Source organism: Sciurus carolinensis, chromosome 2, assembly GCF_902686445.1.
Source record: "Sciurus carolinensis chromosome 2, mSciCar1.2, whole genome shotgun sequence".
NCBI lineage: Eukaryota > Metazoa > Chordata > Mammalia > Rodentia > Sciuridae > Sciurus > Sciurus carolinensis.
The window spans coordinates 126,844,842-126,913,826 of NC_062214.1; the positions used below are offsets into that span (position 1 = coordinate 126,844,842).

The 68,985-nt window shown below is 46.0% G+C and overlaps 4 protein-coding genes and 1 pseudogene across 11 annotated transcripts; 3 read left to right on the forward strand and 2 right to left on the reverse strand.

Moving 5' to 3' along the window:
• The first annotated feature begins 340 nt into the window (after positions 1-340).
• On the forward strand, positions 341-20,980 carry Nynrin (NYN domain and retroviral integrase containing). Of its 3 annotated transcripts, XM_047539166.1 has the most exons (10): positions 341-405; positions 547-761; positions 9,891-10,549; positions 10,679-12,286; positions 13,217-13,347; positions 13,483-13,579; positions 14,790-14,891; positions 15,105-15,206; positions 16,326-18,772; positions 18,859-19,038. In XM_047539166.1, exons 2-10 carry the CDS (start codon positions 564-566, stop codon positions 18,897-18,899), a joined length of 5,385 nt encoding a protein of 1,794 aa, XP_047395122.1. In that variant the 5' UTR covers positions 341-405; positions 547-563; the 3' UTR covers positions 18,900-19,038. The 3 variants fall into 3 exon arrangements, with proteins under 3 accessions (XP_047395122.1, XP_047395120.1, XP_047395121.1); XM_047539164.1 differs by having other exon boundaries at positions 16,326-20,980; XM_047539165.1 differs by lacking the exon at positions 341-405 and having other exon boundaries at positions 525-761; positions 16,326-20,980.
• Positions 20,981-26,651: 5,671 nt separating this feature from the next.
• Cbln3 (cerebellin 3 precursor) lies at positions 26,652-29,418 on the reverse strand. Its single transcript, XM_047539168.1, has 3 exons — positions 28,916-29,418; positions 28,446-28,565; positions 26,652-28,151 (listed from the first exon to the last, which is right to left on the reverse strand). The coding sequence occupies exons 1-3, from the start codon at positions 29,213-29,215 to the stop codon at positions 27,954-27,956; spliced, it is 618 nt and encodes a 205-aa protein (XP_047395124.1). The 5' UTR covers positions 29,216-29,418; the 3' UTR covers positions 26,652-27,953.
• A 700-nt stretch (positions 29,419-30,118) lies between these two features.
• Khnyn (KH and NYN domain containing) lies at positions 30,119-40,813 on the forward strand. Of its 5 annotated transcripts, XM_047539018.1 has the most exons (9): positions 30,119-30,272; positions 30,558-30,793; positions 30,891-31,108; positions 31,578-32,698; positions 32,846-32,976; positions 33,032-33,155; positions 35,866-35,973; positions 36,182-36,283; positions 36,805-40,813. In XM_047539018.1, the coding sequence occupies exons 3-9, from the start codon at positions 30,908-30,910 to the stop codon at positions 37,052-37,054; spliced, it is 2,037 nt and encodes a 678-aa protein (XP_047394974.1). In that variant the 5' UTR covers positions 30,119-30,272; positions 30,558-30,793; positions 30,891-30,907; the 3' UTR covers positions 37,055-40,813. The 5 variants fall into 5 exon arrangements, 4 of the variants coding, with proteins under 4 accessions (XP_047394974.1, XP_047394971.1, XP_047394975.1 ...); XM_047539015.1 differs by lacking the exon at positions 30,558-30,793; XM_047539019.1 differs by lacking the exon at positions 30,558-30,793 and having other exon boundaries at positions 33,059-33,155.
• On the reverse strand, positions 39,282-42,266 carry Sdr39u1 (short chain dehydrogenase/reductase family 39U member 1). Of its 2 annotated transcripts, XM_047539020.1 has the most exons (6): positions 42,213-42,266; positions 41,809-41,915; positions 41,639-41,721; positions 41,160-41,281; positions 40,287-40,430; positions 39,282-40,001 (listed from the first exon to the last, which is right to left on the reverse strand). In XM_047539020.1, exons 1-6 carry the CDS (start codon positions 42,226-42,228, stop codon positions 39,589-39,591), a joined length of 885 nt encoding a protein of 294 aa, XP_047394976.1. In that variant the 5' UTR covers positions 42,229-42,266; the 3' UTR covers positions 39,282-39,588. The 2 variants fall into 2 exon arrangements, with proteins under 2 accessions (XP_047394976.1, XP_047394977.1); XM_047539021.1 differs by lacking the exons at positions 41,160-41,281; positions 41,809-41,915; positions 42,213-42,266 and having other exon boundaries at positions 41,639-41,720.
• A 2,222-nt stretch (positions 42,267-44,488) lies between these two features.
• Positions 44,489-44,907, forward strand: LOC124976559 (60S ribosomal protein L24-like; annotated as a pseudogene).
• Positions 44,908-68,985: the final 24,078 nt, after the last annotated feature.

Sequence of the window (68,985 nt, forward strand, 5' to 3'; positions counted from 1 at the left end):
AATCTCAAGAAAGGGTCCCCGAGACCAACTCTTCCCTCCTCTTTCCTTCTACAAGGGAAAGGGGAATGTGGAAGGAAACTAACTTTGACCCCTGGATTCTGGCTCTGGGCCCAAACTAGGGTTGAAAGCAGAGGTTTTCAGGACCCTCCCCGCCCCCTCCTTCCCGTCCGCTCTTCCTCTCCCTCCCTCTGTCTCCCGCGCCCCTTTAAGCGACCCAGCAGACAGAGAGTTTATCCAGAGGGACTGGCTGAGTGGTGGAGGGGAGAACGGGGGGGAGGAGGGAAGGGCGGCGGGAGCCCGACCGGTCCCACCCCCAGCTACAACCCCTGGCAAGGAAGAGCCTGTCGCTGGAGCAGCCGCAGAAAGGGACGGAGTTCGGGAGGGCGGGCGTCTGAGCGGTGGCGGGTGGGTCTCAGAGCCTGGAGGACCTTGGCGGTGGCGGGGGGCGCGCCGCAGGGAGGGGGCGTGGCTTAGGTTCCTCAGGCCGGGGGCTGGGGCGCCTCCCGCGCTGGGACCCTGGTGACACTGTCGTCTCCCTCTTTCTAGGGAAGGGAAGGGCAGCCATGCTCTTGTCTGGGGGTGACCCCCCGACTCAGGAATGGTTCATGGTGCAGACAAAATCGAAGCCTCGGGTGCAGAGGCAGCGGCTGCAAGTGCAGCGCATCTTCAGGGTCAAGCTGAACGCCTTCCAGAGCCGCCCCGACACCCCCTATTTCTGGCTGCAACTTGAGGGGCCCCGGGAGAACACCGGCAAAGCCAAGGTAAACAGCTTCTCTCCACACCCCACCCGTCCCTTCCAGCCAGATCCCTCCCTCCCCCACCTAGGGGAGATGTGGTCCTCAGAGGTCCCCAGACCTAGATCCGACAGTTTGGCTTGCAGGTAATGGGCCATCTTCCAGTCTCTCCAGATCTGCAGCCCTGGATCTTTCCCTACCAGCCTCTTCCCTCTAGTTCTTTCTTTCTTTTCTACCCCACCCCTCTCTTGCGTGTCACTTCTGTTCCTCAAGTGTGCTGGGAGAGTCGGCATGGTGTGTCTCCCCACAGGCCTTCCCTGACCAGGCTGCAGTATTCGCTGCCCTGCTTTTCCATCTGGGGAGCAATTTAAGGCTCTGCATTTTTGTGGCCTCTGCAACACACCTCTTTGTTCTCCACCAAGACTCTGGAAGGCCTGCATTCCTCTGCCTCCTTAAATCCTTGGGGTGCTCTCTGAGTACTGGGACTAGAGGGGGCCCTTTGAGATACTTTTGGAGCATTGTTGGCATTTTACAGCTCAGGCACTGAGAATCAGGTCAAGGGGCTTGCCTGAGTCCTCAGGGTCAAGTGGGTGTGGGATGGTGGGGGTTGGACCAGAACCCAGGATTCTGGGTTCCCTGGTTCACACTTTGGTGCCCTAGGCAGGCTCTTGTAGGGCTCAGGGTGGGTTGTAACTGCTCTGGGACACTAAACCTTGGGGATGGGAGGGGATTGGAAGAACTGTGGGCTTTTGAATGAAAGTGGCTGCTGTGTGGGCTGGATGTTGGACAGGCCAGGTCACAGCATGTCTCTCTTGCAATCTCCCTGGATTCTCTCACAAGTTTCTCCTCCCCTTGGGCCTCTCCGTTCCTATGCTCTAATTGTGGTCAATGTCTCCCTCTTTGCTTAGATTCCCTTACGTTATCTCATCCCGGTAGGACTGCTATCTGCTCTCTTTACTCCAGACCACCTTCCAGCAGACGCCCACACCTGCATGTAACTAGGTCTTTCCCAATAACCTAATTGGTCAAGGCCATGGGTAGGAAGGCCCCAAACAGCCAGCTGGAGGGCAGGCAGGCTGGGAAGTTCCTCCCTCAGCCCCTTGGTTGAGCTGCTGTGTCAGCAGTTCTTCCAATTTAGACAGAGGTGCTGGGGGAGGAGAGGGTTTTCAATTGACAGTAGTGCTGGGGGAGGGGAAGGTTTTTCAAGACAGAGGTGCTGGGAAGGGGAGGGATGTTGGCTCTAACAACAGATGTGCAGGAGGAGCCCCCAGAGTAAGAAGTTTCAGAAGCTGGGATGGGGTAGATTAACAAAAGAAGCTTGGGTTCTTAATCTTTTTGGTTACTATGAAATACACAGCTCACCCCTTTATGGGGTAGCACTTTCTGAGATGCTCTGCTCCCTTCTGCTTTCTTTAATCCGGGGTCAGCTTCTCCAGGCCTTGTCAGCTCTAGCTCTCACTGCTGCCTCAGTGTTCTTTGGGTCATAGGTTCTAACATCCCAGGCTCCCATGCCAAAGCCATGTTAAATGAATTCAGCGGCTCCCTCAATCCTCCCTCCCCCTGCAAAGGCACTGTTGAAGGTGAGAATATAGTGTGGGTTACTCTGTCCTTTAGAAAGAAGAAACTTTGGAGGCAGGAGAATGAGGAAGATAGGGTGGATAAGATTTTGTCCTGGGGGTTAGAAGATCTGGGTTTGATGTACTGTCACCAGATTATTGCCAGAGAGAGGAGTATGATGGAGAGAGTTTGAGATTGGGGTTTGCTACGTCCTCATCGAGTTACCTGGTCAAATAATTTGCCCCTTTGAGCCTTTTTCCTTATCAAAATATAATACTCACTTTGTGCAGTAGTTGTGAGAGTCACCTGAAATAATTACAGCTAAAAACTTATGCAAAATGCAGACAGCTATGGGGACAGATGTCAGGTATTACTGTTATTAACTATTTGTATAACTGAGCAAGTCCTTTTCCTTCCCTGGGTCTTGCTTTCCTTTGTTTGTAAAGTTTATTTTTATTAAATACTACATGAATGTTTCCCAAGTGTAAGGATGTCATGTGGTTTCCACAGGGGGATGGTATGGCTGACCCCAATCCCAGCTGTAGGGATGTGAAATTTTGACTTTGATAATGACCTTCCTGTATATAGGTCAGCTGGTGAAGAGGACTTGTGAGACTGGAGGTTGCAGAATGGGGGAAGGGGTGTGGGGGTGTGATCTTGTTTGGGTTTGAGTGGAGGAGGGATTATGAAATATATAGGATCATCTGGAGAAGGGCCTGGCCAGGATGTGTTTTTACATTTTATGCACTTGGTTTTCCAGGAAAATCTCTAAACTTGAGTGCCTTTAAATTTTTTTTGTAGTAGTAGTGGGATCTAGAAAATATCAATGATGTTACTGTAATCACATTTCCAGGCAGCAAAACACTGGGGAGGCCTGGCTTCTCTTGGGTGAAATCAACAAGTGGAGAGGAGAGTTTTAATAATGTTTAGAAGAACCCAAGGACAAGCCCTGATCATTCCCTCTGCCCTCCTTGGCAATAATGTGAGGATGGGTTGGTGGCAGAGAGGAGAAGTGACATGTTTGCCTCTTTCCTTTTTAGGAGAGAATAGTGGGAGGTGATGGGGAGCCCAAAGACCCTGACAGGAGGAGAGGTGACTTCTAGAGATGGTTCTAGAACTGCAGGACATCATGAGGCTTGCCAGCTCTGACTTTACTGTCAGATGGTAATTGATCTGCCCTGGTTCTGCACTGAGAGCAGAACCATGGACGTTGGTTGTGGTCAGGGAAGTGGTGGACTTGGTTCCTACTAGACCCATGGTCAAAATCTCAGGAACTTGGTAAGCCAGGGGAGGAGTATTTACAGCCATGGTGGGAGTATCCAACCATGGAAACTGGCAAATGTACAAATCAGGGCTGTATTCCCCCTAGCCCCTAGCTGATTGTGAAACATATATCAGCACACCTAACTGGATTGTGAGCAATTAATTCCTCTTTTTCTTTAAAGTGTTTTTTTTTTAAATCAAGTAATATGCATTTTAAAAGCCCAATAATTTAAAACAATTTTACAAAAGAATCTAGTGGCTCCCTACCCTGTTCCTCTTTTTTTTTTTTTTTTTTTTTTTTTTTTGCGGTACTGTGGATCGAACTCAGGGCCTTGTGCTTGCAAGGCAAGCACTCTACCAGCTGAGCTATCTCCCCAGCCCCCCTGTTCTTCTTTGGTGCCCTTTCCCATAGACATATTTGCTCTGGCATTTATGCATCTCTACTTCTCTTAAAAAAAGAGAGATATAAACATTGTCATATTTTGATCAATTTAGATGTTTTCTTTTTTACTTCCAATTATTGCATGTGAGGATTTAGTTCCCTTACTCTGTAGTCCCTCTTTCTTCCCAAAATAGTTGTGTTTCATTTTTTTCTCAAATCTGTATTTACTATTTGCTTCCTTTTGCCTATGCCCATATCATTCATATCTATGCATTAAAGTATATTATTTTTACTTTTGGTTCACTGAAGTTAAGAACTCCTTGTTTTTCAATTTGCTTGTTTTTCTTTGTGTCTATTGCTAATTCTTATACCTCCCAGTATATCACTGTGACAAAATACCTGATATAATCAACTTGTAAGAAGGAAATATTTGTTTTGGCTCATAGTTTCAGAGGTTTCTGTTCATAGTTGCTTTGCCCTGTTGCTTTGGGCCTGTGGCAGTGCAGTGCATCTTGGTGGGAGCACAGGTGGAGATAGCTTGTTTGCCTCATGGTGACTGTGAAGCAAAGATAGAGAAAGGAGAGGGCTAGGGTCCTAATATTGCCCTCAAGGGCATACCCACAATGACTCAACTTCCTTCCACTAGGCCTCACCACCCAGAGGTTCAGCTACCTCCCAACAGCTTCCAAGCTGAGGACCAAGCCTTTAAAACATGGGTTTTCAGGAGACATTGGATACAGATCCAATCTATAGTAGTCAATCTAGCCATTCAAGGTATTCTTTTAGTTCCTTTTTTTGGCAAACATTCCTCCAGCTGCTTTCCAGGCAGCTGTCATCCTGAGACTTCAGTGTACTGTCCTGTTTGGTGTCCCTTTGCCTTTTTTCTTTGTTAAATTTTTTGTTTACTGGACCACATGTCTTTCTCTTTTTTGGGTTGATGGAATGCATTCATCAGTAATTTCATCAGGTTCAAAAGATGGTGCACTGGCAAAGGGTATGCTGGTGATTGTTGTCAACACACTTCTCTGTTGAGTCATACTCAGTCTGAACTCATTGCCCTCTGTGATGACAGTCATCATCCTGAAACAGTACTTAGTATGTGGAGAGTTGTCAGCAATAATTTGTTAAATGGAGGAATAAACTCAGATTTCTCTTCACCATCATTCTGGAGATTGTCTTTGCTTCTTCCCTACATTGGATCTCCCTTCTTGATTTGTTGGAAAATTTCTCTGCAGTGGTGCTGTGGTTTGAATATCTGCTCCAAAAGTCAAGTTAAAATTTAGTTGCCATTATAACAGTATTAAGAGATGGGCCCTTTAAGAGGTGTTTAGATCATGAAAACTGTGCTGTCTTGAGTGGATTAATACCTTTATTGTGTGAGGGGACTCGTTATCACAAGGTGAACTTGCTACAAGTTTGGCCCCCTCTTGCCCCTTTCTCTGTCTTGCCCTCCTGGTATGTTACAACACAGCACAGTGGTCCTTCCCAGATGCCAATGCCATGCTCCCAGACTTCTCAGGCTCTAGAACCATGACCCAAATAAATTTCTGTTCATTATAAATTACCCAGTGTGTGATATTCTGTTATGGAAGCAGAAAACAGCAAACTAAGAGAAGTGGCTTCCTAAGAAAGGTTTTATAGAGGAAAAATGTTGGGTTACTGCATGTTTAGGTTTCATATCTGAAGGTCTCTTAATTGATAATTGTTTTTGAATTATACATGGGAAATTATTTTCCTTCAGAAATGTGAAGGCATTACTCCATCGACATCTTACTTTTGAAAAGTCTGATGCTATTCTGGAGCCTGGTCCTAGTACAAGATATTTTCCCTTTCCCCCCATGTTTTGAGGTCTCCCAGTGAGACTCCTTTGCATGAGGGTCTGTTTTCCCCATCAACTCAGTGGGCCTCTCTATCTGGACTTCATGGTCTCAAGATCTAGGAAATTGGGGGGAACTACTTTGTTGATTCCTCTCCTGAGTTCCTATTCAGAGATTAAACTTACTGGAGGTCCTCTACTTTTCTATTTTTTTTTTTTCTATTTTCTAACTTTTTTCTCTGTTTTCTGAGGGTTTCCTCAGTTGTACCTTGAGTTTTTCATTTCTGCTATTGTACTTTTAAAAATGTTTTTAAAGATGTTGATGGACCTTTATTTTATTCATTTATTTATATGCAGCGCTGAGAATTGAGCCCAGTGGCTCACACATGCTAGGCAAGTGCTCTACCACTGAGCTACAACCCCAGCCCCTGCTATTGTATTTTTGACATCTAAAAGTTACTTGTGTTCTCTCCTTTGAAAAGTAGTATCCTCTTCTTTTTAATGTGTACCATATTCTTCTTGGGGGGCGGCATTGGAAATTGAACCCAGGGATGCTTAACCACTGAGCCACATCCCCAGCCCCATTTTTGGAGTTTGTTAGAGGCAGGGTCTCACTGAGTTGCTTGGGGCCTCACTAAGTTGCTGAGGCTGACTTTGAACTTTCAATCCTCCTGCCTCAACCTCCTGAGCTGCTGGATTTACAGGTGTGCACTACTGTGTCTGGCACTACCATATTCTTTAGTATCTCTCTGAGAAGAGTAGTGAGAGTAAACCTTTTGAAGTTTTCCTCTCCCTGCCTAGTTTCTCTTCTTTCAATTTGCTCTTTCTTCTTTATGTTTTGGTGTCTCTGTTTTGCATTAGAAGTTTTTCTTATATGCCTGGCAATCCTTGTGAAACTAACAGTGAAGGACAAAAAGCTGATTGGGAGCTGGGGCTGTGGAGGAGACTTGTTGATTTGGAGCTTGATGGGAACAACTGACTGTTGGAGAACCCCTGTCATGGTCCTTAAGTCTTTGCTCTTGGGTTGGCCAGATTGCTCAGAATGTATTCTTTTCTGCAGCCCAGAGGATCAGGGTCTGGCTACTGAATCTCTGAATGGGAAGAATGAGTTTCTCTGCATTCAGCTTTCATGACCTATGTCATTATTTGACTCTCCTCCTCCCTCCCTGGTTTTTTATGTAGGCTGATCAACCTCTAATCCTAAGACCTTGTTTTAACTCTCTAGATAGCAACTCTCCAGGAAGGAGGTGGGAAGGAACTTGCCCAGCCTGTGTGTGTGTGTGTGTGTGTGTGTGTAGGGGTGATTGGGCTTTTAGAGCACTCCGCTTCCTTTCTTGGTGCTGTCATTTTCTGAGTCTTTTGAATATTCTTCAGTGTCAGTTGGGGGTGGTGGCAAGCAGACAATGAATGATAACTGAGTTATGAGAAAGGCGAATCCTAAGTCAGATGCCAAGGGATAAAGCACCTTGACAAGTATAGAACAATATGATAACACTTGGTGTTAATCTTTTATTCAGCTTACAAATTGACAAAGGATCTGTGGAACATTGGGTGATTTGCTAATATACCTCTCTTTTTCTCTTCATTTGCAACATTTATCCAGTTGTTTCTATCTCTTCTCAATTTTTTCTCATTTTGGAGGAAAAAGGTCTGGGTGAGGTCTAGGCAGGAAAGTTGTTCCAGGTATTTTTCTGGACTGTAAATGCTTGTTGTTTCCTTGTGGTCTCTTGCCTTTCAGTACAGATAGCACCACTGTTAAGACCCTAGACTTTGGGGTCACAGTACTTAGTATCCTATCCTATCTGAGATCTTAGACATGTGACCTTCCTTTCTCATTTAAATGACGATAAAGAGTGCCAGGCACTGTGGTGCATACCTGTAATCCCAGTGATTTGGGCTGAGGCTGGAGGATCACAGTCTGAGACCTACTGTGCAACTTGGAGAGACCCTGTCCCAAAATAAAATAGAAAGGACTGGGAACAGAGATCAGAATGGGGCCCTGCTGGGTTCAATCCCCAGCACAGCACACACACACACACACACACAAAGTTGTGTGTGGGTGGATAATGTGATTTTCTTGTAGGACTGAGGGAGGAATAAATGTGATAATGTATGTAAAGTACCTGGCACACAGTAAGTTCCAACTAAATGTTAGTTCACATTTATTATTTTGAAAATTATCCCAGTTCCTATATCTTTCAAATAAAATTATTGAACCATTGGTGGGCATGGTAGCACATGCCTATAATCCCAGTGGTTTGGGAGGCTGAGGCAGGAGGATTGGGAGTTCAAAGCCAGCCTCAGTCATGTACCAAGGTCCTAAGCAACTCAGCAAGACTCTGTCTCTAAATAAAATATAAAAAATGGCTAAGAATGCGGCTCAGTGGTAAAGTGCCCCTAGGTTCAATCCCTGGTACAAAATATGTATATATAATATATATTTTTTATATATCATATATAATATATGATATGAATATACATTTATATATTATATAATATATATTTTATATTTTTATATATAAAGATATATATACATATATAAAACAGTTGATGAACCAATAAATATTCTAAGCTCTTTTTGGAAAAGAGAAAGAGACCATCTATATTATTCTTCCCTAGCACTCCTCTTCATGTTTGCATGTTGTTTTCATGTCATTGGAATGTGGGGTGCACAGGATTGGGGGGCATATGTTAAAGTGAGTGTTATCTGCACCTGATCAGATTCTCCCTTGCAGGGCAGTGGGACCAGCTGAGGTTCTGATGGGAGGGGTTGTTTTGGGATGTCCATCAGATTTTTGTGCTGGTTTTGACTTAAAAAGGGGCTATGTGTTTCAGACCTTTTGGGGAAGGAGTGGCAGGCCCATGGCCTGGGCTGTGTGGAAGGGGCGAGCGTCAGCCTGAGCAAGGAGGGTTGGCCTGAATTCTGAGAAGAGGTGGTAGTGCTGGTGTGGTCTTCAGGATGGCTCTTAGAGATCCAAAATGGACCAACTGTTTCCTAATAGAACTGTCAGGGGAAAGCAGGAAGAGGGATGATTGTAACAGAATCAGGGATATGGAGGAACATGAGACTGAGTGCAGTCCACGTGGGCTGGTGGGTTAAGTGGAGCCCTCATGTATCCTTGGAGCTCCTGGGGCTTTGCTGGTGGAACTCAGCCAGAGAGTGGGGGATCCCAACCTCTCCCAGGCCCTTTCCCTGTGAACCTGAGGACTTGATCAGCCAGAGAGTGAGAGGCCTTCCTTCTGGTTAGATGTTGTATGTATCTGTGGGCCCCTCCCCTGGACACTGCCCAGCAACTTATCTTCTCTCTTCTCTGGAACAGAGTTACCATGGTTACGGGTACAGGTTGTGCTAGAGACGTTCTGGAGGGGGATTAAGGCAGAATCCCACAGGATTACCTGGTAGTCACTGTGCAGTCAGTCAGAGGAGATGGAAAGAGCTCTGGTTTCAGAGTCAGACAGACAGACAGACATGACTGTGATCCTGGCACAGTCACCTTTGAGCTGGGTGCCCTTGGGCAAGCTGCATAGCTCTCTAAGCTGCAAAATGGAAATGGGTTGTGCCAGTCACCACGCTGAGCGCTTCTTATGTATGAGCTCACTGAAACTTCAAGTAGCCTAGTGAGGCAGGAATCATTATTATCCCACATTTTACAGATGGGGAAACACAGACAGATGGGGACAAACAACTTGGCCCATGTTCCTGACAAAGTGCTTGGTGGTGTGTGACCCTTTTTCCCCTTATGGTTAGACAATTTTGGAATGTCAGAGGAGGACTGGACCCACCCACAAGTATCTAGTTTAGCCTGCCATTTTGTAGGTGAGGAGACTGAGTCCTTGAGAGGATGACAGATTTCCCAGAATCCTAATCTACTGAGGCCACATTGGAACTATAACCAGCTCCCTTGATTCCAAGTCGGGGTTCTTTCCCCTCCTCTCCTCTAGGTCTCCCTGATTCTATCCATATCCCCTGGAAAGAAATGGGCATGCGAGGGAGCAGGATGGACAGAGAGGATGCCCTGGGAAAGAAGGCAACAGAGGGCACATGCTTAGCAAGGGGCTGGCCTGTGGGTTAGGAGGGCAGAGCCAGTAGCACACCTGTAATAGCCTGGCTTCGTTTTGTTCTCCCCACTTTGCTCAGGAGTACCTGAAGGGCCTGTGCAGCCCAGAGCTGTGGAAGGAGGTCCGCTACCCGCCGCTGCTGCACTGCGCCTTCCTGGGGGCCCAAGGCCTCTTCCTGGACTGCCTTTGCTGGAGCACCCTGGCCTACCTGGTGCCGGGTCCCCCTGGCTCCCTGATGGTGGGCGGGCTGACTGAGTCTTTCACCATGACCCAGAACTGGCTGGAGGAGTTGGTGGCACGGCTGCGCTGGGGCCCTGCCCCTCTGCTGACTCCCCGTGGTATCTGGGAGGCTGAAGTGACCCGGGCTTTTGGGGCCCTGGTGTGGATCCGTGGTGACCAATATGCAGGGGACCTCCTTCAGCTGCCCCCAGCAGTCCAGGAGCTGCTGCTGAGCCTGGTGCGGGATGCTGCAGGCAAGGAGGACATCATTGAGTGGCTCAGCCACTTTGGCATCTCCAACACCCACTCCAACCCTGAGGTGCTGATCTGCCCTCCCCAGCAAAAGAAGGAAGGCCTGGCCATGGTGTCCATGGGAGAGAGTCCTGGGTCCTTTCTGGAAATGGGGACCCTGCAGAATGGGGGCCTGGAAAGTCCAAAGAGATTAACCAGCGTAGGAGCCACTGGGTCACTGATCCCACCCCAGAGCACACACCAGGAGACAGCAAACCAGCTGGTACGGTAAGTTCTAGAGAATGAGTCTGGCTTCTCTGACCCTACCCTTGTCCCCTTACCCCAGTGAAATAGTAGTAGGTAGCTTGTGATTGAACTGGCCTTCCTACCTTTTCAACAAACTTGAACTTTCTCCAGGGTCAGTTCCAACAAACAAGGTGGTAAGGACCGTACTCAAGAGGAGGAGCCAGTGCAAGCCAGCAGCAGCCAAGACTCTGCGAACCACTCACAAACCTTGTTACAGCAAAGACAGGTCCAGAGGGTGGAAGATAAACTCCCCTTCCAGACTCCTGTGTCAGTGCTGGGAGTGTGTCCGTCCTGGAAGGCCTGGGCCCCAGGGCCAGCCTTTGGTCCCTTGTGGCCGGGGGCTATTGCTGCAACCTTCTGGAGGATCAATGAACTGCATTCTCTCCACCTGGCCTGGCTCCTGTCCCAGGCGGGCTTCAATTTCCCCTTTTGGCAGAGGCCACTGGGCCCCATTCAGCTGAAGCTGCCAGGACAGAATCCTTTGCCCTTAAATCTGGAGTGGAAGCAGAAAGAGCTGACTCCTTTGCCCAGTGCGGAAAGCCCAGCTTGTAAACCAGATGGGGAGCTGGGAGGAGAGACAGCCCTACAGAATTTCCCAAGGCCAGAGACCGCCTCCAAAATCACTAGTTTATTGGTGGTCCCGGTGGGCTCTGCTGTAAAGGACAAACTTAGTCCAGAACTTCCACAGATAGGGCCACCTTTGATTTCTGCACCCCAACTACAAGCTAGAGGTGAGCCTGGGAATCAAGGAAGTGTGCCATTGGATTGTAAGGTCCTGGAAAAGGGGCCCTCTCCAGTACCGCCCACAAAGCAAGGGATGCTCGCAGAGCAAAAGGTGCCCACAGCTCAAGGGAGGCCCATGACCCAAGGTCGGTTGACAGCCCAGTCAGTATCTGAAGCTCAGACAGTGCCTGAAACTCTCGAAGTGCCCCTGGCTGCAGCAGTGTCCAAAGCTGAAAACCCACCCACAACCCAAGGACTGCCTGCAGCTCCCAAAGTGCCTACAGCCCCAGTGATGCCGGCGGCACACACAGAGCCTGCAGCTCCCAAAGTGCCTTCGGGTCCAACAAAGCCAGCAGTTCCTGTGGTGCCCACAGCTGAAAAAGCAGCCATGGAACAACCGGCATTGTCATCCACAGCTCAAGTATTGTCTGCCACTCCAAAGACTCCCACGGCTCAGAAGATGCCTGCAATGAAAACATCGCCTGCAGGTCTCCAAACAGCCAAAGCTCAAGCCAGGCCCATGTCTAAAACAGGGTCTACAGCTTTCAAAGCACCTGCAGCTTCTAAAACACCAGTGACACCCAAAGCACCTGCAACTTCTAAAGCCTCCAGAGCTTCCAAGACACCTGCAGCCCAGAAAGTGCCCACAGATGCAGGACCAACGTTGGATGTAGCCAAACTTCTAAATGAGGTCCACCCTTCATCCAGGGGTAGTGCATCCTCACCAAAGGGCCAGGCGGCTGGAAGGCAGGGTCCCCAGCCCAGTAGCACCCTAGCCCTCAGCAGCAAGCATCAGTTCCAGATGGAGGGACTCCTGGGGGCTTGGGAGGGTGCTCCAAGGCAGCCATTTCGCCACCAACAGACAAGCAGCACAGTGACCAGCTTCCAGAGGTACCATGAAGCCCTGAACACACCCTTTGAGTTGAATTTGTCAGGGGAACCTGGAAACCAGGAGTTGCGGCGAGTGGTTATTGATGGCAGCAGCGTGGCCATGGTGTGAGTAGCTGTGGGGCAGAAGGTAGCCTGGGAATGCTGGGGAGCTGGGGAAGGATATCCCTGGACAACAGAGTGTGGGCATCCTTTCCTGACTTCCATATGGGAGGCATAGGGTTCAAATGGGGAAAAGAAGGGAGCCTGCATTGGTGGGAGGTGGCATGTGTTAAGTGGCCGCTGCATGCCCAGCAGTGTGCATTGAATCCTCACAGCAACCCTGCGAGGGCAGGTTACCGTTCTTCCTTTATAGTAGATGAAGAAACAGGCTTAGAGCCCCAAGTCCCTGAGTCAGCCAGGGGCTCAGCTGTCTTTGGGTTCAGATCAGTCCGCTGCCAAGGCCCATGCTCTGCCAAGGCCAGCTTTTAAACATTTAACCCAAATGTCAAGACCCAGCACAGATCCCTTTTGAAGCTTTTCCTGACCACGCTGTTCCTTAGAGATGGCCCTCCCTGCACAGTGCCTACTGTTACAGAGATATTAGGATAAATACATGCCAGACCGCTTCATTTGCCACATGGCAGAGTAGTGATCTGTGCTGAGCACACACTCAGCACACAGTAGGTGGTCAGGGAATTTTTGTTTGTTATAAGGTCTAAACTGAACTCTTTGAATGGAAGGGCAGCATTCTTCCTCTTCTTGTCAATGTCTGTAAATACGTGCGTGCATGCACATGTGCCTCTGTGTCCGTGCGTGCGCGCGCACACACACACACACAGAGTGTTTGGCAGTGCCCTGTACCCAGTAGTCACTCACAGAATGTTTGAGGCTGGAGATAAGGGAGAAGGGAGTTGTTGGTGTCTTTGGTGCTGAAGCTGGGCTCCCCTGGCATTGCCCGATCGTTGTCCCAGGGCTGGCCTTGAGGGAGGAGCTGTGAGGCAGAGCCATTTCTCCTGCATTTGGGAAGCTGCTCCCTCACCTCCCACTACCCCACAGGCATGGCCTCCAGCACTTCTTCTCCTGCCGAGGCATTGCCATGGCAGTGCAGTATTTCTGGAACCGTGGACACCGAGAAGTCACTGTATTTGTGCCCACCTGGCAGCTGAAGAAGAACCGGAGGGTGAGAGGTGAGATGTCCGCTGTCCACCCAACTCTCCCAGCATCACCGTGCTTTTCTTCTCCCTTTCTACCCCTGCTCCCACCACGGCCTTTCCCACCTAGCGTCTTCTCTGATCATCTCTGTCTCTGCCTTTCATTGCCAGAGAGCCACTTTCTGACAAAGCTCCATTCACTCAAGATGCTTTCAATCACCCCCTCCCAGCTAGAGAATGGCAAGAAGATCACCACCTACGATTATAGGTACACTGCACCTCAGACCTCTGTGGGGACCCGGGGTTGGACCTGAATGGGTGTCAGGTGGAGTCCCAATCCATTTTCTCTGGGAAATGATAGCAAATGTGTCAGGGAATCATGCCCTAGAGGATGGGCTCAAGGAGAGAGGAGAGGGCTCTAGGTTTGCTCTACCTAAGCCCAAGGGTTGCTCTTGGCTTTGGGACTCTGGCACTGTTTCCATGAGTTAACTGACTTTCTCCCGCCGTGGCCTGTGGGCCTATGCCCACTGCTTTGGATTGGATGAACCCTGTGCTTTGAGTGAGAGTAAGAGGTACCCTGGGCTTTTGGGTACCAGTTTGGGTTGAAGTTCATGTTTAAGGAACTGCTTCAGTCCTTTACCTTCTCTCAGCCCTGGCATGAGGGGGAGGTATATGGCTGTATATAGATGGTGTCCTGGACAGGGCTCTGGAAATGAAGTTAGCCTGACCTGGTCTGTCAGAAACCCAAATGCTGGGCTGGGGATATAGCTCAGTTGGTAGAGTGCCTGCCTCGCAAGCACAAGGTCCTGGGTTCAATCCCCAGCACTGCAAAAAACAAAACAAAAACCAAAAAAAAAAAAAAAAAAAAACCCAAATGCTTCTCTGTCTGTCAATCCTAAGCACCCACTCTCCAGAATGGCTATGGGAACAGTGTGCCTAGGGGAGCCTGTAACCCTGTCTCTGTTGGGGTAAGGAAAGTCCTGCTCTGGGACTGAAGTTGATGCCAGGCTGACAGAGGGCCTTGGATTCACTTAGGCACCTCCCAAGGGCAGGGAGAAGTTCTGTTTCTCCCCTACTTTTCCTAACCTGGCATCCACCCAGCCTTTGGTCCCAGGAAGGGCTGGGCAGGACTACTCAGGCATCCTCCTTGGGGAGTTAGCCAAAGGTGCCTCCAAATTAAATGCCTCCAAATTCAGGTCTAGGTGTGAGGGAAGACGGCTACTCTGCAGAAGGCCCCCTCTGCTGGGCACTTGTGGAATGGCATGCTTTGGGTAGTCTGAGCATTGTAGAAGTAGGTAGTCTGTTTTCTTTCCTGGGTATAGGCCTCTTTTGGGGAGATTCTTGGAAAAATATGTTTCAGGTATGTGTTTTTATGTGTGTTAGCATATATATATGTATATATATATTTGCATATATGTGAATGTTGTGCATTTGAAGAATATTGGAATATTTGTGTGAGGGGGCCCTTTTCCCTGCAGGTTCATGGTAAAGCTGGCGGAGGAGACGGATGGCATCATTGTCACCAATGAGCAGATTCACATCCTGATGAATAATTCCAAGAAACTGATGGTTAAAAATCGGTGAGGCAGCTCCCTAGGGCTTTGAGCCATTCAGTCCGCTTGATGTTGGGCAGCTCCTGACAGGGAAGATGTTGGGGCAAGGACAGGGGCCTTGGAGTATGTTTGCAGCACCTGTGGGGAATGGGGGCCTCAGCCTCTGTGCCAGGCAGCAACATGGTGTGGGTAAGTCAAGGGCTCATCTCTGACCACACCCCTTTCTCTCCTGGGTTCCAGCCTTCTGCCCTTCACCTTTGCGGGGAATCTCTTCATGGTACCAGATGACCCATTGGGCCGAGATGGCCCTACTTTGGATGAGTTTCTGAAGAAGCCAAACAGGTAATAGGTGAGGCCTCCCCTGCCTCCCAGGTCCTCTCAGGACTGACCAGAACTTCCCTCTAGTATTAACCAATATTTGTCTACTGCTTAAAAATGAACAGAGTGATTTGCTTTTCATGTACTTATACTTCTACCATATACTGATGCATCCATAAGCAATATAAGGAAGGTTTTAATATTTTGCACAGATGCTTTAATACTGTATACATCCTTCCACCACTGGCATTTGTGCTCAATGTTTTATTAGGTATGCTAAATCATGTAGCCCATGTTAATGACCATGTAGTATTCCATTATGTAAGTCCCCATTTAGCAGATTTATTGATTCTCTGGTTGAGGGTCATTTGACTATTTCCCTTTTATGCTGTTGGTGCTGATGTGGCAATGAACAGCTTCATTCTTGTCCAAGGGAAGCTGTGTCTAAAGTATATGCCGTTTCCTTTATTATCTCCTTTGATCCTCACAATTTGAGTGATGCCATGACCACTCTCAATTTATAGATGAGGAATTTGAGACTTATGTGACTTTTAGGAGGTTACTTTGTTGGTGTGAACAGAATTGATTTGCAGTAACTCTGATCTTCTGGCTCCACCTGCTGAGCCACTGTGTTGCCCACTTTCCAATGCCTTGGGACCACTAGGGGACCTTAGCTTCTGGACAGGGCACTGCTTCCTGGGCCAGGCCCCTACCCTCATTTCATTAGTTTGGAAGGAGACCAAGGTTTGTCTACTGAGTGTTGGGCTGTACTTCCTGTGTTGACCTTCCCCTGGAATGCTCATCCTGGGGCAGGTTGTAAGCTACCAGTCATCTTTGGTCAAATTATTGGTTTAAAACTAGTCTGAATACATCTTGATCCATGAGGTTTTGATTTGATGAGTCATCACAGCACAGATGAATCTTTAAAGTTGAGGTTTGGGCAGACTCAGGGGTTACAGCAAGTATTTGCTGGCAGGGCTGTGCCTGAGATCATGCTGTGTGGGAGGCTGGTGCTCAGCTTAGCCTCTGGGACACTTGGCACTGGGATAAGGCTCTGTGGGGCATCCACAGATGTATCTTGCCCTGGATGATGTCTGGGTGGTGCTGCCTCCTTCCCTTATTTTTCTTCCTGTTTTGGTATAGGTTGGACACGGACATTGGCAACTTCCTGAAGGTGTGGAAGACCCTTCCTCCCAGCTCAGCCCGCATCTCTGAGCTGAGTGATGATGCTGACACTGGGCCCCTGCAGGATTCACAGAACTTGGAAGAAGTCAGGGAGGAGAAGGAAGAACAGCAGGAAGAGGAGCTGAGGGAGGAGCAGGGATGGCCAAAGCTGTCAGAGGACGAGGATGACCTTGATTCTTCCCTGGCATCAGTGTTCAGAGTCGAGTGCCCCTCCCTTTCTGAGGAAATCCTCCGGTGCCTCAGTCTCCACGACCCCCCTGATGGGGCCCTAGACATTGATCTCCTGCCAGGTGTGGCCTCTCCCTACCTGGGCATTCCCTGGGATGGGGGGGCTCCCTGCCAGCAGGTCCTCACCCAGCTGGCCCAGTTGCCCATCCCTAGCAACTTCACCGCGCTTTCCTTCTTTGTGGGGTTTATGGATTCCCACCGGGATGCCATCCCTGACTATGAAGCCCTGGTGGGCCCCCTGCACAGCCTCCTCAAGCAGAAGCCAGACTGGCAGTGGGACCGGGAGCACGAAAATGCCTTCCTGGCCCTGAAGCGAGCCCTGGTGTCCGCCCTCTGCCTGACGGCCCCCAACTCCCAGCTGCCCTTCCGCCTGGAGGTGATGGTGAGCCAAGTGGCCCTGACAGCCATCCTCCACCAGGAACACTCAGGGAGGAAGCACCCCATCGCCTATACCTCGAAACCCCTCCTCCCCGACGAGGAGAGCGAGGGCCCCCAGTCAGGAGGAGACAGCCCCTACGCAGTGGCCTGGGCCCTCAAGCATTTCTCTCGCTGCATTGGAGACACCCCAGTGGTCCTAGACCTTTGCTACGCCTCCAGGACCTCTGCAGACCCTGAGGCAAGGGAGGGCCGCAGGGTTTCCAAAGCATGGTTAATCCGATGGTCCCTCTTGGTACAGGACAAAGGCAAGAGGGCCCTAGAATTGACCCTTCTCCAGGGCCTGCTGAGGGAAAACCGGCTTCTGACACCAGCTTCCTCCATGCCCCGTTTCTTCCAGGTTCTGCCTCCATTTTCTGACCTGTCCACTTTTGTTTGCATCCACATGTCTGGTTATTGCTTTTACCGTGAGGATGAGTGGTGTGCTGGCTTTGGTCTCTATGTCCTGTCTCCCACCAGCGCCCCTGTCTCCCTCTCCTTCTCTTGCTCTCCTTACACACCAACCTATGCCCACCTGGCAGCTGTGGCCTGTGGCCTGGAGCGCTTTGGCCAGTCCCAGCTCCCGGTGGTTTTCCTCACCCACTGCAACTGGATCTTCAGTCTCCTCTGGGAGCTCTTGCCCCTCTGGAGGGCCCGGGGTTTCCTCTCCTCTGATGGGGCTCCACTACCTCACCCAAGCCTGCTCTCCTACATCATATCCCTCACCTCTGGTCTCTCATCCCTTCCATTTATCTACCGAACCTCCTACCGTGGCTCTCTGTTTGCTGTGACAGTGGATACCCTGGCCAAGCAGGGTGCCCAAGGGACTGGTCAATGGTGGAATTTACCAAAGGATGTGCCAGTCCCTGTAGTGACCCCCCATACTATGGGCAAGAAGCCCAACTTGCTGGCATTACAATTGAGTGACAGCACCCTGGCTGATATCATTGCCAGACTGCAGGCTGGGCAGAAGTTATCTGGCTCCTCCCCTTTCAGTTCTGCCTTTAACTCCCTCAGCCTTGACAAGGAGAGTGGTCTGCTGATGTTCAAGGGAGATAAAAAGCCCAGGGTCTGGGTAGTCCCAACACAACTCCGGAGGGATCTGATCTTCTCTGTGCATGACATCCCCATGGGGGCCCACCAGAGGCCAGAGGAGACCTATAAGAAGTTGAGGTTGTTGGGGTGGTGGCCCGGGATGCAGGAGCATGTGAGAGATTACTGCAGGAGCTGCTTGTTCTGCATTCCCCGCAATCTCATAGGCAGTGAGTTGAAGGTTATCGAGTCACCTTGGCCTCTTAGGTCGACGGCCCCTTGGTCAAACCTGCAGATAGAGGTGGTGGGTCCAGTCACTGTAAGCGAGGAGGGCCACAAGCATGTGCTCATTGTGGCCGACCCTAACACCAGGTGGGTGGAAGCCTTCCCGCTGAGGCCGTACACGCATGTGGCTGTGGCCCAGGTGTTGCTTCAGCATGTGTTTGCTAGGTGGGGTGTCCCTGTGAGGCTGGAGGCAGCACAGGGCCCTCAGTTTGCCCGGCATGTCCTGGTGAGCTGTGGGCTGGCCCTGGGAGCGCAGGTGACCACCCTGAGTAGGGACCTGCAGTTCCCCTGCCTGGTGAGCTCAGAGGTCTACTGGGAATTCAAGAGGGCCCTGAAGGAGTTCATCTTCCTACACGGCAAGAAGTGGGCAGCCTCCCTGCCCTTGCTGCACCTGGCCTTCCGGACCGCCTCCTCAGAGGCCACGCCCTTCCAGATCCTGACTGGGGGTGAGCTGAGGGTGAGCGAGCCCCTGTGGTGGGAGATGAGCAGTGCCAACATCGAAGGGCTTAAGATGGATATCTTCCTGCTACAGCTGATGGGGGAGCTGCTGGAGCTCCACTGCAAGGTGGCTGAAAAGGCAAGTGAAAAGGCTGACAACCGGCGCTTCAGACGGGAGAGCCAGGAGAAGGAGTGGAACGTGGGTGACCAGGTCCTCTTGCTGTCCCTCCCCAGGAACGGCAGCAGTGCCAAATGGGTGGGTCCTTTCTACATTGGGGATCGGCTGAGCCTGTCTCTCTATAGGGTGTGGGGCTTCCCAACCCCAGAGAAGCTGGGCTGCATCTATCCCAGCAGTTTGATGAAGGCCTTTGCTAAGAGTGGCACACCCCTGTCCTTCAAGGTCTTGGAGCAGTGAGCTGGAGCAGTCGTGGAGGTTCCTGCCCAGGGGTCCTGGGTTTCTGCTGCTAGGTCATACCCCCTGCCCCACTCCCCCACTGCTTCAGCTGTGCTCTTGCCCTGTGGGGCTTCAGTTGTGCCTTTTGTAGAAATGTTGCTTCATAAAGCTTTGCTGAATTGCCTTGAACTAGGGCCAGTGTCCCTATGGAAGAACCCCCAATTTGGGGTATTCAGAAAATTTGCCAAAGGCTGCTCAATACGGGCCTCTGGCACTTTTACACTGGGGAGAAGAAAGTCCCCTTACTAAAAAGTAGGCCAGGCTGTCTTGTTCCCCAAGTATCCTTTTTCCCCTTTATACACACTCAGGTGTAAAGACACCTGACTGTCTTAACCGTGAAACGGTGTGACTCTGGACCTCCCAGTTGGAACCCCAGTCCTCTCCCAAACAGAAGCCTCCAATCTGGGTGCCTTTCCTCTGTCTGCATTTGGGAAGCCTTTGCCCTTGGGATTGTTGCTGATGTAAACCCATATTGGCTATGATCAGCTTTGTAAGGCCAGGCTCAGCTTCACCAGCTGTTAAGGAGAGTCTGGCAGTCCTCCTGGGCCTTGAGGGTAGCAGCTCAGGTTAAGAAGATGGCCAGCCATGAGCCACCCATTTGTCAGTGTGGGAAAGGCAGGGGGGGGGATGAGTGGTCTACCTCATTTGACTCCAGCTGATGGAGACAACTCCTGACCCCTGCTTTGATGGAGTTGACCCCACAGGAATCAAGGATCTTGATGCCAAGTGTGGCATCTCTACCTGAAGAGCTGCTTCTATTGGACCAAGGGGTCCTGGTCTCTGTTTTGCAGGTGGGGGGGAGGTGTCTGAAGTGAGCAGTCTGGCACACAGTCAGGTGCTGACATGACTTTACTTCTCAACCCCATTCCAAAGCCCGCCACCTTCCACTCCTTCTGCCTTCACTGTATCCTTAGACCCCCACATAGTGTGTGATTGCTTTGTCTGGACACCCTGCCACCGCCCTGTCCTCTGGATTTGCCTTCTGTGGTAGAGTCAAACCCAAGCTCCCTCAGAGCCATTCTCAGCAAGGATCACTCTTGCAGTTAAGAGTGAGTTCCTCACAGGTGGGTGTGCCTGCACTCACCCCTCTGAATTGCTGCTGCTCTGAACAACCAGTCTTTGGTGAAGGCCAGCACCATGTCTCTGGCTGGGCCTCTGAGTGGTTTCATTTCTGAGGAAGCTGGGCCAGACTTCTGGCCTCCCTCAGGTTGCCAGGACACTTGGCAGAGTGCTAGAGTCAGAAGAGAACTTACCATTGAGTTCAATCCACTTATTTTACAGTAAAGAGACCCGGAGAAGGAAAATAATTTGCCCAGAGTCACACAGCTTGTTGCGGGTGGAGCTTGGACCACAATTAAACTTCCCGACTCCCAGTTCACTATGAAAAGTGTTCTGACAATAGGTTCAAGCAAGAGAATCCTTTGAAATCTTAGCCCACTTTCCTTCAAACTCCCCATTTTCCAACCTCGTAGACAAACTACCTGAATCTTATCCTTAAACCAAGTTCAGCTGTTAATCCTATCCAGGAATGAGTGATTGGATGACAACTGAGAAACTGAAAGGTTAGCTGCAGAATTTTTAGCAGATACTCCATTTCCTCGCCTCCCATCCTTGTGCCTTCTCTTCCTCTTCTTCCAATACTGTGTTCCAACCTCACATTACCCTCCCAGCTGTATGCGTTCCCTCTTAACTGTATTTTTATCTCATATCCCTTTTCAAGATTTCCCCCCATTTTATTTGTCAATAAACAGATTAAACTGGAGCCAGCGTTTAGTTCTTTTTCTTAGCTTCAGACTCAGTTGGGGAGTGAGGAAGATGGTAACAGTTTTGGGGCATGGCTGCTGTTTCCCAGGGGGACTTACAGAGTTCTATAGGATCTTTTTAAGATCAACTGGCTCAAGCTTTTTGTGTGAGATGAGGACACCAGGTACAGGGAGTGATGTGTTTAAGTCCCCCTCAACTGGTTCATGGCAGAGCTGAGAGGGGGACCCAGAGCCTAGGACTCTCCCAAGTTCAACTCCCAAGTTCTCCAAGCTGGCACTCTCCTAGTTCATGTCTTGGAAATGGGCAGGGTAGAAGGAAGACACATGGCTCCTGGCATAGGAGAGTGGCATTAGTGCCAGACCAGCTTGACTTACATTGGAAACCTGATGGACCTAGGTTTGGATATTGATTATTCTGAAACAGGATAAGTACGTGGCCTGTTTCCTGAAGTCTCAGTTTCCCCATTTGTAAAATACAGGGCAACAATTCCCAAATTAAGGAATGGTGCAAGGAATACATGAAATAATCTGTGTGAATAGGATTGCATGTTGCCGGGATATGGAGTAAGCACCTATCGTGTGCGAGTTATTGCCACTCTGTTTCCTGCTCTTGCTGTACTCCTTCCTGGGGCTTAGAGACCTTCTTGCCCTGGCCATGCTTCCTGACCTTTGGTCTCTGCTTTTTGTTGCCTTTCTTCTCAGTGCTGGCACTGGCATGGACTGGCAGGAAGGAACCACCTTTCCTGAGAACTCCCCAGCTCATGGGTATACCATTATTCATTTGGTATTTACAGTGCACCTACTAAGTGCCGGGCTCTGTCTAGGTGTGGGCAGATAACAGGTATTGTGATTGATGTGGTCTCTGTCTTGTTAGAGTCATAGTCAGGTGAAGACAACTGAACTAACAAGTACAGTACAGGGTAGTAAGGGAAACAGTGTGGCAGGGGCCCAGGCTCTCAGCTCACACCCCATTCCAATATTCTTCTCATTCACCAAAAGTAATACATCCACTCTTGGCACAGGTCAGAGAGTAAAAGGTGCAGTACTCTTAGTGGAAGGCTGAGTGGACAGGTGTCTCAGCAATCCCTTTATTTTCTATTCTAGATATAGTTAAGCAATAATTAGATTTTAGCCACACTGATTTTTCTTTGCAATTGAACATTATGAGGTCTGAGTAGACATGGGATTCCTTCTAGTTTTGAAGTGGTGAATAATGAGGTCCATAGGGTTTATACCTATCAATTTTTTCTTCTCACAGGCAGAGGCACTGGCTGGTGAGCTTCTCCAGGTCTCCAACAGAGAAATCATAAAGTAGCCAGTGTGTGGACAGTCTGATAAGATAATGCAAATTATAAAGACATCCTGTTCCCATGTTAAACCATACATAAACATCTGTGAGGTTGAGATCGCCTAAGTCTGCTCTCTCTACTTTCTCAAAAACCATTTACCAAGTTTTTGTGTTCATGGATAAAAGTGAACATGATGTGGAAGATGGAAACATTTTAACAGTAAAGGGCCACTAGTGAAAACAAACATCCTATTTGTGTTTTTAGAATTGCAGAAGACCTGGGGGGATATAGGTAAGTTTCAACTTGTTTACTAATTCATACGGGAACAGATACTTAGATACACTGAGTACTGCTCTGTGCTGGGTACACACAGAGCAGTACTCTAAATGTTTCCCACTCTCTGGGGCAGGTATGATTACTGTATCCATTTTACAGATGAAGAAAATAAGGCAAGGAGAGGTGAAGTAACTCACTGAGGGTCATGTGCAGCTAAGAGAGAGGCTGGATTTAAATGCTGCCTCCTCTACCCACCACCTTAACCACCGTGTTCACCATTCTCACCCTGTTACATCCACATTGTTGTTAAGAGTTACTCCCCCTCCCTTAGTCTATGTCCTCTCCATCTTTTATTAAGGCATTAAATACTGTCAGTTAAATTCTCCACTTCAGTTTGGTTTAGATTAAGATGATTCACAAACTAAAACAGTTCTTGATTTGCCTCTGTTGGGTCTAAGAACAACTCTCTTGGTCCCGTTGTGTTTTTCATTTACCATACTTTCTTTTCCAAGTAGTGCCATTTTCCCTCAGCTAAGTGGTGCTGTTTCTTAGGTCTTCCAATTCTTGTAGATGATGAGAAATGGAGCAATGCAGATTGTAATAGCTGGATTGGGAAGGGCCTTGAGAGCATGTTAAGAAATATGGAGTTCATTCTAGGGCCCATGGGGAGCTTCTAAAGGGCTTTAGGCAGCAAAGTTTGTTTAGATAGATCACTATGGCAATTCCCAAATGGAGAATGGGCTGAGAAGGGAAACTGGAAGCCAAGGGGCCAGTTAGGAGGCTTTTTTAGAAATCTGGCTAAGAGATTGGTAGTTTGAGCCAGGGTGGATGGAAAGCAATGAATAGAACCAATGGATGTGGATGACTGGATATAGGGGTTGAGAGAGGGGGGTCACGGGGGACAAAGGGAAGTTCCAAAGACAGACAAAGAGAAAAAGAAAGGGAGAGCAGATTTAGTGACCAAAGTTATAAGTTCAGGTTTTAGCATGTTGATTTTATAAGGAACAGTCAATGTGTGAGTCCAAGGTTTAGAAGGGAGATCCTGGACGGGAACAATGAGGAAGTTGTCAGTGTACGGATGGACACTTGTGCTATTGGGAGTGCATTAGGATTGAAGAAATTCTAGGGCAGAAATTTGAGAAAAACCAACATTTAAGAAAAGGGAAGCAGTGGAGAATTTTGAAAAGGAAGTTGGGGCATGGGCATGTGGCAGAGGGAGAACCCAGGTAGGGAAGTCAGGGAGTCAGGGCAGAGAGATCTCCTATGAGGGTGTGGGCAATAGCCTCAAATGTTTGTAGGACTAGGAGGTTTCTGTGGACTTTAGGGAGATAGAAGTTGTGAGTGACTGACTGAAGGCCAACTTAGGTGGAGCAGTGGAGGCCAAAGTTTACCAATGATTAACAGATGAGTGACCAGAGAGCCCAGTTATGTATATTAAGATATTTGGTTCAAAGGGGAGGTGAGATGACGTTAACCAGCTGTAGGAGCATACGGAACTGAGGATAACTACATCTGTATCTGCATCTACTTCCATACCTATTTCTCTTTTAGATTTAAGAGACTTGAGCTCTTAAACTGCTGAGGGGAAGGAGTGAGTGGAGAGGATAGGAGAGAGGAAAGACGGGAGTATGTTTGGAGGTAAGGGGATTCATGACTGGTGGATGAAGATAGCCGCCTTGACAGCAGGAGGGACTCAGCCTCCACTGAACCAGACAGGAAGAAGCAGGGATGGGGAGGAAGGTGAGTTTGTGGGTGTGGAGGGGGGAAAGTTCCTGCCTAGTGAGTTTGTTTCCTCAGGTGGTCAGCAGCTGACATTGGGACCAGCGTTAGTAGGGCAAAAGGTCAAAGGAAAGAATGGAAGGTTGCAGGTAGATTCCAGGGAGGATGAGGAAAGAAGCTAACAAAGGCATCCAGAGGAGCACTGCCTGGAGTAATGGGGGTCAGGTGTGGTGGGAGGCTGTGGATTTAGAGCTACAGTGAATTGTTCATGAGTGGGACACTCCTCTGTAGTGCTCAGCTGCCATGGTGCTGGCATAGGGAAGGTGAACGGTGGGATTCCAATTTTAGGATCCTTTAAGTCTGAGGAGCTTTTGGTACCTGGAGAGGAACACATACCTTCATCTGGGTTTTACTTATTAACTATGCACTTCATTAACCTTCTTAAGCAAAAATCATCTAAATATTTAAACACTTTATATAAGCAAGTTAAAATCTATACATTTACAAGGCAAATTATTTAATCATTGATCACAAAAATTGTGTCTTCCTAAAATATTTCAATAGAACTTCCAGTCTAATATGTCAATTCCTCTAAAAGTTTTAAACATTTTGGCAAAGCAAACACATCATTAAGAAGATTACACCTGAATTTTTATCTTACACCTGAACCTATTTTAAAAATGGGTTGATAGATTCCAGAGATAGATACTGTCTCACTTCAGATCAATTTTTGAATTTAGAAAACAGAAGAACATTATCTTAATTCTGAAGAAATTTTGGATTATTAATCACTGAACTCTTGGTTGAGACCTGGGAACTGATTTACCTTCTGGGTAGAACCTGAATTTTTCAAGCTCACACATTTTCCATGCATTAAGTGTATTGTGCTGGATGCTTTTTATCTATATCATCTTTACATTTAAAGAATATGATGCAAATGACTTGAAGATTCCTAGAACTTGTAAGTCTGTTATGTCATATGGCAGAAGGGACTTTGCATATGCATTTCAGGTTATGAATCTTAAAATAGGGAAATTATCCTGGATAATGTGGGTGGGCCCAATCTAAGCATCTGAATCCTTAAACTCAGAGAACTTTGTCCACTGAAGGCAGAAAGATGTGGCAGAGGGTGGGCCAGAAAGATTCAAATTGAAAGAGACTTGGTTCAGTTATTGGCTGGAAAACAGAAGAGCCCAGGGAATCAGTCCTACAACTGTAAGGAACTGAATTCTAAGTGAGTTTGGAAGTAGATTCTTCCTCTCCAGTAAGAAGGCAGCAGCCCTGCATATACCTTGCTTTTGACCCTGAGTAGAGAATACAGCCTTGCTCTGCAAGACTTCTGACCTATAAAAATTGAGATAATACATAGGTGCTGTTTTAAGTCACAGAGTTTGCTGTAATTGTTGCACAGTAATAGAAAATTAGTACAGTAATTTTACTGCAATAATTAACAAAATTGATCCAGCCTATTTGCATTTTGAAAAACTTCTAGTTGTCTTCTCCAATATCTGTTCTCTTCTTCCTTAATGTAAAACTCTTGACTATGAGCTAGATATGACTACCTAGAAAAACAAGACTATTTCATAGCTTATCTTCCTGGTTTCGTGTGGATGAGTGTGATTAAATTCTAGCCAATGAGATGCAATCAGAAATATTGGGTGTGGTCAGATGCCATAGTGTGCCTGTATTCCCAGCTATTTGGGAGCCTGAGGCAGGAAGATCACAAGTTTGAGGCCAGCTTCAGCAATTTAGGGAGACCCTGTCTCAAAATAAAAATAAAAAGGGCTGGGGGTGTTGCTCAGTGGTAGACTGCCTCTGGGTCCAATCCCTTGCTCTGCCAAAACAAAACAAACAGAAATGTTGGGTGCACCTTTCAGAAAGCTGCTTTAAAGGAAAGAGGTGTGCCCTTTCTTTCTTCCTATTTCCTGGGGGCTGTTAGACTAATATAAGGGCTGGCATGCACAGAGCCATCTTGGGTCATGAGGTGGCATGCTAAAGACAGTAGTACTGCAAGAAGGGAAGGAGGGAGAGTGGGCTTTGATGATCATAAAATAGCCATTCATCCCTGAACTCTTTATTTGCAGATTCTTCAATGTGAGACAGAAATAATCTCCTATCTTGTTTAAACTATTCCTCCATGGTCACAAAGTATTGCCAAATGGTGAAAGAAAAAGTTGTGTGTTTATGTTTTTTTTCTGGAACTGGGGATTGAACCCAAAGCCTCACATATGCTAACCATCACTTACCACTAAGTTACACCCCAAACCCTATTTTTTTAAAAATAAAAACCTGTATTGCTTTTTATAACCCTATTTCTTTTAAAATCATAAATTAACATTGGCATTTCTTATTTAACTTGAATATTACTATCTTTTTAAACATTTGATTGTATTACATAGTTTTACATTTATTTTCTCTACAACATACCACACCTACTTTTATCTTGCAATCCCTGATCCAAAATACGTCTTCTATGTACAGGGAGAGTGATTACCATTCTGTAATTACTATATTGATAGATTCATCCATGCTGGACCAATGGGATGGTGGGATGAGAGAGAAAGACAAAGAGGGGGGTCAGGGGAGAGGGAGAGGGAGAGGGAGAGGGAGAGGGAGAGAGAGAGAGAGAGAAAGAGAGAGAGAGAGAGAGAGAGAGAGAGAGAGAGAGAGAGAGAGAGAAAGAGAGGGAGAGGGAGGAGGGAAGGAAAGAGAAGGGGGAAGGGAAGGGAAGGGGGAAGAAGAAAGGGGGAAGGGAGGGAAAGAGAAGGGCTGGAGGAAGGAGGTGGTAGGCAGAGTATGGAGTGACTCAAGTTCAGACTTCAAAGGTAGAGTAGTTCCAGGAGATGGTCAAGCAAAAAGACACATAGTCATAGATGTGTTCCATGCTCCATGTGTGACTTTCAACCCCCATTTCCATCTCTGTACACCAGCTCCCAGCCTGCTCTCAGCCAGAGCAAACATACACACCCAGATCTCTGGTGGGAAGATGAGGGCTAGAGTCCATCTGGGACCTGGTACAAGTGGAGAGCCAGGATGCCTGCATGCTGGTTGTCCCAGTGTACAAGGAAAACATGTACTGTGTTTAAGCTAGGCTTATGCCCCTTCCTGGCTCACCAACTACAGGCTCTGGAGTGCTGTGTGATCTTCCCCATGCTTCTGCTTGTGGCTGAACCTCCTGCCCCAGTCCATACGGTGCTGGCTGACACTCATGATGCTGGCACTCTTCATAGGAAGGAGCCTGCAGCGTACTCTGAGGCTGGTCCATCTGGGTCCCTGTTGGAGCCTGTCAAGCTTACCTGTGCCACCTGTCTCCAAATAGCACTGAGCAGGAAGCTGGGGTAGGGGAGTAGGAGGACAGAAACTGCAAAATTGTGCAGGTCTCTCTCTCTGCCAAACCTTGCCCTGATTCTAGGGCTGTAGGTACATAGAGATGTAGCAGGAGACTAGGAGGGCAACCAGGGGAGAAGGGTGGATTGTGAGAAGGCCAGATCTGGAGTGGCCCAACTCTGCTCTTCTCTACTCTTAACCTTGTATTTGGCACATGCAAGGAGGTGGGATATAGACAGCCTGAGGGAACCACCCTCCTAACCACTATCCTGCCCCAAAGATGCTATTTCTGGGTCAGGGGAGGGGAGAAGAGAAGGCAGTGGTCAGGGACTGGATTTCTATCTTTGAAAGGTCTGAGTCTTCAGAGTGGGAAGATGAGGAAGCCAGAGAAACTTGAATATTTCCAGCCACCTAGCAGATTCCCCCGTCGTAGGCGCAGGGACACCCGGTCCCCAGGGTCCAGGGGAAGCAGCACAGAGCTGGTGGCTGCCTCCCGGGTCACATCAGGGTCGTTGGCAAAGGCTGAGATGACGGGCCATGTGTTCAGCATCAGGCTTACCTGGAAGGGGAGCCCAGTTAGCACCTATCCCCCACGCCCTCGCTCAGGACCCTCACTTTGCCTAAGGCTTCCTTTCCAGAACCTGGGGCTTAATGAACTCTCCTGGTAGTGCTGAGGGGTGGCCAGTGTTTGACTCTGAAGATTATCCACACTCTGGTGGGCAGGACCTTTCCTCCCTTGCTCATGGCCACCAGGACACAAGTCAGTGAAGGGTCTGCCCAGGGCTCAGTGGGGTTCCACTTATGCCCCCTCCCTTCCCTCAAGAGCTGGGGATGGGCCCAGCACTCAGATCACCTGGACAGTTTGGCGATTGTACACCTTCACCACATGGAACCGGAAGCTGTAGACTCCCCGGACAGGGGCCACGAAGGAGCCTGAGGCCCGGTCAAAGCCGCCACCCTCATTCACCAGGACCTGGGGGAAGTAGATCCTGCTGAGTGGGGCTCAGTGATGCCTTGTGGCTCTCTGGGATAACGCTGGGATTGGGGCAGGGGCAGTGAGTATGGACAAGAAGGGGTGGCAAGCAGGAGTGTACAGGAATGTACAGATTCAAAAGAAATGTGAGAAGGAGCAAGGAGGAGTGTGTGTATGTGTGAAGGGAAGGGAAACAATCAGTGGCCACATTAGGGGAAAATGCAGGGAGTCGTTTTCTTGAAGTTGGAGGGTCAGCAAAGTGGGCTTGGACAGTTGATTGCAGGTCATTGTGGTTCTCTGGACAGGGGTGCAGGGGGTGGGTGTGTGAAGGTGGGTAAAGGGGAGGTTACCTGGTCAAAGTAGATAGCCCCGCTGGTGCCGTTGCCGGTCTCCCCTGCTGGCTCATGGTGGTGGCTTCTAACTGCAGCAAATGCCACTCTTCCAGGGGGCGCCTCTCCCAGGGCTGCTCCCCCAGGCCCCCCTGCAGCAGCTCGGCCAGGCTCACAGACCACCAAGCATTCACCCTCCAGCAGGACAGGTTCTGACCCCTCCTGGGCCAGCCCTGTTCCCAGGACCAGAAGCACCAGAGCTATGGGCAGCCTCAGGCTGTGTAAGGGATCTGGCAGCCAGTGTCGCCTTGCTCCCACCATGGCTGAGCGCCTCTGCGACCCACAAGTGCCCTGTCTTCTACTCCCTTTCTGCTGCCCTGGGCACTCACTACCCCTCACCCTGCTCCTCTGCCCTTTTTCTGGGTCTCACTGTTAACTGGCCTCTGGACCTCCCTCTCCATACCTCTCTGTGTCCCGCAGCTCTGTCCTGCCTCCCACTCGGTTACTCCTGCTGTCACTGCAGTTCCCTCCTCCTTGGCAGAACATGCAGTGACAGCAGTTGGGTTCTGGGAGGGAGAAGAGGGATGAAGAGAGGACAGGAGGGCTACAGTCAGAGTTCCAGGTCGACATCTTTGGATGGGATAGCACGGGAGGCTGCGCCTGGGGGAGATGCAGAACAGGGGATAGGTGCGCATTTGAGATAATTTTAAAATCCCTTCCTTCCCTCCTCTCTTCAAAAACTCTCACAACAGCCCTTCTCCATTTTTGGAAGAAAGGGGTGTCCTGCCTTCCTCACAATTGTTTTGGTGGAAAGGGCTTGCACCAAGAGCATCACAAAGTCGTGACCCTGGCCCAGTCACTTTCCGTCTTTGGTCTTCCACGTGTTCATGCCAAGCGATCAACTTTCAACGAATGATTTCTCTTTCCCGAGAAACAAATGCGCAGAACACGCAAGAATCCCGAAGGCCAGGAGACAGACAAACGTGAGAGCTGGCGGGGAAGCTAGGAGGCAGAGTGGCCTGGAGAACTGCTTGCGACAGGGCTGGGCGGAGTCGGGGACGCGGGGCTGGGCGGCGGCTGGAGGAGCCCAGGTGCGCGCGCAGGAGGAGGGAGCGCGCCTCCGGGCCGCGTGCCAGGGCAGTGCAGGCGCGGCCGGGGGAGGAGCGGGGGCTGACTCCGCCCCAGGCCAGGAAGTGACTCAAAAAATAGTTTGAGAGGTGGAGAGAAGAGGTGCTCGTTGGATGAGGAACCCAGGAAGGCCCGCCCAGATTCGGGCCCCGTGCCCTGGTCCTCTGGGCTGGGGGCACGGGCGAAGCTGGGGCCTAGGGTACCAAGAGGCGCCAGCTGGACGTGAGGCTGGAGCCCGCGGCTTAGGCGGGTAGGCGCCCTTCCCTGGCGCCCGGGAGCCCGCAGCCGGGCGCGCGCGGCGGCGATGGGGAGTGCGGCCGGCCTAGGGCAGCGGCCGCAGTGGGCTGTGGCGGGGGCGGTCCCCGGGTGGGGCGCGTGGCGTGACGAAGCGGGGCGTGGATGGCTGGGGGAGGGGCAGGCGAAGAGGTGGGAGTGGCTAGAGCCTTGGAAATGGCAGTGAGGGGCCCCAGAGGACAACTCAGTTCAAGCCCCAGGTGAGGATTCATTTTTGAGGATTGAAACCTGAAAATTGCAGATTACCCTGAGGAGAGGGACTCTTTCGACATCCATCGATTCCTGCTTACCTCCAGACGGAGCTGGAGCCCTCCACCCTTCCTGCTCAGGCCTTTGGTTATTTTCCAAAGGCCAGCCACCAAGATAAGCCTTGTTTACCATGACTTTCTCTTAGGGATAGGAGGCCCATGTTTGGATAATCTGACACCCTCCCTGCAGCAAAGAAGGATTCCGCACCTGGGGTTGTTTACCAGAATTGTAACTAGGTGCTACCTGTTGATCTTTGGTGTAGGTGGGGAGATCAGGTTTTGGGTTGAGGGGATGGTGAGGCTCTGAGTTGCCTTCCTTCCTCCAGGACAAAGGGAAGAAGCCATGCCTACTTGGGGGGCTGGTTCCCCAACCCCTGACCGCTTTGCGGTGTCTGCGGAGGCAGAAGATAAGGTTCGGGAGCAGCAGGCCCGTTTGGAGCGCATCTTCAGAGTGGGGATGAGTGTCCTCCCCAAGGACTGCCCTGAGAATCCTCACATCTGGCTGCAGCTTGAGGGCCCCAAGGAGAACATCAGCAGAGCCAAGGTGAACTCTCCCCTGATCCTTCCCAGGAAGCCCTTCTGCACAGAGGCAGAGTCCAAGGAGGGGGCAGGAGAGGATCTATGTACTTCATCATCCCTCTGGCAACCTTAGTGCCCCTGAGCTTTGAGGGACTTTCCAGCTCTGTTTTGAGTTTTGGTTTCATTTCTGCTGTGACAGCCCAGGTTCTGCAAGGAATTATTTGTGTTCTTTTGGAGAACAGAGATAATCCTGCTGAGCAAGTGGGCCCTGCCAAGGAATTCACTGTATGTGGGAGGTCACTGTATGTGGGTGGGGTGGAGGTGGGGAGGTTCAGCCACATTGCTTCCTTTTGAGTCAGGCAGGGGTTCTAATCTGGCTCTACCACCTGCCAGCCTTGTGATTGGATTCTTAGTTTCCTTATTTATGAAATAAATAGTTTGGGAGTGATGAGAGATAGATTCAAGCAGTTTCCTTTTCTGACATTCCCCTCCAGGAGTATCTGAAGGGTCTCTGCAGCCCAGAACTGCAAAATGAAATCCACTACCCCTCCAGACTGCACTGTATCTTCCTGGGAGCCCAGGGCTTCTTCCTTGACTGTCTGGCCTGGAGCACATCAGCCCATCTGGTACCTCAAGCACCTGGCTCACTGATGATCAGTGGCCTAACTGAGGCCTTTGTCATGGCTCAGAGCCGTGTGGAGGAGCTAGTGGAGCGACTGAGCTGGGACTTTCAGCCAGGACCATGTCCCAGAGCCTCTCAGAGTACTGGAGTGCTGAGAGACTTCTCTGCTCTGCTGCAGACCTGGGAGGATGTTCATACTGAGGCCCTGCTGCAGCTGCCCCTGGCTGTTCAGGAAGAACTCCTGAGTCTGGTGCAGGAGGCGTCCAGTGGGCAGGGGCCACAAGTATTAACCTCATGGGAGGGGAGAAGCGCAGACCTGCCGGGTACTCAGTATCAGGGAGTCAGGGCTCTCCAGAGTGAAGGTGGGGAGTCCCTGCACACTGGATCTGTGGGGTGGAGAGAATCAAAGGGAGCAGTGGGAGAGAGTCATACTATAGAGAAGGATCGAGGGAAACAGGGTGGTCCCAGGGAGATGGATTTGTGGTGGAAGGAACTTCCTAGGGAAGATGCCTGGGACAGAGAAGTTTCTTTCAGGCCATATTCAGCGGGTGGAGGGACAGGGGAAGATGGGTCCCTGAAAAGAAAGGCCCTAGGAAAGGAGGGGGTGCATCAGGAAAGAGGTGGGTTCAGTGTCCAGGGTGAGCTTTCTGGTGCCCATGGCCTCTGTCAGAGGACATCTCAACCCCGGGGAGCTTCCCTCCTTCAGCGGTTACACAATGGAAATGCCTCACCTCCAAGAGTACCTAGCCCTCCACCTGCGCCTGAACCCCCCTGGCCCTGTGGAGACCGGGGAGACCGGGGGGATAAACAGCAGGCTGTGGCTCGAGGTCGAGGGTCCCCGTGGAAACGAGGCACCCGTGGGGGCAACTTAGTGACTGGCACGCAGCGTTTCCAGGAGGCCCTGCAGGATCCTTTCACCCTGTGCCTTGCCAATGTGCCTGGCCAGCCAGACCTCCGCCATATTGTCATTGATGGCAGCAACGTGGCCATGGTGTGAGTACCTAGTGGGGCTTGATGTTGGGGAGGGAGGATGAGACAGCCATCTTTGTGTGCCCTGGGGACATGCTGAGGGGCTAACACTGCAGCAAGGCTGCCAGGCTCCTCACCTGGGCTTCCAGTGCTGACGCTTTTCCCTTACAGCCATGGGCTCCAGCACTACTTCTCTAGCCGGGGCATTGCCATTGCTGTGCAGTACTTCTGGGACCGTGGCCACCGTGACATAACTGTCTTCGTGCCTCAGTGGCGTTTCAGTAAGGATGCCAAGGTTAGAGGTGAGTTGTGTTTGATCATCTGTGTCCTGGGATTGGCTCTATTTCCACCTTGAAGAGAATCCTGTTTGTTCTTTTTCTATAGAGAGTCACTTCCTGCAAAAGCTGTACTCCCTCAGCTTGCTCTCCCTAACCCCCTCACGAGTCATGGATGGAAAGAGGATCTCCTCCTACGATGACAGGTACTTGCTACTCTCCTGGCCCGAGCTTTGATTATTTAAGGAATCCAGTGGGAGGTTGAGGGGGAGAGAGAAGCTCCTGACCATTTGCTCTGTCTCCAAGCCTCAAGAAGAGTGGGGCAGAAAGTTATTCCTCCATGTGCCCTTATGACTAGTTAGGTAAACCTCCCCTGCAGCTGAGATGGGATAGACTTAGAAAGCCATGTTTGACCATTCATCATCCCTGCTTCATTCGTCAACCTGAATGACACCTTGTATTTGTGTAGTGCCTTACAGTCTAGAAAATACTGGTTTATTGGAAAGATGGGAACACTAGTAACATGAATAGCTAACAGATGTGTTCTTTAACCTAAATTTCCAAACGTGTGGAGATACTCCCCCAACATTATGGAAAAACCAGAGTAAACATTTAAAATAAATAAGATGAAGAAACACAATCTGTGAACAATAGGACTGTACAAAACATGGTATGGTAGAAGATCACAGGACTTAGAATTTGAAGATCTGAACTTGAGCCTCAAGCTGTACTTCTGGTGACTTTGTCTACGGGCCCATCTCTTAGTGAATTAATCTCTTTGGCTCATGTTCTTCCTCTATTCATTCATCTTCCTTGTGAATATCAAAAGAAGAAAAGGTATGTTCTTGCCTCACTCAGCGTTGTAGACAAGAGTCCATGACATTTCCTTGTATGGACCAAATTATGTGTTGCATAAAATATTATCTCTTTTTTTAAAGCTGTGGAGACAAAGGGTAAGAATGGTGAACTACCTTAACAAAGGAAAAATAGACCTCAGAACTGCTAGATGGTTTACACCCAGGGCATAGTCCAGCTGCAGTATACATGCATGGTGTGGGAAATGAGCATATTTGAAAGCTAATTAACCAATTTAGAAATTTTACAACTATAGGCTTTTTGTTCTTTAGGATATTATTTAGTTTTAAACAGTTAATTTCAAGCCACATTGATTGTATATTTTGTCTTTTCAAAACTTAAGTTTTACTTCTTGCGAATAAATGTTCTACAAAAGGCAGTCCATTTCCTCCCAATGGTATTTTGTTTTGTGCTGAGATTTCACAGTGAATTCAAGATATGGGACCTTCTTTCCACACCAGCATTGAAACAGAATTGAGACTGAAGAGTGAGTCAGCTTTAATGACTTTTAAAGGCATGTGTTTGTGCAGTTGTATAGGAACTGTTGAGCAGATAACAATATAAATTGGAAGTTTTCCCTGGTAACAGTGAATAAGCACAGTGCTACATAGCATAGGCCTACAAATGAACAACATGCCATGTAATGCAATAATAGTAAAATATGCTTAACCAGAAAATACCTTTTGTATACCATGTGTATACCTTATACATTAATATATCATCTCCTTAATTTGCTTCCCAGCCAGAAACTCAGAACCAACATTTCTCCCGCCTAATTCTGTCGAATACTAATAGCCTGCTTGGTACTAGGTACATGGTCTGCAGAAGGAACACAGGGAACAAGACCTGACTCTTTGACTTCAAAGAGCCAAAAGAAACTTATAAATCAGACATTACAGCAACTCAGAGGAAGGGAGCCCTTTCTGACTGGTGTTTTGCAGGAAGGATTTGTGAATTGTTTTTTGAGAAGGATGTGAATGGGCTGAATCTCTTTCGTTTTCTAAACCTGTTAACAAGACTGCTTCCCATCACCTCTTGAATCTACACAGTGGGATCAGAATTGCTAAAGTGGAACCCAGGCATTGATATTTTTTTGGTACTAGGGATCTAACCCAGGGGTGCTTTACCACCGACTCACATCCCCAGCATTTTTTATTTTTTTGAGATAGGTCTTGCTAAATTGCTTAGGACCTCACTAAGTTGCTGAGGCTGGCCTCGAATTTGTAATCCTCCTGCCTCAGCCTCTGGAGTCACTGGGATTACAGGTGTGTGCCACCATACCTGGCTTACTCTTTTAAAATTCCCCTGGTGATTGTCTTCATCACAAAGGTTTGGGGAGCACTTTCTAGATGGAGGGAATGGTTTGAGAAACATGGAAGTCAGAGACAGTGCAGGCCATGTTTGGAGCGCAGGGGGTAATGTGATCTTTGATTTTGCCTGGAATTGAGGGAATAATGGGAGAGAGAAGGCTGTAAGAGTGGTGTGGAACTGCATTCTAGAGGGCCTTAGCTGCCAGGCCTGGGCATGTTGACTTTACTCAGTAGATGAAGGTGAGTGTGGAAGAGCTCTGTATAAGGGAAGAGCATGTGTTCTTGGGGGAGGGTAGGTGAGCCCGGAGGGTGGTGAAGGGTTAGAGGTAGGTGAATGGTGAGGAGGCTATGTGGTAGCTCAGCTGTAATATCTGTATCACTAAGGTGGTAAGGAAGAAAGAGGGTTTCCAGAGTGGAAGGCTTTTCCGAGGATGAACATAGTGGATTTGTAAGTGATTGTTGGGGTAGGGTAGAAGACAGAGTCAGTGCCAGATCTTACTGTCTCTTATGAAGGAAGCATAAAATGTTGGGTGAAGGGTTGTGGCTAGTGGATGGGATGCTGTTCAGAGACTACCTAGGATTCATCTTTATTTCTGCTGTAACCCATGGCACCTGTATCTAGTAAGTCACCTGTATCCAGGTCAGGGTGAGGTGGGGGTATCAAATCTCCATCATCAGAAGTGAGTCACAGGGACTGGTAATACTCTGGGCCTTGAAGAATTCTGGAACGTTGCCATGGTTTTTGAGACAGGTTCATGGTGAAGCTGGCAGAAGAGACCAACGGGATCATTGTCTCCAATGACCAGTTCCGGGACTTGGCAGAGGAGTCTGACAAGTGGATGGCAATCATCAGAGAGCGGTGAGGGAGCTCTCCCTTGAGACTAGGGCACGGATTCAGACCTTTCTCTAAAGGCAGCTCTTCTCTGGCCACTGGGTGAGAACTCTGGGAAGGGGCTTGGAATTGCTTGAAAGGATGATAGCCAGCAGCTTCTGGTAGTGGTGGTCTCAGCTGTCTGAGAGGTTGGGCAAGGGCCTCTCTGTGACCACATTTTCTCTTCTTCATCTAGCTTGCTACCTTTCACCTTTGCGGGAAACCTCTTCATGGTTCCTGATGACCCACTGGGAAGAAATGGCCCCACCCTGGATGAGTTCCTGAAGAAGCCAGCCAGGTAATGCCCCAGACTCCCTGCCAGCAGCTCCTAACTCTGTTCTCTCTGTAGGCCTGGAGACTTGACTGGGAGGGTGACCTCAGTTTGGCCTAGCTTAATTCTACAGTAGTTTGAATTGTTCTGCACTCAGCCTTTAAAATCTCTGTAGGGAATCCTGACATAAAAGTCCTGGTTGGAAGGGAAACTCCTGTTTTAGGAGTGTCAATGTGTTTGATGGAGTTCTTTGGAAAATGGTTTTTATACTAATAGTCAATTGTATTCACTATGCCCTCTGCTGGCCCATTAAATAAGTGGTTAATTTAGGACTAGAACTACATTGTTAGTGGCCGGGTTCACCTTCTAAAGGGTCCATTTCCTTTTCAGAAGTAGATTGATACTGCCACTCAGTGGTCAGCTTAGGGAACTTCAGGATTGTTCTCCCAGAGTCAGGAACAGGCACCAATTCAGAGGGAGGAGGTCCACTGAGATCTGCTTTCCCTCCAGGATGCTCATCAGCTCTTTTTGTTTTTGCTTCTTCCCAGAAAACAGGGATCTTCTAAGGCTCAGAATCCTTCCAGGGGCTTTGCAGAACATGGTAATCAGCAGCAGAGGAGGGAAGAAGAAAAAGGTAGCAGTGGCATTCGGAAGACCCGGGAGACAGAGAGGCTCCGGCGCCAGCTGCTGGAGGTGTTCCGGGGTCAGGATCACAAGGTGGACTTCATCCTGCAGCGGGAACCATACTGTCGGGACATCAACCAACTGTCTGAGGCCTTACTTGGTCTCAACTTTTGAGCCCTACCTGCCTTCGTGGCTGTTGCCCAGTTTAACCCCAGCCTCCCCCAGCTCAGCCCCTTCTGGGAGAGTCCCTCTGCTGCTCATACTCTGACCCAGGCTCACTCTGAGTTGGTAATTTGGGTCAGGGAAGCACTGGGGAGGAACATTTAAGTGAGGGATATCTCTTGCCTGTGGCCCTCTGGGGGCAGATCCACAAACTGACCCAATCTCAAGTGAGGACCTCAACCAGCTCTCGGGAGGTCTGCTCAGCCTTAACTTTTCAACCTTGCTGTAGCACAGGGCTTCTGTAGGGAGTGGGGGCTGCAGGAAAGGGTAAGTCCTGGAGATTGGAGCTATGGCTGAGTTGGGGATGGGCCTGTGACCTTGACTGAGCTGCTTGGCCTTTACTGCTGCCTGGAAATCAGAAGTAAAACTGCCTGTTGGGAAGAAAAATGAGATTACAGAGGAAAGCTCCTTGGAAGAAAAGTACTTAGACAAAGTCTCAGGTGTGCCTGTCTGTGGCTGCACAGGCTCCCTAAGCAAACCTCACTTTCAGAGATGGTGGGTCCTCCACGTCCAGGGCCCATGCCCTAGATTTTAACACTGTGTCCTTGTATAACATGCCCTATAATGGCTGCGTCCCTTTTGGGCAAACTTTAAAGTCCACATTTACAAGGTAGTTCAATTAGGATGACTGTTTGTAGTACCAAAATACTCTCAGGGTTCCTATAAATGGCAGCTCTCCTGTTGCATTCCAGGGTTTGTTTACAGATTAACAATTATGTCAGAAAGTCCCTGGTTAGATCCTTTAGCTGAAATGTTGACGGCATTCACCAAATTGATGAAGCCATGCCGTGCAGTGACAAAATAGATGTGATCTGACCCTAAAGTTTTCTTTACGGAAGACATAGGTTGCCTAAAGCAAGGCACAGTTCTGCTTTGTGTAGGTGTGTGGAGATGGGAGGGCTACAGAAGTTTTATTAGATGAACCAATTATCCAGAAAATGAAAACTGAAGAATCAGAATTGGAAGGATCTGATCAGCCACTGGACCAACCCCACTGTTGCATTGTAACATGCTCTTTCTATCCTGATTCTCACAAGTCAATGCTTGTATGTTTGAATTCCTCTTGTTCTGGGGAATTTTCTCCCTGCGAGGCAGCACATTCCTCCTGTGGACAGTATTAATCAGTAGTCTTTCTTCTAGTGTAGCCTAAACTATACTTTTATGTTACTGCTCATTCCCCCAGGAAGAATAGTCAATTTTCCTAGAGTCCAAGACCAGATAAAGAGGTAGGACAGTACCCTTAGTTCTGTTTGTTTGGCCCTGCAGTCTCTCCCTGAATAAACCTTTTCAGGCTCTTACTTCTTCTTTCCCTTGAGTGGCACAGAAGTTGCATGAGGAGCAGAATGAGAGAGTCCCAGTGTCTTTGCCTGTGTCCCCCTGGTGACTTATATCACTAGACTGTATTGACCCCAGGCTAGGGGCAGGTATGTTGGAGACAGGCTATTCAGGGAGGTAACAATGACTTACACAACCCACAGTGCTCTGGGAAGAAAGGAGATTGGTTAATATGGTCCAAACTGGGAGCTAGGAGGACTGCTTCTGGTTGGCTGTGGCAGGTGTCACAACTTCAGGTAGATTAGAAGGATCCTAGATGAACACTTGGGATTTACTTCTTCCTGACATGGTTGAATCCGTCATTTGTGATTATTTCTCTGTCCTTTTTACTTTCCATGACTGGGTGTACCCAGAGGCCAGAGGTATCTTCTACCCTTTTGTGCTGAAGGCCTTGGTAGAATGAAGTGGCCCCCATCAGATGAGAGGCAAATCCTAGGCTTCTTGCAGACAGGGACATTGGTTTGTCCTGCTTCAGTTTGATAAATTGGGACCAACATGTGATTGCTTTTATTAATTCACTACCCTTTGGTGACACAGGTTGAATGTTGACCTAAATGGGGCTTCATCTCTTCTGCTGGCATCCTAATGGCACTCTGAATGGGTTTGCAGGATGACCACAAAACTCACTGGAAATGGATTATCATTTATCTTCTAACCTCTACTTTCATCATGACTTTATGCCCCATAACTTTGACCAGCTCTTTTGGTTACTGAGGGACCAAGAAAAGAAAAGGTGAGGAGAGATGTTGCCTATCAAAACCCTGTGTAGGGAAATGAATCATCTTGGGTGACAGTCCTTGAAATAAATTATTGGAGAATCTAGGCCAAAGAGATGAGCAAAAGCTAGTGAGATAATTTATCTTTATTGCCAAACCTGCAGAGCATTTTCTACACAGAGAACTGGGACAATAATGCAGCACAAAAACTAAACTTGGAAATTCTTTTACAAGGAGTGGAAGAAGTAAAAGTCCTAATTTGATAAGATTATAACCTTGAGACTGTGGAGAGTTTCTCAGATAAATAAGGTGGAAGAACAATGGAGAAAAAAAAGGAATGGGAAAGGAATCTCTTAAGAACCAGACTATTCTCAGTATGTAACTAGGAAGCCTCTCTGAGGGATGGGCCTCAGTCCCTGCCATGTACCTCCCTACTTAGGCTACAATTTCCTTCAAGGCGGCCCCCAGCTCTGGGAAGGAATATTGGTAGCCAGTGGCCAGTGTTCGCCGTGGAACTACCTTCTGGCCCTCCAGTAGCATGACAGCACGCTCTTGCCCAAAGACAGCTCTCACGACAGTCCTGGGGAGAGGGATGAAGGCTGGGCGGCCCAGGGCAGTGCCCAAGGCCTGGGCAAACTCTGCATTGGTAGTTGTGGAGGCTGGAGCCACTCCATTCAGGACCCCCTGCACGTGATTTGCTTCAAGGGCATGGGTCAGGATTCCTGCCAGGTCCCTGATGTGAATCCAGGGGAAGAACTGGTGGCCTGAGCCGATGGGGCCCCCCAAACCCAGGCGGAAGGGCAGTAGCATGTGGCCGATGGCACCACCTCCACGGCCTAGCACAACCCCTAGAACAGGCAAGAGAGATGGTACAGGGAGGCCCCCTCAGCCTTGAAGCAGCCTGAATGCTGCTCCCCATTTCTCATTTTCCCCTTCTTCACTCCACATGTGGACCCAGTTCTGTAATAAGAGTTGAGGGCTGTGGCTCTCCTTAGGACTTTCTATTCTCCCCTCTAAAGACTGAGAAGTGATGGCATACTGTCTTTGTAAACTTAGCTCCTTGGATATCCTCCCCGCCCGCAGCCTAGAGAAGCCACTCCACCCTGTCTGGGACCCAGGTCCTTGGATCTCACCAGAGCGCACCACCACCTGGCGTGTAGAATCTCCAGGAAGCCTGGCTGCAGCTTCCCATTTGGTTACGAGGTTGGAGAAAAAGTCAAAATCCCCTCCTGGGCTGTCCTCATCATATTCTGCGGTCAAGCTGGGCCGGTAGTAAGCTGTCGGAAAGCACTTGTTTGTTCTGGGTGTCTTTCCTGCCTAGTCCTATGCAGCCAAGACTTCACTTGGCCTCCCCTATGAGGCCCCATGAGAAGAAAGCCATGGATATTTCCCCTTGAGTTTCTCTGACCCGACTTGGTCCTGCGTGGAAGAACTCCTAACTTTGGTTGTGGGGCTACTCTCAGAGGCTGCTGGCATAGTGGTTAAGAACAGAAACATGGGGGCTGCCTGAGTTTTAATTCAGCTCTGACTTTTGACAAATTATTTAACCTCTCTGTATGGAATTTTTTCATCTTTAAAATGGGAATAATAGTACCTACCTCATAGGGTTGTTGTGAGGATTAAGCAATGTAATATGTGTAAAACAGAATTGTGGCTGGTATGTATGTTACGATTGTTTGCAATTATTTGGTTCCAAAGGTGAAATACTACAACCAGAAACTCTGTTCCTAAAGAACTGTGGTGTGAAAAGCAAGGGACTTGGGAGGAGGTGGGCTTTTCCTTAGCCTTAGGTGTGGTACCACTCCCCCATTTTTCTGAGGTTCTCTATTTCTCAGTGAAAGAACATAGGTCAGGAGAAACATGCATGGATCCAGGGCCTAGAATTTACTGTATCTGGAAAGAAGCAGCTCTCTGGGGTGTATATAGCTAAAAGGGCTGAGCTACCCTCTTCTTCTGCACCCCCTTTCCCTTGGCTAATATAAGAGGTTGATGATTTAGGGGCATACCTACACCCGTGACTAAGATCCAGGCTTTGGGGGGTTGTGGGGCTTTGATGATGGCATTAGCCAGCATTTGGGTGGTCTCCAGGCGGCTGCTAAGAACATCTTTTTGGAAGGCTTCATTCCACCTGCAGGAAAAACAGAAAATAAAAAACCACTAAATACACACATCTTCCCCTCTTTCAGTCCCTGGGACCTATTCTATACCAATTTCTAGTAAAATCTTGCATTGTGGCTAAAGAAAAATGGTTCATGTCTACTGAGGAAGGAAAAGACATGTCTTTATTGGGCATTCTGAGTTATATGTGAGAACTTAAATCAACTGACTGACTGGGTAGGGGAGCAGGTGGGCATAGAGAGATGGGGTGGGATGGGAAGAGTAGACTGGCAGCTCCATTAGTTTCAGCTCACAGGGTTCCTTTGAGGTCGGACCCTCTCTTCTCTGCTCTGGGGGATATTTTATTTGCTTTAGGGACCCATCTGACCTTCGGAGAGGGTTGAGGATGTTCTCTCCTGCCAGGTTGACAGCAGCATCACAGCTGGGCAGCCCAGATCTAGCAAGCTCATCCTGTCAGAGAAAAGCTCATAGTGCCTGCAGGCCGCGCTCTGTGCTGATAAACTGCCCTCCCACCCAGCTTCCAGAGGATGGACATACCCACGTGAAACAACCGGGTCCGGGCTGTCGGGAGACCAATGTCACTTCGTGGCCCCTGGCTTTCAGCAGCTGGGTTAGGGCTGTTCCAATGAAGCCTGTTCCGCCACCTGATTGGAGAATACAAACTGTTTATGCTTGGAGGTTAAGGCTGATGCTTGGCGTCTCCGCTTGTGTCCCCTCTTCTGGTGCCATCCCATCTGACTAGACTTCTCCCCTCCTTCTCTAACCCTCCCCGAGAGACAAAGGTGACACAGGCCACAGGGGTCAGGGAAGTTCGGTTTCTCGGGCTAGGAAACCAAGGTCAGCTTGCCTGTGGAGGAGACTGTGCCCTCCTGGCAAGGCCTCCCAATCCCTCAATTTCTGAAAAAGCCCGCCCCCCACTCTTCCTTTCTTCCCTCCCTCACCCACAAGCACCCGCATAGCGATGAGGTCCTAACACGCCTGCGCAAGATTTAAAGCCCCCCCCCCGCCCCGCCAACTATGACCCTATGCGCATGCGTCTTCTGGGGAGTGCGCTCCAATTGGGAACAGACAGGGTCGGGACTGGGCGTGGCCCTGCCCAGAGACCCGGAAGAATTTATAAAGATAGGCAATACATTTCTCCGGGAGGTGTAGCAGAGGGCGGGGGAAGGAACGGAGGAAGGAAGTGCAGTCCCACCCATCTCCCAAAGAAACCAGCAAAACCCGAGCTCTAAATCTCAAAGCTACGCAAACCGCAGGATTCTGGATGTGCGGTCTGTTTGGTGTGTCAGGAGTAGGCCGGTGCCTGGGATTTCTTTCTACTCGTCCTATTTTATCTTTTTTGTTTCTTCTAAATGTAGTTGTTGAAGGACCTTTATTTTATATGTGGTGCTGATGATCGAACCCAGTGCCTTACACATGCTAGGCAAGCACTCTACCACAACCCCAGCCACCTTTTTTTTTTTTCTCACTGTTCTGGCCTCCTTCCTGTCAGTATTTAAAGTTCCTCTCATCTTGAGCCTGTCCAGCCTTTTCTTTTCTCTGGCCCATCTTCTGTTTCTTCACCTTCATATCTTTTCTGCTCAAAAGTGTTTTCTGCCCTGTGCGGTTGCAAACACCTGTAATCCCAGCGACTAGAGAGGCTGAGGCAGGAGGATCACAAATTTGAGACCAGCCTAGACAATTTAAAAAAATTAAAAAAAGAACTGGGGACATAGGTCAGTGGTGGAGCTCCCCTGAGTTCAGTCCCTGACCATGCACAGACAGACACACACGTGTTTTCCATTTTGTACTTGGCAGTTCGGTCTGGTTTCTGCCTTTGTCATTCATTTCCCCTCTCCAAGAACACAATTTTCCCATGTGTCACCAACTCTAACGCCTAATTTTTCGTTATTTTTCTTTTTTTTTAATTGTAAACAAATGGGATACATGTTGTTTCTCTATTTGTATAATTTTTGGTTATTTTTCTTGACATCTCAGAAACACTGGGCACTTGCCAACTTCTCTTTCTCTTGACCTCTGTGAAATCCATACTTTCTTCTGGGCCTTTCTGGTAACTCTTTTCAGACTTCATTGCTTGCTTGGTCTCCTTTAAATTATTAAAACATTGATATGCCTCAGATCTCGGTGGTAGGACTTTCTTCTCTACCCACTCTGGGCTTTCCTACAAACATCTACATCTGAGTTTAGTTACCAGTTTTTTACAGTGGACCCCCTCCTTCACAAATCTGTGCAATTCAGATCTGTCCTCTGACCTCCTGACTCTTATAAAAACTTCCCAACTAGAGATCTCTTCCTGGTTGCCTGAAAACCTTTGATTTTACTAACTAAATATCTCCCAGATCAGTTTCTGTCTCTGCCACTACAACCCTCATTCCAGCTATTCTTCTTTTCTAAGTTCTTCTAATATGTCTTCCTACTTAATGTGTCTTTCCTCACCAAACTATTGCAAGCTGAGTGATAATTGAATAACGTGGAAGAAACACTACAGTGGTATGTAACATCCTGAAACATTTCCAAATATAAAATTCTTGGATATGCTGGATAGAATTTAATACACTCCATTTAAATGTATTATGAGGTTATATAGACAAATAAAGGCAATCACTAGAAACCAAAAAGTAAAGAGTGCCTTGGGACTGAGGCTATCATGAAGATTCTTGGCTTGATCAAACTTTAGTCAGACTTTTTTTTTTTTTTTTTTTTTTTTTTTTGCGGTACTAGGGGATCGAACTCAGGGCCTTGTGCTATCGAGGGAAGCACTCTACCAGCTGAGCTATCTCCCCAGCCCTTAGTCAGACTTTTGAATCTTCTTTTAGGCTCATTTTTGTACTTGCAAAATCGAGTTTTCACAAAATGTCCTGCTAAGTCAATTTATCAATAAAAATCCCTTCCCCTCAATATCTAGTCATTCAAAATATTTGATTAGGTTCCTCATCCTCTGCCATCCCCCAGGTGATGTCTGGTCACCCTGGCTTGTCTTCAGCAAGAATCCTGTAAGGTTGGTTTTGTTAGAATCTCCCTTACCCTGATATTTTCTCTCAACTATAATGTTAAGCAAAAAGAAAAGTGTACTTACGATATAATGCTATTTATTTGAAGATTAAAAATAAAAGAATGCTGTTTTTATTGTGGGGATAAATAAATTTGTAAAATAAAAAGAAATGCATGGGAATATCAGTCTTTTCTTTGTAGCTGCAGCCATGAAGAGCAAGCTGAGATGTGTAGTTTTAGCAGGTACAAGGTATAACCTGGATAGGGGAGACTCTACACCAGGATCAACAGGAAGGTTTTCCACTTTCTTAATGCAAAATGTGAGTTGGCATTCCTTTCCTCGGCAGATAAACTGGGCTGTCCTCTAGAGAAGAAAGCGAACCTGAGGGCCATCACTGGTGTCTCTTATGCTGATGTAATGACGGAGGAATCAGAAATCAGACGTTAGAAAGGCTCAACAAGAGCAGGCTATAAGGGCTGCCCTGGAAGATAAAAAGGCTAAGCAGGCTTTTAAAAAGAGAGCAATGACTGTTACTAAGGCTCCCACAAGCAAAAACAGCACCTAAGCAAAAGATTGTAAAACCTGTGAAGGTTTCGGCTCCCTGAGTTAGTGGAAAATGCCAAACTGGCAGATCAGATTTTTAAAATAAAGATCCATCTAAAACTTAACAAGAAAATTTCAGGATTGCATTTACCTGTGGAGATAGAGTGGGAATGTGATCAAGGAGGAGTATCTAGGGGAATTGAACATCTTATTTCTTAGGCCAGGTGACGGGTACATGGAATTCATTTTATTTTATTTTTTGTATTTTTGTATGTCTGAAATATTTCATAATAAATAAAAGTGTGATAGATTTAAAATTTATAGTCATATTTTGATGTGCAGGGACATAACTTTATTTTCTATAATTAAATATAACTTGCTTACAAAGATTCTCCTTAATAGTGAAGTGAACTTAAACTCACCCAACCAAGGTAACTGTCATTATAGTTTTAAACTTCTCATATTCTCAGTTTCTTAGTCTTTGTAATGCTTTGTCTCTCTTCTTTCCTTCTCAAAATTAGATGCCCGGGTGTGGCAGGTCTTCTGGTCAGTCACTGTCATTTAGTCACCAGTGCCTACTCAGAAGGATCTCATCTCATTTGGCCCTTGAATGTTACCTGCTGAGATCAAGTAAGGCATGACTGGTCAGGCCAGATCTCTTGGTATAGTGTTTTGGCTTCTGTTTCTGATACCTCCAGTTCTTGCTTTGATGTCAGTGTTTGAGAGTGTCCCCTAGAGGAAGAAAAATGCTTGCTTGGCATTTTGGCTGACACCTTAGAATGTGTGGACCTTGAAAAAACCAGCAGTAGTTAAGGGGTCTACTCTTCTCTTCAGGTTCATCTCTTGCCTATTTCCCATAGCCATTACTGCCAGGCAATTTGATGTGGTCTATCAGTTAGTTATATGTTGCTGGTAAGAAATTATTTCAAAACATAGTGGCTTGAAACATTTTATCTTGTGGTTTCGGTGGGTTAGGATTTGAGAATAGCTTAGCTAGGTGATTATGGTTCGGGGTCTCTCAAGAGGTCCTGGTCAAGATTTTGGCGAGGGCTGCAGTCATTCTTCAGATCAAGTCTTCAACTTGACTGGGGTCAAAATATCCTCTTTCAGAAGGCTCACTCACATGCTATTGGCAGGAGGTCTTGTTCCTTGCTTGTAGTTTTTTGTTGCGTAGACCTCAGTATAGGGCTCCTTCAGTATCCTTATGACATGGCTGCTGACTTCCCTGGAGTGAGTGACTCAAGAGAGGGAGAGTGAGGAGAAACCATAATGCCTTTAATGATGTCCTAGTCTCAGAATTTGCATACAGTCACTTTTACCACAATCTGTTTATTAAAAGTGAGCCACTAAGTCCAAGGGAAGGGAAATTTGACTGCAACTTTTGAAAGGAGGGTAATTTGTGGGCATATTTAAAAATCACCACAAGCTCTGTGCTGCAATTAAAGCTTCTCTGAGAGACTTGCAGTCTTTCAGCTATGCCTGGGGATTGTGGTGCGATCCTTGTCTGTTTCTCTGTCTCCTTCCCTCCCTTCCTTCCTTCCTTCTCTCTCTGTGTTCTTCCTTCCCTCCCTCCTTCCTTCCTTCCTTTCTCTTTCTTTCTTTCTCTTTTTCTTTTTCTCTTTCTTTCTCTTCTTTCTTTTCCTTTCTACCAGGGATTGAACCCAGGGACACTTAACTACTGAGCCACATCCCCAGCCCCCCTTTTTTTGTATTTTATTTAGAGACTGTATCTCATTGAGTTACTAAGGACCTTGCTAAATTGCTGGCTTTGGACTCACTATCCTCCTGCCTCAGCCTCCCGAACCACTGGGATTACAGGCGTGTGCCACAGTGCCTGGCCAATCCTTGTCTTTTGTATATACCCTCTCTGCCCCTCTGAGTTTTCAAGTATCTTCCTACCTCCCTAGCTGAGCTCCTTCACAGAGAACCCAGGCAGCATTTATAATCTAGTTTTGTCCTAATTCTCTTGTAGTTCCAGCTCCAGGCTCAGGAAAAGCTTGTAATGGGCAACTGCTCTGATGTCATATCCTGTTTCTTTCCTACTCTCTGATTTATTGGACCAATTTTATGCTCAGTCTTCTCTGAATATTTTCTTCTCTGAAAAAAACCTTGCTCTTGCATGTGAATCCCCTACTTTCTAGGATATCATTTAGATATGGAAAAAAGAAGTTAATTTTCTTTTTTTCCCCCCCCTCTCCTCTGAGGGACAGGGGAGTAGAACCTGGGTCCTTGCGCATGCTAGGCAAGTGCTCTCTAACATGAGCTATTTCTTCAGCTCCAAAAGAGGTTAATTTTGAGAGTCAAAACTGAGACTTGTCTTATTTGTTCCTTTGTACTGCAGAGAGAAGGAAGTTCTGAGAAGGAAAGATGCATTGGATAATATTGCAAACCATATTACTGTCATTCATGGCTATATGCAAGTACTAAAATAATGTCAATAGGAATCTTCATCTTTCTTATTCTCATCTCTTCCTTTTTGTAGGTTGGCATAATTTTCAGGAATATTCCACCCTTTTAGAGCTAGAATGGATTTTGGCTTCTGTTTTAAGCACAGTGACTATTTCCCTTAATCCCAGCAAAAATCTGTCTGTCATTGGATTGATTTGGGTTACAAGCCATCTCAAACCAATCATGTGGCCAACTATGGACTGTTTTAAATGACCAGGCCTGGGTCATGTGTCTATTTTTGTCTTAGCAGGTCCCCACTGACTAGTTTTCATTGTGTAAACCCAGCTGGAGTGCTGAGGTATCAGGGGACTCCTGCCTAACTCAACCACACACACTAATTATTGATGATCCTTTCCTGTCTCCCTTAGCTTGCTCATTCCTCCACTGAACTGAAGGTGTTATGGGGAGCGTAAGGAGGGTTCACTAAATCACATGTTTTAGATATAGATTCATGAAGGTGGAGGTCCATCAATATCCTCATGGATGTGGTATGGGAATCCTTTCCAGAGCTTTGTGCCCAGTATACATAGGGAAGGAACTACTATCCCCCAAACCGCTCCCACCTCTCCAGGGAGACTGACTGGGGAGCAGGCTCGGCTGAGTGTGCTCAGCTTCCTCTCCAAACTCCTTCAAGTCTTTCATCTTCTGGGATGGGTAGGTCAACTTTCTTTTCCTCCTCAACTCTTTAACCACTGAACTGTTTCAGTTAAATTATTTGCAGCTCTCACAGTTCATTTGACACTTTGTTTAAACATTCAAATTTGAATCAGATGGCATGACACAGGATATTTCCATCTGTATGTCTTGGTGTAGGGGCAAACACAGCTTCTTTATCCTGGGCGAAGGTAAGTGTCCCTCCCAAGTCTGCAGCAATCGCAGGGGCATCTCTCATTGGAATGGGACTGTTTGCCCACAACTTCTTCTTGAAACAACGAAAGGAACTGAGCACAGTCCCTCTGGTTGGTCAGGCCTTCTCTGTGGGGCAGGATAGGAAGTCAAAACTTGGGGACAAGAACTGGCTGCTCCCTTCAGCTTTGCCAAGGCCTCCTCTGTGAATACCCTCTGCTTTGTTTTGTTTGGACAGATTTTTCCAACTTCTCTTAGGCTCTGAATGTTATTTGGTAGATGGTATTTACATCATAATCATCATTTCACATAGTTGCTGATGAAAATGTGGCAGAACCAACTAACCATCTTAATCCTAATTCTGGAGACACATCAAATAAATACTCCATTCGCCTACTCCCCTTTTTAAAAAGATAGTCTGCTTTGATCCCAGGGTCTGTGGCACTAAAATTTACTTTCCTTGAACATCACTTTTTGTGGAGACACCAGCTCTTCTGGGGCTGTACCTTCTCTTCCCTCCCCTCCATGAAGGCTTTTTGATGCTGTCCTTCTTGTCCAATCCTATCCAGTATCTGTTCCCATGGGGTCAGATTCAAGTTGACGCATTCTCAGTCTCCAGTCTCAGACCCATCTCCTGCAGTTGGCCAGGACCTGAGAGCTTTCTGCTTTCGGTGTCTAGAGAAGTGAATGAGAAATGGGCTAAGGATTGTCTTTCCATATGCTCTATCAGCAGTTCTGGAGTGTGTGTGTGTGTGTGTGTGTGTGTGTGTGTGTGTGAGAGAGAGAGAGAGAGAGAGAGAGAGAGAGAGAGAGAGAGGTGATACCAAGAATCTGGTCTTGGGAACCCCTGCACTTGCATAAGTAACAAAGGGAAGGCTTTGGTCTTCGGTCAGGCTGGACCTGAGAGGAACTGTTAGTCTGAGCAGCTCTTCTCGCACCTCAGAGATATTTCTAGCCGAGACATTCCTTTTCCCTCCTACTCTAAGGAGGGGCTACAGACTTCTGGCTCTTGCCACTGTTCTGGTTATGGGCCGCAAAGTAACCATCTAGAGATCATAAGTTCAAAGCCAGCCTCAGCAAAATAGTGAGGCCCAAGCAACTTTGTGACACTGTCTCAAAATTAAAAAAAAAAAAAAAAATAAGAAGAACTTATTCAGTGGTTGAGCATCCCTGGGGTTCAATCCCTGGTACCAAAAGGAAAAAAAAAAAAAAAAAAAAAAAAATATATATATATATATATATATATATATATATATATATATATATATAAGACTTTGCCTGGATCTCTTTTCCCCTGGCCCTAGGACAGCCTTCTGAAATTATTTATGAAGAAAGCTTCTTCCACCTTCCAGAGTGGCTGTGATCCTTCCTCCACAGTCCTCTCAGCCCCCCATGAGCTGGGAATAGAGGAGATGGGTAGGTAGAAGAAGATTAGGCCCTGGGGAAGCGACTCAGGGAGACATAACCAGGGTACCTGTAGGAAAGTTCAGCCTGGATATCCTGGTGCAGGGAGGATACTTCTTCTCACAGTTCTCTGTACAGTAGAGATGATGAGGGCTGGATTTGCTTATCTCCACATACACCAATGTGTCAGGGGCCATGAAGGAATTATGGGTTATGCTGACACCCTGCCCATTGGCTCAGACAGCCGTAGGTTTAAACGCAGCAGCCCGGAAGTACAGGAGGTGGGCTTAACCAGCAAAGCCCAACCAAGTTGTCTTTGCCATCTTCTTCCTATTTTCCTCAGGAAGTCCTTCACTCTGAATCCCATTGGTGTTCCCACCTGTTTAAATAAAGTGCGCAGACTCCATTTTGTGGTTAGATCCAGTCTCCATCAGAGCTGGATCATCCCACTGTGCACCCCACTTTTCACTTATTTCTGTGTCTTTATTTCTTGAATTTCTTATACCTTTAATATTTCTAATCTGACTCACTGCCCTAGTTTAGGGAAACTGAGTAAATGTCACGTGGGTCATGATAACAGGGTAGCAAGGGGATTGTTGTGAGGGGCTATTAAATGAGATACTTGTGATAGTGAACATGGAGACTAGGCAGCTTGGAAATCCTCAGATACGTGTGTGTGCATGTGTAGTGAGGGCATGGGATAAAGTGTTTTTGTGGCTCTGGGGGTTGAGGCAATGCTTATCAAAGCTACCTTTTTCATTGTCTTCTTCCACCTTTATCTACTCAGCTCACATTATCTTATACCATACAGCCATCGGCAAGGTGAGGGGTTTCCTAGGGAGAAAGATGCAGATTGATCCATCTTCTCCTCCATGGATCAACCTAGGTCAGACCCATTTATAGGAGGCGGAGGCATTCTTGCCAATTTAGGGAGAAAGTCACTATTACCATGGAGGTATCTTACTGAGGACTTGATTAGATAGAAGAGAAGATGAGGGGAAAAAAGAAAAACTGGGAGAGAGCTAGGTGACTAAGGCAGGGGAGGACTCATAGGTATCCTCAAGGCTTATATTCTCTATAATTGAGAGATAATCATGAACTTAGTGTCCAATTTGGATTTGGGTGGGCTCCTGGGGACACTAGGTTGAGGGTAGAGGTGGCAAGTTCAGAATGCTTGGTGTGGATTGTGGGGAAGAAGGTTTTTAACCAGGACATTTAATGGAGCATTTATAAGACTCCACATCTAGGTAGATGCAAGAGTACACAGAAATAAGACTGTGTTCTTGTACATTCAACAGGGACTTCATTGTTGATACTGAAGAACTTTTTAAAGGGGAATATAATTTTTGAAGGAAAGCTAGGTCCCTTTTAGTGCCTCCCCTGTCTCTATTCTGAAACAGCTCCTGTCGGTGACATCACATTGCTAAACTCACTGATCTCTTCTCACACCTTGATGTGCTGTGCCTCTCGGCAGCATTTGTGGACACACTGTCTTCACTTGGTTTCCAGGACATGCTCTATCCTCCCACCTCTTACCGGGCAGGTCACTCCTCAGTCCTCTTTGCTAGGTTTGACTGTCTCCTCATCTCCAAACATAGGAGTGCCTCAGTCTCTGGCCTTGGGCAACTTTTCCATGCACACTGACTCCCTCGTATGAATCTCATGTTTTAAAGTAGTATTCAATTATTTTAGTCAGCATTTTTGCCGCTGTGACCACAAGACCTGACAAGAACAAGTTTAGAGGAGGAAATGTTTATTTTGTACTCACCGTTTTAGAAGTCTCAGGATGGCCAACTCCATTCCTCAGGGCTAGAGGTGAAGTGGAACATCATGGCAGAAGAAAAGCAGGTTAGGACATGAAACCAGGAAGTGCGGGGAAGGGAGGGAGAGAGAGGCAAACAAGGACAAAGTATATATCCCAAAGCATGTCCCCAATGACCCAACTCCTTCAGTTATACCCTATCTGCCCACAGTTACCACCCAGTTAATCCTTATCAGAGGATTAATGCATTAATGAGCTTCTCTTATAAGCCAATCATTTCACCTCTAAAATTTTTGCATGATCTCACATGAGCTGTGAACCCCAGTTTCTGACTGTAACCTGAACTTTTCTGTGAACTTCAGACCTAACTAGTAAATGACCTATTCAACTTCTCAATGTGGATGATTAAAATGCATTTAAAATTAATATCCAGAAATTAATTTTTGATTTCCATGACTCCAAACTTGCTTCTTTGCTAATTCTCTGAGTCTAAACCAATGTCAGTGGAATTTTTCCAGTTGCTCAGGTCAAAAACTTGAAGTCACCATTAACTCCTTTCCATTCTTCTCCCACAGTCCATCTATGAGCAGGTACTATTAGTCTCTCTCTAAAGTAAATCTGTAAGTGCAATCAATCCTTAATTAGACTTCCACCTCTGACATAGTTACCACCTGGTGTAAGTTAATGTTGTCCTTTGCTAGGGTTATTATAAGACCTTCTAATTGGATCACCCACTCCAATTCTTGCTTCCTTACAGTTTATGATCTACATGGTAGGCAGAGTGATACTTATAAAATTTTTAATCATATCCTGTTACTCCTCTGCTCTGAGTCCTCTCTGGTTTTAGAGTAAAAACCAAAGATCTTATGGTCTGAAGACCTGCAGCCATCTTGTCCTCACCTGTCTCTATGATTACCTATCACTCTCCCTTCTCCCTATCCTGCTGAAACCTGACCCTTTAGTTGAACACATTAAACCTGCTTCTGCCTCAGGGCCTGTTAAATTTTTTTCATGTATTTTTGACCATTCATATTTCTTCTTTGATGCGCAAGTTTTTTAACCTCTCTCTTAGTTTTCTTATCTGTAAAATGAAAATAACAGTGGTAATTGACTCATAATTTACCAATTAATTTATTTAACTTCTACAGCAGTTCACAGTGTGTAGATTTGATAAATGTCAACAATCATCATTATCATCATCATCACCTAAATTTAGGAGAAATTAGAGGATGCAGAACATGAGGCTGGGGTTGGTAGAAGCTTTTTATGGCAGATTGTATTTTCCAAAGGTGGCTACAGCAAGGTCTCAGTTTCACATGCTGCTGTGGAAACTTCGTTCTCTATCAAAAAGTGGATTCCATGTCCCTTCCCTTGAGCCTGAATGGAAGCTTGTGACTGCCTTAGATAATATGAGTTCCAAGACTAGATCATAAAAATGTCACACACTTCTACCTTATTATTTTGACATGCTCATTCTTAGCATCCACCCACTAAGCTATGAGGAAGTAAAAACTAGCCCATGCAGATAGACTACATGGAGAAGCTACATGTAGGTGTTCCTGCTGACAACCTAACTGAGGTCAGCAGGTGCTATGGGGTGGGGGGAGGGGAGAGAGAGAGAAGAGAAGAGAAGAAGAGGAAGAGGAAGGAAGAGGAGGAGGATGAGGATGAGGAGGAGGAAGAAGAGAGAAGAGGGGAGGGGAGGGGAGGAGAGGGGAGGTAGGGATACCAGATTCGTGAATGAAGGTGCTGCTGGTGATAACCCTGCCCCTATTGAGTCACCATCAGCCTTTCAGTCTTCCAAGGTGAGGCACTAGGCTTCATGGAGCTGAAAACAGGTATCCCTGCTGTTTCCTGTATGAATTCCTGAACCATAGAATACATGAAATAATACCAAAATTGTTTTTATGTCATTACATTTTGGAGCAGTTTGTAGCACAGCAACAGAAATTGGACACTCAGAGTCAACTGTGGAAAGACCAATCAACATTGTAACAAGTAAATACAGGCAGGAAAAGCTAGGCCAAGAATCAGGTGAAAAATGGTCCTCCTATTTTATTTCTGGACTGTAAACCAGCAATGTTTACAACCCTGTGCAACATATCTGATCAGCAGGGACTTAATGGGGAAGATGGTCAGTGGCACATAATTCCAAAGTGAAATAAGGATGTGGACAAGTGGATGCTATATGCTGAGAAGACATGAATAATCTTGAAGCAAAAATTTGTACAATGTCTATGGGAGGAAATCACATTCTCCCATGAGTCTCAAAAATCACTTTCTTATGTAAAAACATGTTTGTGGATTTTTTTTGACATTGTTGGGTAGTAGTTAGTAATGAGCAGTGAAATATGAACTAATAACAAAGCAGGGTCATGGGGTTTCATTGAATTGCCTTTAATGAACAATCAACTAACTGATAGAACAACAACAGGTGTATAAACGTCTGAGGAATAAACATGTGGAAACAAAGGAAGCTGATTCAGAAATACGTCAAAAAGGAAAGATCAATGGGACTCACTCCTGGCAGGGTCTACTGAGGTCATTGTAAAGTTAGGATTTATGACCATAGATTTCTCAGTGTATTTCAAAAGGGAAATTCCATTGATAGCTCAGGTGCATTAAGATGAAGTCTTCCGGGTCATTGATCTTAGCACCTGCATTAACATAGAATTGACTTGTAGCTGAAGTCTCCCTGAATAGGATGGTTTCCAGGACAGTTCCTGAGGGTCCCCTGATGTGAAGGAGGAGTTAGCCATCTTATTGGTAAAGACTGCAGAAGGTGGATCCCAGTTCTTTGGGTAAATATCAAACAATAATACATTTGGAAACAATATTATTTCCTTTGTTGTTCTCTGCTGGCATTGACCCACTCTCTCTGAGTGTTCTTTGAGTCTTACTTTACTTTTGATGCAGGAATCACACACAGAGAGAAGACACTTGGGCTTTCAGCAGGAAGCAGTATTTATGAAAACTGGCACTGGCCCAGCAGATTCCTATCCAAAGGCTGAGCCCAGGTGCAGTGGGGTGTTGCCTTACACACTCTCTATTGGCCCCTGCTTTACACGTTAACCTTTCTTTCCCCTATATGGTAACATACATTAATTTATTGGGACATAGACTCTGACCTGCCATGTTCTGGGAGAACTCTTACCACACTTTCACTCATAATAAAATTCTCTTGCTTGATTTTTCTTGTCTGATTTTAAATTTTCGTTCATTGAAACACAAAAATGGAGATTTGGAGCTTCAGCTCCCTATTCTCCTGTGACAACATAATGTACTCTTGGAATTTACTTTAGAAGAGAGATCATTGCCAGATGAATAAGACTTATCCATTCATTGGCTTACTAGAACAAATTTGGCATCCACTGAGTGGGTGAGGTGGTGAGAAGTGAAGTATACTTTTATTATTTGCAATTTTGTGGGAGAAACATGAATATAAAAAAGTGGAGGTACTCTCTATTGTGATCACCTGAACTGTCTGAGAAGACAGAGCAAAAAATGAGATCAGAGAAGCTGTTAATTTAATATAGACAGTACTGCTTCTTAAATAGTTAAGGGGACAAATGGTAGAAAATGTCTCATTATGATGGAAATTGAAGATGATATTTTTAAGATCTTGGGATGTGGAGATAGACTGGGATATAAACCAGGCCAGGTGTTAGCTATAATTCCTTTAGTAGTAGTGTTTATGCCTAATTAAATTGAACATCCTTGTGGGAGAATGGAGGTAACTGAGATAAATAGGAAATTAATTAATGAAAAATTGAAAAATAGGCTATTAAAAGGCAACAGCCCATAAGAACCCTGTAAATTACTGACACAGTGGAAGTTCAAGAAATAAAATTATCTGGATCAATGTTCCCAAGCATGTAAAATATCTTCCGTTGTGATTAACCAGCATAGTCAAAAAGACTGCTAATAGTAAAAATATATCTTCTAAACATATAGTAAAATTGGATGACAAAAAGTGAAGCCACTGAAAAGCAAGAGTTAAATGCTGATAGAAATTAAGTAGCCAAATTACTTTGAGGAATTGAAAATTGACTTAAAAAAAAAAAACAGAAAAAAACCAAATTTTTAGCTGCAAAGTAACGCTAATTACTCCCCTGTGAGACATCTCGAAGTGAAGATGTGCGGGGGAGGGGGGAGGGAAAAAATAACAGAATGAATCAAACAACATTACCCTATGTAAATTTATGATTACACAAATGGTATGCCTTTACGCCATGTACAAAGAGAGAAATAGCATGTATCCCATTTGTTTACAATTAAAAAAAAAAAAAAAAAAAAAAGATGTGCCTGTACTCAGCTGCCACGCAAGGCATGCAAGACAGGCACTTAGGGAGAAGCTCCTGTACTTGGGGGTGGTGGTTGCGGTGTGTGTATGTGTGGGGAGGGCAGAAGCTGCTGCCACTTCAAGAGAGACTTCGATATTCCTTCAAAGTTGTTTTTCTTTTTGTTTCAGCTAAAACTCTTCTGGAGAAACTTTTAAGGAACTATCTAAAAATCACTGAGTCACTCTGACTCATTCTTATTTGGTGACTTATAATAAACTTTGCCTTTTCTAATACTAGTTCTCTGTCTAGAGGTGGTCATGTCTGCCATTTTATTTTGAGTGTGTGATTATGACTTTGACCTGAGATGCTTAGGAATGTGCTTGCCTCTCCATGTGATGGTGAATCTTCCCTCTCTGAATATGTGTAAGTTTCCCTGGATAAAAACCTCTTGCCTTCTTTGGGGAGAACATGGCTTTACAAATGAACTCCAGGGCTCTCCTTGCAGCGAGCAGTAAACCTCTCTCCACCCCTTTGTCTCCTGGTTGTGCTTATTGGTTTTGCACTCACCAAGGGTGAACTCATTGCCTTTGGTCACATAACCACCACCCCAGTCAGAAAATAGACATCTGCAAGACTCTGGAAGCACCCTCAACCACGTGCCTCTTCCCAGTTCCCACCTCACAAAATGTGATTGCCATCTTGACTTTTAACACCACAGATTAGTCTGTTGTTTCTGAATTTAATATAAGTGGAATGACACGTGGTCATTTACATGTGGCTTTTTCTTCCCTCAACATTATGTTTGTGAGATTCATTTATGTAATTGTAATAATGGTTAATTTTTGTTGATGAATAGTGTCCTGTTATATGACTACATCACAATTTTATTTATTCATTATACTATGTTGATGGAATTTTGTGTTGTTGTCACAAATGTTAGGAAATTCTTGTTCATGCATTATGATACAGAGATTTCTTTTGGGTGTATTCCTGCTGTGGAATTGATGTCATAGAACATGTGCATTTTTGGTTTCTCAGTTGATACCATCAGAGTGGGAGATCCTCTAAGAGCTGATAGCAGCTTTCTGAGATACCCAATAAATGATCTAGAGCAGTATTCTCAAGTGTGTTATGTCTGTCTCCAAATCCAAAGAGGTCTACTAAGCACTGATCCTCTTTGTGGATCCCATCATGATTTATAGTGGATCAGTCTAATGTTTAAAGGTCAGAGAGGTCCCTTTGGACTGTATTGGGAGAGAATATGAGGGTTAAGAGTGCTAAGGTGAGACCACTTTCCATTGCAGTTGAATGTAAACTGCTCAGATCCTTCTCCCTGATGGGGACTGAGAAAACACTTCTTCATAACCAAAACCACACATCAAATGCTAGAGATTGTGTTGGTCTATTCTAGTAGAGATGTGACGTGCTTTTGCCTGGCATGGTGGTGTGTACCCATGATCCAAACTACTCTGGAACTGAGGCAGGAGAATTGCAAATTCAAGGCCAACATAACAACTTAACAAGACCCTATCAAAAAAAAAAAAAAAAAAAAAAAAAAAAAAAAAAAAAAAAGACATGCTATATAGCAGTAGCAATTGACCAGTTGAAGCTATCACTTGGTGATATTGATGGTGGTCTCTGCCCTGATGTTATGGTTTGGATATGAGGTTTTCCCAAAATCTCCTGTTAATGCAGGAATATTCAGAGGTAAAATGATTAACTCATGAGAGCTGCAACCTACTCAGTCCATCCTGGTTTTGATGTACTGACTGGCTAGTAACTGTAGGCAGGTGGGGTATGACTGGAGGAGGTGGTTCATTGGGGGCTTGCCCTGAAGGGGTTGTTCTTCCTGTGACACCTTCCTCTTCCCCCTCTCTCTATCTCTCTGTTTCTTTGCAGAGGGAAGAAGGGGAGAAGCTTTTCTCTGATGGACACTTTTGCCATGATGTGCTTCCTCCCCTTGGGCCCAGAGCAATGGTGTTGGCCATCTATGGACTGGGACCTCTGAAACCAAGATCCTCACTTTTCTTCCTCTAAGTTGTTCTTGGCAGATATTTTGGTCACAGTGATAAAAAATGTAACTAAACACATGTTTAGTTTTCCATCTCCTGCATTCAGCCACTGAGGGTGCCATCATACCCTGCCATTTTACCTAGAATGTTGTGGTATTTCTGATTTACCATCTTGGCCAGGGGTGGTAGGCTTGTGGTCAACCTCTCTTCTATAATGTCTCTTATTTTATAAACCAGAGAATTATAAGAGTTCTGATATCTTCTAGGTAATGTATATACATCTCACACATACACTCAGGGACCAAGGATTGACCATATGATGGGTTCAAGGACTTAACTGGCCATTATGGGATGGATTTATGCTAGGGTTCAATTTTTCACTCGGCATCTTTTAAATTCAACTCTAGCAGATAGGCCACGATTGCATTTTGGGTTCCCTGGTATTATTCCCTGCTCAGATCCTATACATAATAGTCCTTAAAAGTGTAGATCTCTTTAGCAAAGCACCGGAAGAATATTTCCTACAGATCAGATCAAGTGTAATGGGAGGACCCAATGTCATCTGTTCTCTCAGATGCAACTGGAGCAGTGAGGGATTAGAGAAAGCACACAATGCAGAAGAAAGAGGGCAAAACACAATGCAGAAGTGATGTCAAATTCCTTGTTCTCCTAAATCTCTTAGCTGAGCTTTGGTAAGTGTCATTCCATGTTTTCTGGCATGGATGAGCATTCCCTCTCTGCGATGAGATGGTGGAATCCAGGTTACATCACTGTTAGGGGGAATCAGGATTAGAAATTGTTACTCCTGGCCATGGTGGCACATGTTTATAATCCGTTGGCTGAGGCAGGAGGGGCACAAGTTTGGGCAACTTAGTGAGACCCTGTCTTAAAACAAAAGGGCTGGTGAAGTAGCTCAGTAGTTAAGTAGTAAAGCTTGCTTAGCATGTGCAAGGCCCTTGGTTAAATCCCCATACCACACAGGGGTGAAACAACAACAACAAAAAAATGAAGTTAATTGCTTATGGAGGGATCAGATGACTCCTTAGCTCCTGTAATACCTCTGACCCCTTGGTGCCCTCTTTTACTTCGGGACCAGAAGTCTCCCTCTTGAGGATTTGACCTCATAAAGTAGAATTTCCTGCCCGCATGTGAAACTGGGTTACACTCTTGGCTTGCTGCCTTCCCTGTATCAAAACCTACTTAGCATGGGCTGAAAATATGGAAGTCTAAGTAATGTGATTTTTTTCTTTTTCATCTGTTCTTGAAGAGGAAGAGTTGAGGAACATCCTGTGAAAAGAATAGAGTGTATCTTGTTTTTGGAGTTTCAACCAAAGATCTCGGAAAGAGAACAGGCTAAAGAACTCCATGGAAGGGTCTCTCAGTGATTAGGCTCAGGCAGGAAAGAGACCATGTTTACCTATTCTCCACTTACCACTTGGTATAGTTTGGATGTGGTTTACTCTCCAAAGTTCCATGTGCTGCAAGCTTGGTCCTTATAACTTAGTATTGAGAGATAGTGGACCTATAAGAGATGGGGCTTCATGGAAAGTGATTAGGTCATGGGACCACCAATCTCAATCAGAAGTCAGTGCTTATCTTGTGACAGTGTTATGTCCCATGTGACTGCATTAAATCTTTCTCGGAGTGCTTGTTATAAAACAGGACTTCTCCCTGTGCTTGACTCTTTCTGCCTGAAGCTAGCTCCCTTCCCACTTCTCTGCTCTTCTTTAATGCAGTCAGATGACTGTACCATGCTGTTTGGACCCTTCAGTTACCAGAATTATGAGCCAAATAAACCTCTTTTCTTTATCCATACTAAGTGTCAGGCATTTTGTTATAGTAGCACAAAACAGATTAAGACACCACTCCAGGTCTACTCTCTACCCTGCTCTGGGGCTGCTTTGGAAACTATCCTTGTCCTTGTCCTGTACTTGCAAGTGCAGTTGACAGACCACCAGTCAGCTGTAGGTTCTTCCTCTGTCACAGCCCACAGCTGCTGTTCTGTAGCTACAACTAGAGCTAGTAGAGATAGCACTTCAATTCGCTCTCCAGTTCTAGAAGCCTCTCCTTCCCCAGACCTCTTCATGCTGAAAAGGCAGTGCTAGCCAACCTTTTAGCTTTGGGGTATGACACTTCCAATTAATTTCCTGAACTCTGCCCCCTTTGTAAATAGTCCCTCCATTGAATTTTCCCCAAATTGTCCTGTGCGATTGTGCTATCTGTTGTTGCTAGGGCCTGACAGAAAGGTCCATTGAGGATAAATGAACAAAGAACAAATCAATATCACTGCTTCACAGCCCAGAGGTGGTGATGGTAATGGAAAACATGCTGTGGGTCATGGAACACTTTTTGGAGCCCAGTAGACAGAGTAAAGATAAGGTCCTGTGCTAGAGGAAAACCACAGCAGATTTTCATCAGGAAAACCATTATGAAAACTAGCAAAGATCTCAGCTCCTTGGCTATCTTGGCCTAACGATGCAGTTATTGAGGGGGAAACGAATCTCAAAGTAATGCAGATATCTCCTTTTCTGGGGGATGGTTGCATTTGTAGCTCTAAAGCCATATAACACAAACAAAAACAATCAAACACAAACTATTCAAGTAAATTGAAAGTTCTGGAAGGTTGAGGACAGGAGAATCTTGTTATTTAATTGAAATCATAGACTCAGTAAATAATGACCTGAGCCACAAATCACATAATCTGGGTGGAGATCTGTAAGCTTTTCCCTCACCTTCTTCTAGCCTGACAGACTGAGAGGTGTGGGGCACAGAAGGGCAGCCATAACCAGGCAAACATAATCAATTAGTGTGAAGAATGTTCTGTCATGGGATGTTTTACAGGGAGAAGAGAAGCAGCTCAGGGTTTTCCAGGAAAAGCCAAGCCTCCCTTAGACTTGCACTGACACCCATGCCCCCCTTTGCCATGTACCCCACCCCGCTGTCTTGATGGAGCTGCATTAGCTACACTCATCTTGGTCAGTGCCTGTGCTGGCCATGCCTAGATGTCCTCTTCCCAGGAGTTGGAGGAATCCTTGTGCTGAGGAATGAACCTCGTACAACTCCCCACGCCTGGCTTTCAGCACCAACCAGGCAGAAGCCAGCAATGGAAAGTACCCCATCTTCTCAGACTTCATTCTCTACCTCTGGGCACTCCCATCTTTCCTGACTACAGGCCTAAAGGAGCTTGTTTATGGAGTCACTGCCATGGGCCGAATCACTGCATTGGGCCTGGATGGCAGGGCATGGCCATGTTCAACTTTCAGGCCTCCTTTCAACTACTCCTGGCACTGGTCCTAGAGACTCAGGAGTCTCTCTTCTGCATTTTCTGCCCTGGGCATCCAGTTTCATAAACTTCTGGGAAGGTCCTTCTGTAATTTGTGCTGTTTCAGTTTATATTCTGGACCCCTTTGAAGATGTTTCTGAAAAAGTCCCTTGATCCTTTGTATTTTTTTTTGTTTAATCACATATGTTGGAGAAAATCAATGTGATAACTTTGAAATTAATTTAAAAAGTACCCAATTGCATATAATCTCACAAATAAGTGCATACATTATCACACTGTTGGAGGTATGGTACATACATGTTTTTTCCTTTGCCTCTACATTGTGTTATATGTGGACCAGAGGCAAGACAATGGATCCGTGTCAAAGAGGTGTCAAAGAGGCCATGTACAGGGAAGAATCTATTTCAAGGAGAAAGGAGGGGCCATCTTCTTGTGTTAGATTTTATATCAGAAACATTTTCAAAAAGTCTTGTTATGTATGAATACAAAACCAGTGTAACTCCACATCATGTACAACCACAAGAATAGAAAGTTATACTCTATGTATGTATGAGATGTCAAAATATGTTCTATTGTCATGTATAACTAAAAAGAACAAATAAAAAAGAATTGAATAAAAAGTCTTATTAAAGATTTCAAACATACACAAATAGGGAGGATTGCATAGTGCACTGTGCCTGTTACAGAGCTTTAACCATGATCAGTACGTGGTCAATTTAGTTTCATTTATGATTTTCATTCCCCTTCTTATGCCCCTACTCCCCTCTTTATTCTGAAGCAAATCTCAGACATCAACACTCATCAGCTACACCATGATCCTCACACTTGAACGATTGGATCTCAGGTCAGGGGAGTGACCTGGTTCCAATTAGTGACCTTGACTCGCCCCACTCCTCCAGTGACCTCAGCAAAACTTCATCTTGTTCCCTTCTTTGTTGTGGAGGGTCAGGGTAAGGCAGGTCTCTTGCCCCTGCTCTTGTAGGTGGTATCTCACAATAACTGGATATCAAGGGACCTCTCCCAGGAAGGTGCTGGCCCCACTGTGAGGGTATTTCCAGCACGGTGAGTGAGGTGGTTGGAGGAATGAGCGCTATTAGCTTGGGAAAGATAAGACCTTTAAGCACTTGGAGGGTAATCTTGGTTCGAAGTGTTAGATTTGGGTCTGTGTGAAGACAGAATGCAGATGTAGGCTCTCTGGGCACAAACTACCAGGAAGCAAATTTTAGGTCACAAACTTCCTAATAATCTGAGTGATCAGAAAGTGGAGTACATACCCAGGTTTGGTGGTCCCCAGGGGATGAGGTAGGAGAATTTAAACATCTGTTTCGAGTGGGACATGGTAAAATCAACCACTAAGTTCCTTTGAATGAATATTCCAGTTCCTAAAGGCTCAATGACACAGGAAAGACAACCTTGGCTAAGAGTCAGAAACTTTGTGTGACCACAGAAGTCCTTTTATATTTCTGGGTCCTGTTCATACAATTAGGATTTTGGATTAGGTGATAGCAGTTGAAGCAATGTGAAGTAACTAAGTTGAGCCTTATGTGTTTAAAGCAACAATTAGTTCATTAAATGCAGACAACTGAATGAGAGAGGTACTATAATTATCTACTTTTTCAGATATGGGGAAACGGAAGCACAAAGTGCACACAACTCTTACATGGTAGAGCTGGGGTTTGAACCCAGGTGTCCAGTTCCAGAGTTGATCACTATACTGTACCACCTTTCTAAGATAAGTTTGAGTGTTCTATCTCTAATCTTATTGTGATTCTAGGATTAAGTGAGATAATACGCTGGGGGCGTGGTGGCGCACACCTGTAATGCCAGTGGCTTGGGAGGCTGAGGCAGGAGGATCACGAGTTCAAAGCCAGCCTCAGCAAAAGTGAGGCACTAAGCAACTCAGTGAGACCCTGTCTCTAAATAAAATACAAAAAATAGGGCTGGGGATGTGGCTCAGTGGTCAAACACAACTTTCTTTAGATGTGTGGATGCTCTAACGACAGGGAGAGAGTGGAGAAAAGCCATTCTTCCCTGGCTGTGAACACTAGCCAGTGATAAGAACTAAAGATGAGCAGGAATCTTTCTTCCCAAGCCAGCTACAACAGACAGCAAAGGCTGAGGCTCACCCAGCCCAGGAGCTGGGTCACATAAAGAGAGGGATAGAGCACCGTGGGGGTGGGAGGAAAGGTGCTCTGGACCAGTCACAGGCACCAGCGGAGAATAAGTGCTATAGCTGAGAGTCAGAAAGAACAACAGCAGAGCTAACATTGTCCTCAGCAGATGAAGTGTCCCTAAAGAAGTCTTTCTCTGGACTCAATGCCATGGGATAATTTTTAGGGACTGTTGCCCTAAGAAACAAAGTGGCCCTGGGAATTCTAGAAGTAAACTTCGTGCACAAGTGCCAACAATGAGAAATTTAGAGATGAGAGTTGGGAAGTCATCCCAACTCCTTGAGAGTTGGGGCACTGAGTAGTAGAGCAGGTCTATGGAGTTCCTGTATTATCTCTTTTTTCTTTTTTTTTTTTTGTGGGGATTGGGTAGGGGGTACTAGGGATTGAACTCAAGACTGAGGGCCGACTGCTATCCTCCTGACTGGCACTGAGCCCCCTCTTCCTTTGCTCAGGGCTGGCTTTTTAACCTCCATATGTTGAGAAACTTTACTCAATGTTTTACTACAACAACAACAACAACGATACATAATAATAGCTGTAGTTTTGCAATATTGATGACTAACAACAGTGAGAATGATGATCTTCAGTATGATGATGATAATAGTAATGATTTTAATAGTAATAGTTAAGAACCTAGGAGACAACGGAGTACAGTAGAGTCCATGAGTGAATGACCAAGTGTCCTTATTGGGACTCATCAGAGTCATGGTTTTTCATCTTAAAACTGGTACTGTGAATGTGAAACCCAAGCAGGATGAGAAAATCGCTGTTTAAGCTGGGCCTGAGTGTGGGAGAGTGTCAGGGGTGAGTCCTCCAGGGAACCAAGGCCAAAGCTTGCTTGCTTACCTCCCTGCCCCCATTACCCAGCCTCTGCCCTGAGCTTGGACATCTGGCTGGAGGAGCTGGCCTTCTGGAAGAGAACTTTAAAACTTTAAAACCAAGGTTACCTCCCCGCAGCTCCCCTAGGGCTGACTTTGTCAGTGACCTTTTAGTCACTGTCAGTTTGGAGCTCCATGCAAAGGCGATTGGAGTTCAAAGGAGAATCTCAAGGCCAGGTAACTTTGCTGGGCCTTTGATCACCTGTCCACCCTGGCCAGCCTCCTCACATGCAAACCCTTTGGTTGTCTCTAGTCCACATGCCTTCCTCTCTATGCTGTTCAGAGCATCCGCTCACCCAAGCCGAGTCCCTTACCAACTCTTTTGGCTGTCATTTGGAGTGAGTGCCTCATTCCATTGCCAACTACCAACTACCCAGCACCTCCAGTCTCTTATGTCACCTCATTGTTGTCAAAGGCCTCATCTATTGATTTCCCTAAGGAATATGAAATTTTACTTTTCTTTCTTCTCATTTCTTCCTCCTTCCAATATAGGAATGGTGCAATCTGGTTAAGTAAATATTCAATATTTATAGTATCTTAGCTATGTAAATACCATTTATAGATGAGCCACATAAATTAGATTTCCTTTATTTTTAATTTTTTTTACTAATGTCTTTTTAAAAATTTAAATTTGTTTTGACTAGTTATACATGACAATAGAATGCACTTTGATACGTCATATATAATGGAGTATAATTTCTCATTCTCTGGTTGTACGTACTGTAGAATCTCACTGGGCGTATGTTTATATATGTACGTAGGGTAATAATGTCCGATTCATTCTACTATCTTTCCTATCCCTATTCCCCTTCCTCTCTTTTCAATCCCTTCTACCTAAAGTAACTCTATTCTTCCCTAGCCCCCCACTTTGTGAATTAGCATCCGCATATCAGAGAAAACATTCGGCTTTTGGTTTTTTGGGATTGGCTTATTTTGCTTAGTGTGACATTCTCCAACTCCATCCATTTACCCACAAATGCCATCATTTCATTCTTCTTTAAGGCTGAGAAATAGTCCATCAGAGATCTATCTATCTATCTGTCTCACATTTTTTTACCCATTCACCTGTTGAAGGGCACCTAGGTTGGTTTCATAGTTTAGCTATTGTGATTTGAGCTGCTATAAATATTAATGTGTCTTCATCACTGTAGTATGCCGATTTTAAGTTCTTTGGGTATAAACGGAGAAGTGCAATTGCTGGGTCAAATGGTGGTTTCATTTCTGAGGAATACTGCTTTCCATAATGGTTGCACCAATTTGCATTCCCACCAGCAATATATGAGTATACCTTTTCCCCCACATCCTGGCCAACATTTATTGTTGTTTGTGTTCTTGATAATTGCCATTCTGACTGGGAAGAGATGAAATCTTAGAGTAGTTTTGATTTGTATTTCTCTAATTGCTAAAGATGTTGAACATTTTAAAAATATTTGTTGATCCATTGTATTTCTTCTATGTAGTGTCTGCTCAGTTCCTTAGCCCATTTATTGATTTGGTTATTATTTGTCGGGGTTTCGGCCGGACCCCTGGCCCTAGGTGGAGCCTGGCCAAGATGGCGCCTGGCAAGCTGCCAGTGAGGTTGAAAAACTGCTATTCTGCACGTATACAACTAACTTCACCTTGAGGAAGTCTCAGTAATTGGTCAGGGCCTCTGCATGATTCTTGCGTGATTCTTAGGTGCTTCAAGTTATACCCATATACGTCTATCTTCTCCCCACATATCATGAATATTCTAATTAGTTGATATAACCTATATAAGTGACAATAACTTCCCAAAAGGGGAAGAAATAAAAAGAAGAATCAGCTGTTAATAAAGAAGCTTGCCACCCATCACGTCTCCGGGTCGTTCTTGCTGGCGAGAGCGACAAGTGGTGCCGAAACCCGGGAATCTTACGTGCCACGGAGAGGTGAGTGAGGTGAGCAACGATCCGTGAAAGTGTGCACCCAGATCTGTCAGTGGACAGGGAAGTTTCCTAGAGACGAGAATATTGTGATTGCGATAAAGTTCCTAGGAACGAGAGGTGAAAGTTTCCTCAAAAAATGGGGAACGAGGTTGCTAGATGTAGAATGGAAGTTCCCTTGAAAGAAATTCTTAAAGCTAACGGCACTTCCTTAAAGACAAACTGCTTGGGCATTTTTAAAGCAGGTAGAGGAGATTTCACCTTGGTTTCTGGAAGAAGGATTGTTAACTATCCCACAGTGGGAACACCCGGGGGAAGATTTAAAGCGCTGTCCGGTAACGCTCCCAGGGACGTTAGCAGTTTGGTCATTAGTCAGAACTTGTTTGCGTTCCCCTCGGGAGGCTTTACAAAAGGCAGTTGCGCAGGGAGAGGAAGTGTTAGAAAAGGTAAAAGAAGAGTCACAAAAGGGCTCTGTTAGCACTCAGTCAGATTCTGATGAGAGCGAAGAGGGACTCTCAGAAATGGAGTTAAATAAAATTAGTGAAGAAACAAAGTGTTCTCAAGCTGGTTCAATTAGTCAACAGGCATTAAGGGAATTGGAGGGCATAGGGCAGCAGCTAGAAGACAAAAAAAAGGCGTTACAAAAAAAAGAGTTACTCAAAAGAGTTGAACTTACAAAAATATGCAGTGGCGCAGTGGAAAAAAAAAAAAAAAAAGGAGAAAGTACAAATAAAACCACAAACAGAGCACAAAGAGAAAAATCAGTTTAGGGGAGGGTCCCCCTAGGCAGAGAGCTCAGCAGCTCCATTCCTTAAAAGTAGTAAAAAATAATGTTTTCTGATTTTCTGCATTCAAACCTAACCTGATTTCTCAACCAGGCAAAAAAGGGGTTAAAAAGTCCTGGGTGATCCTCCCTCCCCCTGCCACATTGGAATGTAACTACAGCGTCTCAAGGAGAAAAGGGGGGTAACCTAAAGATAAAAAGAAAAGAAGAAAAAAAAAAAAAAAAAAAAGGGTGTCCGTTTTAACTCCTGGGCCGCTACAAAAAACTAACTTATTCTTCAGGATTCTTGTTTTGTTTTTTCTTTAATGCTGTATTTTTGAGCTCATAATTTTGATCCTACATACCTAGGTTAATGATTTTATTTTTGATCAGTTCTATTTTTTATTCAACTGAAGTTTTTAAACAGCTGTTTCATTGCAATGAACATTCACCTATAAATTACAAGGCCTTTGATTTTGTGTTATTTGTATGTCGTACTGTCTGGTGTTATGTCTTATCTGCATCAAAACTGAGCGCTCTTAAAATTAAAATTTAAAAATGGATCCAAATACTTTTATTCACGTGATTTAAAAAGGTTCAATTTAAATTGGGTAAACTAATAAAAGTAAAATATTTTTAAAAATAACTTGCAAGTTTCCAGGTGGTCAAACTAATGAAATGTTAATGTTAAACAATGTCTAATATCAATTGCTTCTAGGACTTTTCTTCAGCAGGAAAGAGGCAACGGATCCTGTTCAGGACACTTGTCTGATATCTTGGTTTTTATAAAATAAATAAATTGGAGTTAACATGTATGGGATTACTCAAATGTGTTTGTAGAGACGTCTGGTTAATTTACAAAGTTGAAATGCTAATTGTTAAATAACATCAAGTACTTTTAACTCCTCAAATTCCATGGGGTATCATACTTAAACATTATTGGTGTTTTCATAGGTTGGTAAATAAAAGGGTTTAAACTTGCTTTGTGCCATCACTAAACTAAAAACAAGGTTACTAAAAGTTATGTCCTAACAAGTGGAATTCTATATATAAAGGGTCCCAAAAGTTTCAACTGTGTTTCAATTAAGGGTACTATAAACAACAAAATATTTAATCTTATTAAAATAGGGTGATTTATCTAAATTCAGAAATTTCATAAGAGTTGTTTCAAAATGTGAACAAAAAGGTGTCAACAGATAAAAAAAATAATAAATAAATAAATAAAAGGTTCTGGGTATAGAAATATATTTAGTAAAAGGTAAAAGGAAATGTTTCTGGATAAGAAAGTCTGTGTGTAACAAAGGACAAGTTTCAACAAATCTGTGTGTAACTAAGTTGGTTGTATGTATGTAAAACAGCTAAAGCTATTTAAGGTTTTTCCTAAGGTGAAATACTAATGTTCTGATATAAGCCAAAGTTTAATCTATATGGTAAAATGACATGGTAAAATAACAAAGTTTTCTTAAAAACACCAATTCATTCTTAACTTTGTGTCTCTTAAGTTTTATTCTTTAAAACAATTGTCTTAAAAATAGGGGTTTATACAATTATGGTTAAACAACTGTTAAAGATTGTACTACATTATAAAGTCTAAATTTTTCTTTAAAAACTAAAATTGGTAAGAACCAATTCCTCACTAAAATTAAATAACTCTAACCACAGATGTACCTTATAACCCACAAAAACAAGGTATTGTTGAACATACACATCTCACCCTCAAAAATGTTCTTTATAAACAAAAAGGGGGAATAGAGGAGACCTTCAGGTCCCCTAAAGATAAACTTTCTCTTTGTCTCTTTGTTTGGGGTTTTTTTTTTTAACTCTGGGTAATAAGGGTAACTCGGTGCTTTACTGGAGCTGCGGCTCAGTTTGTGTGTTTCCACGGAATAAACTAATTTACTACCTCTTTTTAGTCTCTTAGGAGGAACAGTTCAACTATGTAACAAAACAACTGCTTCTCTCAATTGTACTTCAGATTTGTGCTATCTCTCAATGTTAAAATACTTCTAGGTTCCTGCTGGCAGACTTAATGTGTGTTCCTACCTTCCTACCAGTCCCAGTCTATGTTACAGATGATGAATTGCCAGTATTGCTTTCTAGAAACAAGAGAGACTTTGGAATCACCGCAGCAGTCATTACCACCATAGTTGCATCAGCAGCCGCAGCAGCTGTAGCCTTGACGACATCAGTACAGTCAGCAACTAAGCTTAATGAAGTGGTCCAGCAGACAGCTACTGCTCTGTCTACTCAACAAACAGTAGATCAACACATGAAAGCGGGAATTCTCTTGGTGAACCAGAGGGTGGACTTACTCCAGGAACAAATGGACATTTTGCAGGAACTGTTAAGCGTAGGATGCATTTATCACCTAAGAGGACTTTGTGTTACACCCATAGCTTATCATAACTTCAGCTATGCAGCAAATTTG

Excerpts from the sequence above, each read along its gene's own strand:
- Nynrin (XM_047539164.1), top strand. The coding sequence starts at position 564 with ATGCTCTTGTCTGGGGGTGACCCCCCGACTCAGGAATGGTTCATGGTG. Across the intron at positions 13,580-14,789 it reads ATCACCACCTACGATTATAG|GTTCATGGTAAAGCTGGCGG; the intron begins GTACACTGCACC and ends TTTTCCCTGCAG. Across the intron at positions 14,892-15,104 it reads AAACTGATGGTTAAAAATCG|CCTTCTGCCCTTCACCTTTG; the intron begins GTGAGGCAGCTC and ends CCTGGGTTCCAG.
- Cbln3 (XM_047539168.1), bottom strand. The coding sequence starts at position 29,215 with ATGGTGGGAGCAAGGCGACACTGGCTGCCAGATCCCTTACACAGCCTG. Across the intron at positions 28,566-28,915 it reads GGGCTATCTACTTTGACCAG|GTCCTGGTGAATGAGGGTGG; the intron begins GTAACCTCCCCT and ends TACTTCCCCCAG. Across the intron at positions 28,152-28,445 it reads ACAATCGCCAAACTGTCCAG|GTAAGCCTGATGCTGAACAC; the intron begins GTGATCTGAGTG and ends CTCCCCTTCCAG.
- Khnyn (XM_047539018.1), top strand. The coding sequence starts at position 30,908 with ATGCCTACTTGGGGGGCTGGTTCCCCAACCCCTGACCGCTTTGCGGTG. Across the intron at positions 32,977-33,031 it reads TAAGGATGCCAAGGTTAGAG|AGAATCCTGTTTGTTCTTTT; the intron begins GTGAGTTGTGTT and ends TCCACCTTGAAG. Across the intron at positions 35,974-36,181 it reads ATGGCAATCATCAGAGAGCG|CTTGCTACCTTTCACCTTTG; the intron begins GTGAGGGAGCTC and ends TTCTTCATCTAG.
- Sdr39u1 (XM_047539020.1), bottom strand. Across the intron at positions 41,722-41,808 it reads GACCCGGTTGTTTCACGTGG|GATGAGCTTGCTAGATCTGG; the intron begins GTATGTCCATCC and ends TTTCTCTGACAG. Across the intron at positions 40,002-40,286 it reads CCAGGTGGTGGTGCGCTCTG|GGGTTGTGCTAGGCCGTGGA; the intron begins GTGAGATCCAAG and ends TGCCTGTTCTAG.